Genomic DNA, 71,644 nt, shown 5'->3' on the forward strand with positions numbered 1-71,644 from the left:
AGCAACCTAGAGACAAGAGCACATATGCTCCCTTCCAACCAGTACAAATAAGTGGATTGTGAATAATACAAGCCAGCTGCTCTAAATTTCCAATTCATGTGGATATTCACTAGTAAGAGTAGCTCTGTAATTGCTATATTCACTAAGCAAATTATTCAGAAAAAAAAAAAAAAACATCTATGCATTGTCTTAGCTTTCAGAGTAACACTGTTTTCTTAACAAAACTACTTGCAAAAGGAGTGGTTGGAATCAAAGCTTAGGTCATCATGCCACCCGAGACATTATGTAAATCATAGAATTTAGGAAATAAATACCACAAGGAGGGAACCTTCTGGGATTTAATTGTTATTCTTATCCAACACCATCTAGGCACTAAATTCAGAGTAATTAGCCCAAGAAAATATTCTCTGGTAACAATTTAACTATGGTATGCTTTTCACAATGCCATGGCACATGCAGAAAATTACTGTTCTTCAAACGGTGTCTTCACACAGACTCTGCTCACCACGTGCGCATCCCACACAAGCACAACAGAGCAGTTTTGGCCTGCAGTATCTGCTGGGGTTGACACCATCGCGACCTCCCTCTACCCCCATGGGACAGAATTAATTCACTTATCCCTCCGTTCTTTCTAATTGCCTATAGCTGTAAGACAAAATCCTCACTTATATCATTCTCCAGCATGTTGTGCAATTTTAAATCCTTTCCTTACATCTGTAGTTAGCTAGTGTACTGCTCTAAATTGTGCAAGAAACTCTTTTGTCCGCTGCTTGACAAACTAGTTAAGGAGCTTTATGCTATTGCAGTCTAGCTGCTGTGACTAAAACAAAGTCCTCTTGGTTCCCAGCTGGTCGCTAGCCACAAGTTTTTGACATCTCAAGTGACTTTCAGAGATCTCAGCTCTGCACCTCACCAAAGCATGGCATCCCTCACAGCACTCATCAGATAACGCACACAGAGATGTGCTGCCACATCTGGGCGGGAGGACGAGATCGGCCACGATAAGTTGGTCCTTTCCATGTATATTCCTGTGGGATGTGCACCCCAGCTGCCCAGGACAGCTTGTGCTGCCCTTCATGGAAAGAGCCCTGCTGTGGCAGCGAACAGCAGCACAGGGAACCGGAGCTGTGCAGTATCTAGATGAATGAGAGCTACATCAGACACACGCTGAACTGACCAATTTGGGAACTAAATTCCACCATTGCTGCTCTGTACCAGCTGCACACCTTCTGTGCTCAGTAAAAAAGATCCCCTCAGCCACTCTGTGGCTCTCAGGGCAATGCTGGAGCAGAGAAAGTATTTCAGCATGGGCTGGTCAATTGTTGTGTAATTCCCTCTCAGCACCTCTCTTGTGCTGAGTTCAGGGAAAAGGGAGAAATTTTGTACTGTTGTCACAACAGTTATGATATTTAGAGGATTTTCTCCCCAGGGATGAGAGCTTCTGTGCAAGGATGTACCTGAGTTAGTAACTGTGCATTCTGGGCATGCTTGAGATGGAAAAGGAGCAAAAAAAATCTTATCTCCGCAATTGGCGCTGCTAAGAGAAATAGTTCTAGCTCATCAGTCATGCAATCAAATACTTGCAATTACAGGCCTCCACAGTAACAGAAAAACCCAACTGAATTCAGACTCCAAGCACAACATCTGTTAGAACAGGGTTATCCTGAGGTTTTCGAGGGACTGCCTGAAAGAGATCCCAAATGAGAATAAGCCCTTCCAAGCACGAGTAATTAATTTGTCTTAGCCCTGTATGATAGATTTTGCCAGACACCGTTTTGCAATGGGTTTTGAAGCTGAGTGAGCAGCTAGTGGACAAGAAATCTCCCCAGGCCCATTTAAGCTTTTGTAAGAGCTTTCCTCCTTCCACGTGTGCCTGCCAAAGCTATGGCTCTTGCTGAAGAGGCTGTGGTTCAAGAACGGAGAACTGCCTTGTCTTGTGACATTCCCCTCCACCTGGGGAGGTCGAGGACCTGACACTGAGCTGCTTACCGTGTCAATAGGCGAGCAGAGCCAGAACTCTCCTTCCTGCTGTTGGCCCATTTGGCTCGGGACTTTGTGTATTTGTCCTTAGGGGACACCAGTGTCCCCATACCTGCCTGCCAGCTATCATCCCTTGGCACAGTCCCAGCAGTCCCAGTGCACCGGGGAAGTGAGAGGCAGAGGTTCAGCGGTGACAGCCCCAGCTGGGTCAGGCCATTCTGGCACTCGTGCATGACCGTGATGTCTGCGTGGCCTGGGTGACACCACCAACACTGCCAGCGCTGCCGATCGGAAGCGCTCCTCGTGGCCGCGTGGCTCCCGGCCACAGCCAGGGGCTGCTCAGTTAAAGTTCAAACCCCGGCTGGAGTCACAGGAACGGCTCCTGCTCCCTCCCTGCCCTGAATTAGAACGACCTCAGAACAAACAGAGTGATCTCAAAAAAACAAAAACAGAAGTGCTATTCAAACACCACCTGCCTTCCTAGAAAATCCAATTGCCATCCTTTTCACCTACCGGGAAGCCCCATGAGGGCTTTCTATCGGCACCCTAAGGCCTTGCTGTCCAGCAAGCTAGCCCTGAAATGGGGGACTTAAGCCTAGAGTGTTTTCTCCTCTATATTGAATTCTGCAGGGGTCTCTCTACGTTTTTCCCCATTCAAAACACCCATCTCCGTGCAACCTCAGTAGAGTTACAACCGTAACAGGACTTTCTTGTTCTTAGTAGATTGTTCATTTACAGTCTTACTGTGCCCCTTATCTTCCTCTCAAGGTGAAAAACAACTCAGGCCCCAAGACCTCCTCAAGTTTGTGTGAGACTTTATTACGCCATGGGTGGGATTTCACCACAGACATCTGCCTCTCAGCTCGGCTCAGGCTCTGTGCATGGTCAACAGCATCAAGGGCAAGGCTCACATCTTCCTGAAAATTCTTCAAACAAGCACCAATTTCTTTAGTTTAGCTATTGAAGGAAGCCAGACCGGGCAGCTTTGGTACACATCCACTTTGTAGATGCCTGAAATGAAGATGAATACCATCCCAAGTGACTCTGAATTCTGCCTGAATCAATATTTACCTCTTGACTGTTTCCCCACAAACAGAGCTGAGCCATGCACCCTCAGCATGCCAGGAGCATGTTGGTTTTTCCAGTAGGAGGGCCAGGCCTGCTCTTGCCCCACAGCCTTTGCAGCAAGGTCTCTTTCCTAAAAATGGTGCCATAAATGAATGAGATTAGATCCACCTAAGTTCAGTATAGTCTTCTACATCTTGGGAGAGACAGCCTCTTATTTCCTTAAACATCTGCACTGCAGAGAAGTTCCCACGTGATGATCAGTACCCACATTTTCCCAGTTCTGGCCCTTATAGGGGCTTTTGGTCAGCAATGAGTCCTTTCCTTTCCTTGATTTGAAACTTGGCAACTTGTCTGCAATAGGAGTAACCTAAGGATCCCCTTGAAAAGGCAGAAGACTGATGAACACACGGAGGAAGAAGGAAGACAAGGGAGCAACTGATAGAGGCAGATACAGGCAGCTCTAAAAAACCTACCGGGCCTTAATAGCAAAAGCAAGACAGGAGGGAAGGAATGTGTTACGGGTTTGCACGAGGAGGGCAGGAGCCTGTCAGCCTGCTGGGAAGAGACCAAGAGGCTTGTTCAGAGGTGGTGGCCGAGCTTAGGTAGCCCAGGTCGCCTGGGGCAAGATGGAGGTCTCTGTGTCCCCTCATCTGCTCAGGAAAGATCCAGAAAGGTGTTGGTGCATCGGCACAAAGATTCAGCACATGTGCTGCAGAAGTAGAAGAGGCGATCCTTTCTGTTCTAGCTTGGCTGTTGCTGTTGGCTGCTAACCAGTAAAAACAAAGCTTTCCCGTTGTTATTACCACATTTGAGGGATCAGTGTGAAGGACAACCCTGCCATCAGGCAGAGTAACACAGCTGAGAATCTAATAGCTCTCTCCTATCCTTTTCTTTTTGACTGTGTTAAAATGATAACACTTACCTTATCTGTGGACTAACAATAGCTCCACAGCAGCATAGGAAAGTTAAACAAGCCTTAAGTCAAGGGGATGTAGCCATCACCCCCAGGCACTGACTGATGCTACAGACCACATACTCTTCTAGGGGAAAAATGCAAAAGGAAGAGGTTTTGAGGTGGTACTGATCTAAAACTACAGTCACAGAGTCCAATGTATTCCCACCCACGAAGATCTCCCACAGGTACTGAGTACAGGCTATCAAAATCAGAGACTTTCTTTAAATCAGGATGTAGCCATGTCAACAGCAGATAATGTTCTAATGTTCTAAGGTGGGTTGTGAAAAACAAATAGAGTTTTTTTTTTTTTTTTTAAAAAAAAAGGGCAAACCAAAACAACAACAACAACAAAACCTGACATCAAGCCAGACATTGATAGACAGACACCACAAGGTGACTGAACTAATGTGTCCCCGGGGACTGTACTGCTGCAGTGCAGTGCAATAACTCAACTGCATCACGCCAAGCAGAGCAGGAATCCTGTGCATCTGGAAAGTTTTTGTGCCATGAATAACTGCAGTCCTGGTCAATACACTTTCCTCAGAGCACACAGCACTCGTATGATTATCCTCCCATGTTACACCAATTTAATTAAAATACTACAGACTCCTGGGCAGGGCTTTGTTTGTTCCAAGCTGTATTTTTACATGTGCTAGCTTTTCTTTCGGTAAGGTGTGTTCTCCCACACCCACCCTCTGGCCTTGAGAAGGCCAGTCCCTTAAGAAACCACTCCATGCTCTGTTTGTTTTAGTAATTCTTACCCAAGGTCTTTATCTCAGAATCCTGTTTGTGCAGCTTTGGACAAGATTCAGCACTCGCTGGGGAGGGTGAGCGAGGGGGGAAGGATTTCTTAGTGCCTTTAGTATTTAATATGTTATCTTCCCTGGGACTGTAAAGTAGATGATTTACAAGCTTGTTGGCCCTGAGATGGTGTGAATCTCTGCCCCTTACAGTAGGAGTAAATGCAGCTCGACACAGCAGCTATGGGAGCAGTATGGGGAACTGCAGGTTTTGGAGCACACACAAGGCACCCAGGAAACCTGAGACGAAAACACTGCAGTGACTATCCCACTGCAGATCCTCTCACCTGCTTCTGGCAGGTCTGTTCATGACGGCAACAAACCAAAAACCACCTCCAAATCCTCCTGCAGTTAGTTGCACCTGCAAATTCACAGCGTGTGGCACTAGTCCAGGTAGCAAATTTGCTAATTAGAGTAATGGATCTGAGAACCAGCCAGCGTTAACAACATGCATGTGGCTGAACGAGAGCCACTGGCCAAGGCCAGGCTGCTGTAGCCCAAGCTGTGTCTGCGGCTGTGTGAGCTTAGCCGCACAGTGCAGGAATGCCAGGAATGCTTCGGCCAGCAGGTACTCAGGAGATCCCACTCTAGGAAATATCTGCGCTGCTCATAGACATAGTCCTCCTGCCCCTGGCCTCCTGGAGACAGCAACAGCAGCCTCCCTCTTCTCCCCTCCAAGCTCCACACACAAAGAAAAACGTCTCCAGCTTGGCTTAACCTCAGCTCCCCTTTCCGAGGCAAAAATCATCATGGGAAATAGAAATTCCACAAGTCAGCAACGTCCTGGTGCCTTTCCAAACATGCTCAGGGGCTGGGTAGGGCCTTGGAAGGCAAGCTTGTTTTTAGAGGATGGTCTCCTCCACAGCAGTGAGTCCAAATATCTGCAGACCATCAATTTAACAGCTTCCAACAGCTGGAAAAATGTTGCTGATCTGCCTCTTTCAGATAGGTGGAGCTACCATAGTTGTAGAGAAAACCAATTCTGCCTTTGTAATAACCTTCCCTGCTCTGTCCTCATCTTCCTCCACCTCCCCGACACTGAAATACCTTGGAGACATCAGAAAAGTGCTTAGTCAATTTGCCAGTTCTTTGGAATTTTCTGGCTCTGCAAAGCAATGTCTGGTAAAAGAGGGTTGTCCCTACCACATAACCACCAGCCCTGCGCTCACCACCAGGAATAGCAGGAACACCAGGGGCTTGCACTGCCATTTCTGGTGCTGTTCTTGGGAAGAGGGACACAAAATGCGGAGCCCTTCTCTCTACCATGTCCTAAAGATGCATACTTTCACAGAAAACACTCCCTTGCAAGAGTCCCAAACTGTTGTAAGGGTGAAACACCTCTGCCTATCAAATTGTTTCCTATCACTCCCGGACAGATAACATGACTGGCAAGAAATGTCTTCTGCTCTTTTAAAATTGGCTAAGAAACTTCACTTCCGCAAGGGAAGGTTGTGAATCACTGTAGCTGGCACTGAAAATGACATGAAGTGCAGACGTGTCAAGCTGGGGATAGACAGAAGCAGAGCTAGTTGCCAACTGAGCAGTGTAAACCTTTTGTGTTAAGGAACACACTAGCAGAGATAAGTGAACCAAATAAAAGACTGGCTATTCCAAAACACACCACAGTCACTGCATGCAAGCAGAGGTCTCCCAAGTAAGCTGTATGTCTTATATATAGGCAGGATAAGCAGAATTTTCTGAAAGGAGAATTAAAGCAAGCTCCAACACTGCTTGCACAGTGGTAGGCACAGCTTATTGACTAGCTGAATAGAAAATATTCATTCAACACATAAATAGGAGAGGAAGAAATTCACTTAACACAAGTCTTTGTGTTCAAAGGAGAGAAACAGATTCCTCCAAGGTTCATCCCATTCATCTGCAGCACCAACCTCTAGTACAGCCAGAGGGGGCAGCTCAACCCATCCCGGGTGTGCAGAGCGCAGAAAGGCTAAATAGGATGCCTCTGTGTTGGTGTGATGAAACCCATCCAAAGACAAGTTGCTTCTGCTCAGTGTTCAGGAAGAAAGAGGCTCTGGCAAAGGACTTAGACCAAGGATCTTTAAGAGACAAAGCTCCAGCCCTCAGCCGAGGAGCCTGTGCCCTGAAGTTACAGCTCCAGCAGCAGCAAGAGGTGGGCTGCTGCTTCCAGCTGGAACGCCGAGGACTTCAGCTTATGCAGCTATAGCAGCATATCTAAGTGATAAGGGCTGGCTGCCATTGAAGAAATCACACAAGGAAAGGGAGCACCCAAGAGAAGCGATGGGCAGCTCTAGCACTCCATATTCAGGAAATGTCCACTCCTGTAAACAGCTTTTAAGGACTCAAGGAGAAGAGGTAAGGGAGGGGGAAATAAATGAGTTCAAAACAAAAGCAGGCTGAAAGGCAGGAGATCTGCCTGACTAGAGCTGTTCGGTTGTGATTACACACTGCTACCCTACATCCTTTGAGCCTCCAGCACTGCTGTGCAGTAATTCAGTTGCTTCCCTATTTCTTCTCTCCCCTGTTCTCTACTTAACTCTTGCAATTTTTCTTCCAGGGTCTCAGCTGAGATTGGTAAGGTGACCCCGCTCACCCAAAGCGCACACAGCTTATTACTATCAGCACACACCTTGGTGCTTACTGATCCCTTTGTGCCTTCCCTTCCTATTTTGTATCTTCTTTGGACACCATTTAATTCCTTTCCCAGGCCCTTCCTTCCATGTCCCTCTTTCCCATGCTATTTCCCCAAATATCCCAAGGATCTTACATCAGTACAAAGGAACAAACTCACTCCTCTTGTGCAACTCACCCTAACAAAGGGAGAGCTCTAAGCATCCCTGGCTGGCTCCTACATCTCAGTCATCCACTCACTATTTTAGAAGCAGCCAATGCCACGGAGTAGTAAGGAACCCAAGTCCAGTTTGTCTCTATAATAATTTAGTTTATTATTTAGCAGATAAGGCCAACATTTTTGTTTTGTGCTCACAGCTTGTGTAAAACCTGTGATAATTCACAGCCAAGTTCTGTCAGAGCCCGCGGTGATCGGTAACTCCTGGGCACCAGCTCTTCAGCCCTTGTGGAACAGGGCCTTGCTCCACCAGAGGGTCTCTTTCCCTAGACCAGGATCTAGTGGGCCTTTGTACAGCAAGAGGCCAGAGCTGAAAATGATTCGGGTTAACGAAAGCTTTCCTATTGACTTCCAAGGCTTGAACTAATTGCAAAAGCTCAGCAAAGAGGATATAGAAAGTAAGGGCGTAGTCCTTCAAAATATAGTGAAAATGAGTGTTTTAATAAGGTAAAAGCAATCTGTGCCAAAACTCAGAAACAAACAAAAAAACAAGCCACCTCATCTAGATTGCCAGGTTTTTAAGCCTTCTTTTAAGCACCCCCTCTTATGCAAAGTAAGTGAGCATGAAAGCAGGAGCATCTGCCAAAGCTGATAAGCCAGGAGAACCGTCTGTTCTGAACGAGAACAGGCCCTCACCGAGGTCACTCCGGTCCAACCAAGCCTTCCGATCTTGCTTTTAAGAAGCACCTGGCCGAAGGCAGCCCCAAAGTTGCAGAACCTGGCTGGAGTTCGTGCCAGCTGTCATGCAGACATGGGCAGGCTGAGAGCTGCAACCACGTCCACGCAGGACACGTCCTGCAGGAAGGCACGAAGGTAGAGCTGCAGGACACTGATTTCACTCGGTCCCACCATTGCCTGGATCTTCAAAGCAGATGAGAAATGTCACCTGTTTGGACCTGCTGCCCTGCTTGCATGGACAGTGACCTGAAGCTGCAGGGGAAGGGTAAATTTGCCATGCCTTGGCTTGCACGGAGAGGAATTGCTTTTAAATTGTTACTGCTCCGCCAGCTGTAAAAAATGAGATTTCTATTTCTGCCCAACAGTTCTCCAAACAAAGGCATTATATTGACATGTTTAATTCAAAACCACTTGCTGGGGAACTGCAAAATTGCTCGCTCCCTCTGAAGCAGTAGCTTTTGGAGAAGTTGGCAACCCCAGAGAAAGGGCAAACTTCTCAGAAATCTGGGGGAGAAAACAGAAAACGTTTACTCATAGCTTTCTGCTTTCCGCTACTTACTGCATGTGTTTACCTGCTTCACTGCATGAGAAAATGGCTGCACAGGTGCCTGGAAATCGCAGTGCAAGGTCCCTCCTCCTCAGTACAGTTTAGTCCCTTCATCTTTTCAAGGCCTTCCCTTTCCTATTGCATTTCCATCTCCTGGGCTACCACTGCCTATTTTTTCTCACCTGCCAAGGTCACTCAGCTTTGTTCTTGCCCCAGAGCCTTCAAACCCAGCTGCTGGAGCAATGTTTCTGCATCTCAAGGCAGAAACGTTGCTGCCCTTCTGCTCTGTGTGAAGGCACATACTGCGGGTACCGGCACGGAGAAGCGATGCTCGTTCACTGACCATGATCTGGCTGTTGGTATTTGCAGCTTCCCCACTGTATGCCAGGTTTAGCACCTTAAAGTACCACCCCACACCCCTCTGGATGCACATTGTGCTTTCGGAGCAGGGGTGACTCAGGGCATCCTCTCAGCACCCCGAAAGGAGGACGACAGCCCAGGATTTACAGAGCCCGAGGGGACGATTTGCTGGAGCGTACAGTGTTGGCCTGGAGCTGCCGTTGAGCTGCTGCTGGAGGTCAAGGACGATTCTGGTTTATGTGGCAGAGTTATACCAGCTGGTAATATAAAAATAAATAAATAAATAAATAAAGCTGCCCTTGGGCTGCTTTCTCTGTCCCCCAGTGCAACTGAAAGCTTCTTTCAACTCCAGGCCTGCAGAGCAGGCAGTCAGTAGGGAAGAGCTCTCCAGACAAACTCCCTCCTGTCCCTAACAGCACTTCCAACATCCCTTAACCAGGTTCCTCTACAAAAGGAGAGGATCACAACCCACCTGAGGCCTCATCCTAAATGTCAGCTGATCTTAGCTTCTTGCAACAGCTTATCCTGTTTGGTGGTTTTTCCTCTTTGTTTGAATAGGCCCCCAGACTCGAGCAAAAAAGCTGGTTGGAAGGCCATTTGAGAAGAACTCTAGGCATGAAAGCGAAGCAGCACAAAGCACTAAATGAAACATCCATGAGCTAGAGAGGCGCTGAGATGGAGCCTGAGAGGCTTGCCAATGTCAACAAACAAAACCTGCTTCACACCCAGCCCTAGGAGGAAGCAGGAATTCCTTGCCCAGAGAAGAAACTCCTGGAGATAAGTTCAGTGAGAGCGTTGGCCCTAGGAAGATACCTGCCAACAGGGCTACGGTGAGATAGCAAAACGGGTTCCTCTGAGCTGAGCTGGCACGTGCGGTTATCTCAGAGCATTTACAGCTTGCAGCCAAGGCAGGCAGGGTGCTTATATCAAAGTTCAAGCCATCCGTGTTTCGGTGGACATGTCATTCCACAGTCCTTCTGTGATCCTTCAAGCCCGGGGAGGTCCAGAGTCTAAGGTCAGGCCCTCATAAATGGGAATTTACTCATGCTCAGCTGACTCCGATGTTGCCCTTTGAATGGACACATCAACAACACAGGCTGAGCTGCCTCACCCCTTTCCACCTCCCCTCCTTTTCTGATGCCTTTTTGTCAATGCAGACTGGAGGATGACAACTCAGACCTGCTGTCTTGAACTTTGGCTGCAGTGTGAGCTGTTTGCCTTGACCACCGGGCAGTATCGCCCACCGGGCTCCAAAACCAACATGAACTACACGATCTGATGGGCTTAGATAACATCCGCTAACAGCAGGCAGGGCAACACTGGAGAAGTAAACCACCCAACAACTTTGCCTTGTGAATTACAACACCGTGCAGGAGTTATACACTACCCTACTCCAAAAAAAGGCACACACAGTTTCACAACCGAAATCCCAAAAAAGTGTGGGCCTAGATGTGTTTGAATCAGAGTGCTTTCTGTACCAGGGGCTGCTCAGAACACGACATTTCTGCTAGCACTGGATCATGCCTACTTGTACGAGCCTAAAAGAAACTATGCACTCCTATGTTTTCCCCTCTTCCTGGCCATGTCTCCAGCAAAGTCGTCTCCTCGCATTGCTGCTGGCACTGATGCCCTGTCCTGTCCTCCTTATCCTGTCCTTCAGAATTGTGCCCATTGGAAAATTTCCCTGAGTGGGAAATTTCCACTCTTGGAAAATTTCCCGGAGTGGTTCAGCTGACAGTGGCATTAAAAGTCACAGCGTGTGCCTGCAGATGTCTTTGTATCAAACATTCAGAGATGTAACAGCAGAGATTTAATTGCCACAACCGTGCTCTCCAACGACTGCTGCTATCTCAGGCTACGTCCTTGCCAGAGATGACGCGGTGCAGATCTCACTCCCCCAACAACTGTAGAAGTCTGAATCCGTGCTGAAAAATCCCCTGCTCGAGTTTTTCCTTTCATTTCTGGGTCATTCACACACACCAAAAAAAAAACAAACACAACAAAACAAAACCAAAAACCAAAAAACAAACAAAACAAAACAAACAAACCAACACAAAAACCCAACTCTTACATCTTTCTCCCAGCACACCGAGATAAGGAGTAACGCTCTCCTGAGTGCCAGTCACTGCGAAGACGCTGGCTGTTGGAGCAGATACCTTGCTCTGTCCTCCTGCCTCGTCCTTGAGAACTCTGCCCATTATTCCTTGGAAAGTTTCCCAGAGCAGTTCAGCTTACAGCAGCACTGAGAACCTCAGCGTGTGTCAGGAGATGTTTTTGTATCAGATGTACCGGGATGTAATGCGGCAGATGCTTAATTATCACTAGGTTTTTGCTTTCTTGTATCCTCTGTCGCTTATTACTCGGGGAAAGAATGAAAGAACGAACAAAAGAGCCAGAAAGAAGCCACAAACCCTTCCTTAAGCAGTAACCAGGCTACCGTTTTTTGGAACTTTTCCTGATGCAACAAAAGACAGCATAAAGACAGGAACTTTGGCGGTGGTGGTTTTGAACTCCACAACCCCTGGTTTTCTATGCGTGCGTTACTGGAAATGCAATCGACTGCCGGGCAAACAGTCAGGCTCCAAATAGGTATTTAAGAAGTAGCAAGCCTCTGGCAGCTGCTATTGCTAGTATCAAAAGGAGATTTTCACCGAAGCAGCCCCAAATTCCCGAGTGAAGTGACGTCCTGTTCTGTCCGATCACTGCCACCGCAGTGACTGCGGGAGCTGCCCCCGAGCAGCCCCGCTCCCAGCGGACGGAGGAGCAGGGAAGCGGCACTGGGGTGGGGATGGCTTCAGCCGGGGGAGCAGTGGCACAGAAACGGGCGTGGGGTCGGGGGCTGGAAGCCCCCTTGGGGTGCACACTTGTTGGAAAGGCAGTTTGGAGCAGGAAGGAGGCGAAGGCTGCCAGCACACTGGCCTCAAATAGCTGTCACAGACCAAGGCACACGAGTGGCATGAGCAAGGCCAGGAGGAGACGGAAGAGCAGCTGAAGATGAGGAGGGCGATGAAAGGAGGCATCCACAACAACCCAGCACAGGCCTTTCAGCTAGAGCTGCAACAAGCTGATTCATCCCCCAGCCCTCGCTTGCGTGGCCTGCTCCCTCTCCTGGGGAAAATGGGCAGAAAAAAGCCCAACGCAAGTGCCCACAAGCACTCCTCAGAGTGAATGCCGGGGTGAAAATGCCTCTTTTCTGGGAAGAGGACAGAGATCAGCAGTTCCAGGCATGAGTGGCTTGATATTTGTAGCCACAAAAATAAATGTGAGCATCTGTGAGAGAGGAGAAGGAAGAATCTTGAAACGTACTCCTGTGGTGAGAAATACTCACTGCTTACCTACCCTTTACTCCTCTGGGATTCCAAGGACCAGTTAAAATCCTGGCAGTGAAGCTGGCTCGGAAGATCTTGCAGTAAGATCAGAACCAGCTGGCCCAGAATGGGCCAGTAAATGTTACTGGCAGCCACCAGTAAATGTCCACATCATGCAGCACTGGTCTGACTGGGAGAGAGCGAGAGGTGAAGGGCTCTTTTCATCCTGGGGATGCAACAAGGGAAAAAATAAAAATAAAATAAAATAATAAAATCTTACTTGATTCTTAGTAGTCTATGAGAGTCATCAAGTGATATCACACTGGGAAACCACGCAATTAGAAAATGTCACAAGGCCTACAGTCATTCCCTAGTGGCTTTACAGCTGCTTTCTGGAGCCAAAATTCCTCCTTATGCCGTTTTGCAGCCGTGCCTGCCGGCTGCTGAGAAGCCCTCCCATTACAGTCAGGGTCTGCCAAATGCAGCCCAGCTTTGGGGAAAATCCACTTTGCCTAAGCACATTCCTAGTGAATGCAGCTGCATCTGTGTGCCAATGTAAAAGGGGTGTAAGAGTCACTTTTTTACAGATATTCTAGATTTGAATAGAGAAAAAAAAAAAAAAAAAAAAAGAAAAAAGATTTTTTCCAAGAGAGAAAAAGGAAAAGAAAGTTACTATCACCCACCCTATGGCTTCTACAAGCTATAAAAGAGGCCTTTAATTATTTTAGTTTTCATTCTAGCAATAGGACTGTTCTAACAACAGGAGTTATGCCTACGTAATTCAAGACTCATAATACATACAGAAAACTTTGCAGGATAAGAAGTCCTTGTCCTGAGGAGCCATAGCTTTATTAGGCTGGTGACAGGCAGTATCATCCCTGTCATACAGACAGAGCACAGATCAGGAGCCAGACTTCAAATTCTTTGGTGATGTGTAAGGCAAGCCCAACAAAGGGCACACAGGAACAAGAGAAGTAATAAATATAAGGTGGAGGAGTTCAAGACTATAAAAAAATCACGCCTATTGCAGCCTTCCTGACTGAGGCCAGCAAGCGTTGTAATTGCCAGGCAACGTCAGGCGACGCTTGAGCCTGCACAGAAGGTGGTGCATGGGTATCGAGCCTTTTCCCCTGCACTATAAGCAGTATTTAGGAGATCAGAGTCTGTCACTGCTATGCCATGCACCCTTACAGAGGACAGTTTGCATTTCTGTGCCCCGGGGCCTCCAGCAGAAGGACTGGCACCTGATCGCCTTCAGAGACCCCTGTGATATGTGGTAGGTTTCTGCTGCGTTGTTCTTGGTATTTTTTGATCCACACAAATTCAGGAGCAAAAGCAACAGCCCTGAGACTTAACTGCGTGGCCTTTGTGAGAGTAACAAGCCTGGAGAGCCAGAACAAAGAGCAAGGGTCACGTAGGCCAGCCTGAAGGAAGGCCAGGTAGTGCTGGCTGCGTCTTCACAGTTTGTATTCCTCCAAAGCTGTCATTCAGATTTCATATAAACAAATCTCCTAATCGCTTTAGATAATCAATCCCTTGCAGTGTGGGAGAGAGCATGAAGCAAACCAAGGATGAGAGATCAGCCTTCCAGAAAGAGATGCTGACAGGACAGCCAGGCTCTTCCCACTGCTGACAGCGCTGCGGGGAGGTGCAGCCCCTGAGCAAACAGCGATTTAAGAGCACATATAGCAGCAGGAGGGACGGCAGCCAGCTGGTTCTCACTTGATTTTGGGAGGTGTAAGACCGGCCAGCAGCCCTTCCCCCCCAAGAATGCATGCAGCATTCCTGAAGCAAGTGTTAGTGCTGGATCTCAACCAAGCAAGGATTCCTATAGACTTAGTGGACGAGAGGAGAGTGTTACATTGCTTGCTTCTTTGCACCAGCCCGTTCACCCTGCTCATCCCCTTGTCTGCGGATCTGTGACACAGGGCCTGCTGGCTGGGGGGGAGGCACAGCAACACAAGGAGCTTGGCAGGAATTATTCTGGCTAATGGAAACAGCAGAAACCCAAGAGAGGGGCATGAATAGGGCTCGGCAGGGCTAAAGGAGCCACCTCGTGGTGGAACGCGAAGGGATTCAAGTTAGCAAGAGCACAACTGCGTTCAGCGTCCCGTTAGCTCCAGCTCCCCCTTGCCAAGCACTGCTCTGTAACCTGCATCGTTCCCTCCCTGCAGATAGCTGCTGGCCTGCTTGCTTTCTGCCCCGGGTGTCATTCAGGTGTACCCTGGGGATAGCACAGGAAAAATGAGCGGCCAAACCGCTCGTAGCAAACCCATGCCAGCCGGGAAAGGGATCCGGGCTGAGAGATCCTGCTCTCGGAAGGCGAGTGCCACCGTGTGCTGGGAGTGGTAACACCACAGGGATGAAAACGTCCGTAAAACCAGAGCGGGGCAAGACGTGGAGCAAAGCTGCATTACGAGCTCTGGCTTTCAGATCTCTCCTCCTGGTACCAGCCAGCACCCCTCTCAGCCTGACACAGCCATGCTGCAGGGGGGGTGTGCTTTCCGAAGGGACGGCCGGCCTGCAGATCGCTCCAGTCATGCCCTGACCCCAAAGGTCAGCACGGTCCTACCCACACGAGTCAGGCCTCGGACGTAACCGTGCATGGACTAGGGATGGCTCTGTCCTCAGCACAGACAGCCTGGGACAAACACAGCGTGGTGTCAGAAAGCAAGGGTGTGCTCAGTGTTATTGACTTCCATGCTGGAGCCTGGCTTGCAACACGTAAGCCACCAGGTAACACTGATGTGAAAGCTAAAAGCTTTTTAGGCAGCAATTTCCGAATGTAAAACACTGCTACAGTGGCTATCCTGAACCAGCATATGCCTGGCTGAAAGCTTTACCATAGCCATTGAAATGTTTATTTCATTTAAAAACGTGAGGTTGTTCCTGTGTGAAGACAGAAGCTCCCTATGGATACAGAGACAGTATTGCTTTAATTTTGTTTTTTGATTTTTTTTTTTTTTAAAAAAAAGCTTGAGAAGGAAAAAAGCACCTTATCATTAATATGTCTGTGGCAAAGGAGGAATTCCTTTGCAAACACCTTGGAAAGGAGCAGGGCACAAGAATCCTCTTCATGAAAACTGTGCACAAACAGAATCCAGCAATAAAGGATTAAAACACCACCTGGACAATATTGTGTTCCCCCAGAGCAAAAGCAGTAAAATGATAAAATTTGGAATTCAGTTGTATTCAGAAGAAAGCTGGGTGTGCCACAGAAATGCAACTAAAGCATATCGCTGTCACCTCAAAGGGTCTTATGAAGTTTAATCCCAAAGTTACGTGTCCAAGCAAGTCCTCCTGTCTCCAGCAAGACCAGGGAATCATATGAAGTTATCCTCTATGCACACACCCAATAAGCTGAGTCAAGCTAAGAGCTGGATGGATCATTTTCCCCATTACTAATTAACCCCTGTGACTGTGTGGGCAGAGGGAAGTGCCTCCCCGCTTTTTGACAGAAGGTATCGTCACATCCCAAGGGAGGAGCACCACCAAAGCTGGATTTTGCCTTCCATTTCCCTCTCCCAGGTCCCTGCCTCCTTTGGTATTTCCAGCGTACAAGCCCTGGCACAGCAGGATGGATCATTTATGCTGTCACACAGTTCAGCAGCTGAGGTGGCAAAGAGCTGCCCATGCTGGCACCCAGTGCCAGAGTCACCGTTGATTGCTCCAGCAGTGCCAGCATGTGACCGACAGATGTGACCCCACTGCATCTGCACGGGGATGGAGGCAGGTCTGAGTCTGACTGTAGTCCTGGAGGTGATGCTGAACTGTCCACACCTGCAGGAGGACAAAGAACAGCACTCACTGGGAGCATCCTTCAGGGTTCTGGCTGACTGCTAGCTCCGAGTCCTAGACCCAAGCTGATAGATGTTCAGAGACTGAGAAAAAATAATAAAGACCAAAAATCTCTTCCTTCCCTCTATAGATGCGCCATTTCTAGGACAGCAGCTGCATCTTGCACACCCATCAGCTGCACAGCACAACATTGGAAAAGCCCTTAAAGAAAAAAAGAGAAAAAAAAAAAAAAAAGAGTAAATCAGCGCAAACTGGTGCTGTTCTCACCTGATGTTCTTTGCATCACACCTGATGCACTGGAAATAACTGGAATAACCAAAACATACAAATGTGGTTAGTTTCACCAGAAATTACATTTGCCCCCTTGTGCAGGAAACTAAAAGTAGATGTACTGAGAGTTTCGGGCTTTTTTGTTGAAAATCTGTTAAGCCTGAGAAGATTTTCATCCAATTACGCGGTGCATTGCCCAGGCTGGAAGTGTTCTCCCTTGGTAATCGCCAACAGCCACATCATCCCTGACGCTAAATGCCTGCCCCGCAATTCCCAGCTTCACCCGACAGAAGGGGTCTCACCCTAGGCTTGATCATACGCATGCAGCTGGTAGCAACACTGGCGTGGATTTGGGAGGGAGTTTAAACTGTCTTTCCCACTTGATTTTACAATATTAAATTTCAATATAAAAGGTATCAGGAAGCTTTGAGAAGACAGGGGAAAAGAAAATATAAGTGCCTCAAAAATATGCCTTCCTTCTCCTCAACAGAATACAAAGATACTTTTTCATTTCAAAATATTTTTAAATGAAAGCATACAGAAAAGGCATCTGCAGATACTTTTAACATTAAAAATATGCATCTTGTGATATTTAGCTATCAACAGATACAAAACTTTGAAAAAATAAAGCCAAATGATCATTACGGTCCCTTCCAACCCAAGCCATTCTAGAATTCTGTGATTTCCATTCTCTACTTTAGTTCTACCAGTTTCCAAGCAATTCTGTTGTAAAAGGTTGCAGCCAACATAGTAATTGGAGCAGAAAAACCCTGTAAATCTAATTATAGAACTGATTTCTGATGCGCATCGTAAAGCATCAGTGGAAAAATCCATGTTTTGTTGGACCCATCGGTAGCTCCACACCAACTCACCACCAAAACCACGAGTCTGCCTGTTGAGTCGAACCAATTCCAGAGCAACCTAGGTTAACCGGTCACATCCACTCCTGTTTCAGAGCCGACATCCCTGTACCTACAGCAAGCAGGCCTCCAACATCCCCTCTCAAGCTGCTCTTTCTTGGCTATTCTGCTCACATTTTATGTATGGATGAAGTGAAATTAGTTAAATCACATGCAGCTGCCCAGTTCAGAGCAGAAGCTGCAGATTTCCTTTCCCTGTGGAGAGAAGGAATAGCGTTCAAACAACCACCTGTGCCTTGCAATTGTCAAAACATTCCATGGGATCGGTGTAAACACGGTATTACAACTCGAACAGAAGTCACATGGGGGCAAAAAGGAGCAGCTGTAACAAGCAATAAAGAACAGTTACGTACTTAGTGTTACGGCCATGAAACGATGCTAAAGAAAACATAACCGTGATAACTTGTGAAATCAGGAGTTCAGAAAGGGGAAACGGGTTATGCGAGGCTATAGGTTTCTTTGTGACCCAGCCCAAAGAAGAGGATTTAGTAAAACGCATACTGGAGGAGATAAGGCAAACTTAATCAACTTCGCTTGTTTTCAGTAAGTCTTACTCCACACACATCCCCAGCCTTCAAACCAGACCAACCTGGGGAACAGAGGAATTATGTTCCTGAGTTTATTTTAAAGAGCACGCACTGGCAGCTCTAAGCAAAACTACCCAAACAAACAAAAAAGGGCAGCCAAAAGCAGAGCTGGATCCATGCTTTGGGGAGCCCCTTGGATGCATTCATCACATACTGGCAGGTAAGGTAACTGAATAAAACCAATGACCTGTGAGCAACACTGAGTGGCAGTAACCTCCAAGAAACAAACACCCGAATGCTCAAAGCAGACACAGAAACACCCCATTGCCAGCAAATACTCTGGGGAAAAAAAAGCTTTGCAGGCCCCCTCCCAGTAACAGGACGTTCATAAAAGTCTTGCAGAAAATCCGTAACAACTTTATGAGAAATAATTTTTGAAGTCCAAACCCTGCTGCAGCTACAGATGAGGTAGAGAAGATGGTTGATTAGCTCAGACTCATTTCAGACAACATGACGAGCATTTCACAATTGCAGGCTTCTGCTGCTTGCGGAAACCAGAAGGCTGCTTCTTTGCACAAGCAACTTTCCAGAAATCCCCTGATGTCCAGGGCGACTTTCCTGAACATCTGAAATGGTGAGGGTTTGATTCCTATTTGGCTATTTCTAGCCAAATCACTTTGGAAATGACTATGAAATTATAATACTTATGAAATTATAAATTATGAATTTTACATGCCAAAGGGCAAAGAAAAAGCATCTGCTTTTGCCTTACCGTCGCTCCCTATTGACTCTCCACGCCAAAGACGCAAGCCAGCCAAGTTACACAGCTATCCTTCCTACCACCAATGTCCAAAAGGTCTTGCTAAACCTGCCCTCATCTGTAAGGGCCCTTGCTATGCACCGCTTGTGCGAGGATGCTTGTAAAGCAGCAGCTGACCCGCCGTCTCCGTGGTGCTCGGAGCATTTCTTTAGCCTCGCAGCCTGTTACACCTGACAGCAAAAAACAGCCCGCACTGAAACACGAGTTAGTACACACACCTCTCCCAGGGAAGTTTTCTACTTGCAATGGAAGTAGAATGGAAAAAAAGAGTAATTGAGGAGCCAAGGAGGGGAATTGGAGGGCTGGTGTCCCTGCGCACACTGCACTGAGCATCATGTTGGACACGTCCCATCCTTTGCTCATACAGCCAGGTGGATTTTCACCCAGTGAAAACCTGATTGAGGGCTTGAGGATAGAGTTGTATTTGTCATTAACTGTTTGCTGGTAAATTTCCTACCACAAGGGAATTTGTTAATAATTCTTCAGTTCTCTTCTCCTTGTAACCTACTTTTTCAGTGACTCATTTTCACATGATGCACTACAACTAGAAAGCCCACCAGACAATCCCCCAAGCTGACTCAGGACTCAGAAACGTCAGCATACTTACCCAAGCCTTTTGCATGCAGCCTTCCGTCAACCATGTCCGACAAAAAAAGACTGCATTACAAACAGGCCTTATATATATATATATACACACACACACTGTACATGAGGCAGAGCTGGCCTTTAACAAAGGCTGGACATTGTGAAAATGAAGTTACAAGTATTATGTTTAATTCTACACTGAATTCTCTGCTCAGAATACAGACGTGATGGTCAGAGCTGGCCAGAGCTGCTCAGCTCATATGGAAATCTACTCACACGTTACTCAGTACTTTCAAACCTGGGTGGGAGAGTTGTCACGTAACTCAAGCTCTTGCTCCTCTGGGCAGAGAGGGTTGGACTTGACATGAAAATACGATGCAATTAAGAGGGGATTAAACTAATACAACAGCACATGGTTTTTGATGTGACTTCTGTTTCTACACCCTTCGATACAAGAACTCTAAACCTTAACCCATGGTTGAGTAAGAACACAAGCACCAAACTGCTACACAGTTATGACAACTATGAAATACGGTAACTTCAAAGAGTTTCCTTGAAACAGGTCTGCAAATTAGCTGATTTATACATAAAAACAAGTTCATTGTGCCCACAAGTAGTAAGTTTTCCTAACATTCTTTTATTAAAAAAAAAAAAAAGGAGCCAAACATTGCCCTGATGCTCTTCATTGTTATAAAGTAGACTCTGAAGTATCAAGTGAACTACATAAAAGCAAAGAACTCCAACTGATGCAGAGTTTAAAACTAGGTTTACAAGTTCCTATTTTATTGGCATGGATGTATTTCTAAACTTAAAAACCCTTCTGGCAAGTTATCTCAATTTCTTATGACAAAATTTCTCACAACACACAAATATTTACAACATATACATATTTTTTCAGTCTTTTACAACTGGTTCTTAAAAGACAAACATTTTATAGGTTACCACAGAACAAAAGCTGTGACTTAGTTGTTTTTAATTTCATAAAACTATCATAAGTTAAAGTGAATAGATTTTCTTTAAATTCCTTGTAGCATTTTACAAGTGCAACAGAAAAAATATGAAGAACCAATTCAGGATAGCTGCAGTTCATTGGATAAATGTTGCCCGTTGTAATCACATTATTTCACAGCAAATTCTTGAAAAAATAAGCACCAATCATTCTTGCAAAGAACAATTTTATCTAAAAGTATTGAAAAGTGTTAAATACAAGGTGTTTAATTTACATAACAAGCAATAAATACACCATATCCAAACTTTTATTCTGCATACTGCTACCCTTGTACATATAATGTACTAAAAAGTCAGCAAATTGTCAACACCTTTTAATTTTTTTTTCTTTTTTTTAAAGAAATCAATTTGACTTCCAACCAACGGTTTGCTACTATAACAAAGGCCACAAACAGTACGTCTGGGACAGCATACAGTGTTAAAACTGACAAACTCCAAGGGGAAAAAAACATCTAGCAAATAAATTGAAAAGCTGTAGTTCATTGCTGGTGATATTAACATATACTAGAAAACCTTAAATATGCTGCTACTATGATTTTTTTTTAATCGTTTAGTCAAATACAGTAAGAGCAAACTAATGCTCTTACAGATCAAAAATAATTGTGTAGCCACACTGTATTCTCATTGTCCTGCATGGAAAAGATTTGATGCAATTTCATAACTTTGCTTGAGCCTTTATTTTACAACAGAGCATTACCTCTTACTCTAACTTAGAATTGCACATAAGAAGGCTATTAAAAAGTACAATAAAAATCTGCACAAATCAGACTTAAGAAGAGTCAGTATGCTGTACACTTTCTACAATATTATGTTGATAGGTGAATAAACAATAAAGAAGTGCTGCCACTAAGTCTTTCAGAAAGTTCTTCAGTTGAGGAATAATCAAATGGAATTTTTATTGTATTTTTTTTTTTAATTTTTTAATTTTTATTTTTTAAAAATGACATCCAGGTCAGTTTAAGACCTATAAGCTTATGCATTGAGCCTTAAAGACTGATCTTCTCTCCTCCTGGAAGAAATATCAATATCTATTGAATCCTTGCCAACAATGAGCCTTAATCTCTTTGCTGGAGGAAGAGGAATAAAGTCATCAAATTCATCATCATAATCATCTTCCTCTTCATCATCTTCTTCTGATGAAGATTCATCTGCTGTTTCTTCCTCGTACTGAGCATAATCATCTACTTCCATTCTTGACTCCAAAAGGGAGAGAGTTTCACTACAACACACACCATTTTCATGAAGGTCCTCAGGGTATGTCCCTCGGTTTTCTTCCTCTCGTTTTAGCTGTATTTTTAATTTTGTTGAACTATTGCCTGATCCTGAGTTAAACCCATTATTCAGCTTTGCTACATATAAATTATTATCTTTTTCATGGTCTTTACTTAATTTGATGCTTATTTTTGAAGAATTAATTCCATCATTTTCTTGGTCATTTGCCTTACTACTGCTATCGTGGCGTCTACGAAGAGTCAGTTTAGGGATCCCAGAGCTATTTTCAAGGATTAGTTGTGCATCATACCTTGTGATTCGTCTTTTCTTTTTACTTTTCGCAGTTCTAAAGCTGTCCTTCGCTTTAAAATTGTCAGATGTTACAACAGAGCAGCCACCAGATCCAGGGACGCAGTCTTTATAGCCAACAGGTGTCTCTACCACATTATTCCTCTCTCCATGTTCTGAATGAGAACTGATCAAATCTGGTACTTCATCAGTCACAGGTGTATTGTGCGTACTATCAGTTTCATCTGTTTTTGCAGGTGGTTTCGCCAGTTTTCCTTGTCGAGACTTCTTTTTTGACACACCTGCATCATTTTTCTGGCACCTAACCTCCCCTTTATGCGATGCTCCATGAGCCAGGTCATTTTCATTCGTCACGTGAGACTGCTGCTCTAAAACGTCCGATCGCGTTCCAGTCAAGTTATTCTTATAGCTATCCAATGTATTTGGTTCAAGCTTTATGTCAGAGGTCTCCTTCAAATTCATCCTTGTTCTCATTGACCTCCTTGTTATGTATGTGCAGGGTGGTATATCACCATGCTCATGAGCACCTTTCACAGAATTCAGTTTATACTCCCTTGCTGCATGCCTTGTTAAGCATCCAGTAGAGACTGCAACTTTGACTGGTCCCTCTAATTCTTTATCTTTTTTAATGGGCAAGTTTTTATATAAAACTACTTTAGGCTCTTTGAGAACTAAATTTCCCATTTCGAGCTTTCTAGAAGCGTTCTTCTGCTCTGGCCTTTTGCACTGATTTCTCAGCTTAATCTTCGAAAGTAAAGGCTTTGCAGGCTTTTTCAGTCTCTTTGGTACCCTGGAATTATTTAGATGAGTTAGCTTAGATGAGGTAGAATTTGATGATGCTGGAATTCTTGATATAGACTGTCTGGTTAATGTTCTATTTTTGCCATTCTTTTTTACACCAATTGAAGATTTTCTGTTAGCTGCAAAAGAAAAAGGTGTTAATAATGCTGATTTAACCCAAGGTTCCCACTCCCCAAACACTGTAGTTATTTTTTTTAAAATCAGAACTTTAACTAAGGCTTTAGCAATCACTTCAATCAGAATCTGTCAAACGGCCTATAGAGTATGCAATAAGGAGACAAACTGACCAATGTGCAATAGACATGAAAAGATTGTCAAAAAAGTCAAAAGTACTTCTAAATTCCAGGTACACTTCCCTCAATACCTCTAATATATGAAGTTTGGTGGCTTTTTTTGTTTGTTCTTTGTTTTGTTTTCATTCAATTTCTTCCTCTACTGAATTTTCCACAAATTGACCCTGCATGATCCTCAGCATTTGCTGAGTATTATTCCAGCAAAAGCTGAGGATCAGCAAGCTCTTGTTTTAACCCCAGGATTTTTTTGTTTGGTATATTCTTGGTAGAATATAGGCATATTCTTGGATGTGGAAAGGAAATACGTGCTCAGTTTAAAGCATTTTTTAAGGAAGTGACTATTTTGCTTGATAATCTCTACTAGGAGTATTTATATAAAAACTCTTTTCCTACGGAATGTAGATACGTCAAGCCCTATGAGTTTTCTTTCCTAAACAATAGCACTGCATGTGATTATTTACTGTATTTCAAAGGATGTAACTTATGAACAGAGCTCTTTAGCTGACAAATTTAGAAATATGTCACTAGCTATTAGCTACTGGTATACATAAAAAAAGAAAATGAGAACATACAAACAAAACAAGGATGTACTACCTTTCATCACAGAAAGGCTTAAGGAAAACTGTTCATTTGCTATATAAATTACTTTTGGATTCCTGAATCAATTATAGTTCTAAAGACCAGTATTCGAGGTGCATCTCAACATTAAGACAGCAATTCCATCACATTGAAAGTTTTTTTTTTTTTTTTTTAACGAAACCTTTAGTCCTGCACTCCAAGTTCTCCCCATACTTACTTGCATTAGCTTTTTCCTGAGTGGTATCTGCATCAGTGTTAGAGCTGACAGAGTGGCTGTCTGAATTTTTGCTGCTGTCACCCAACTTTTTGAGTCTATTCAATCGTTTATCTGTTTCTCTCAGTCCATATTTACTATTGATCACAGGAGTAGGTGCTGGCAATCCCACTCTTGATTTAAAAGCACCAGTTCCACGTCTGTGAAGAAAAGGATGACAATATACAGTAACTACTAGTATAAACTTACATATTTGTTTCATATGTTAGTCTGAATCTTGTTATATTTGGATAAACAATATCAAGAACCACTGAATTTATTAGCATTTGTGGGCTTTTTTAATAAGATATCTACATAAGTATCTCATTTTAGCAAGATGTTCAGAAATACCTTCCATTTATTTATCGGAAGAAGAACCTGATTTGCAACTTTTCTCTTTGTCTATTTCAGTATGTTCTCATAATGAAGTTATACAGGTGAAAATGAAATACGGTAGTTCAAAACACTACTTGAAATCAACTGAGGTAACAGTTTAAATGGATTCTTTCTTACTCACAGCACCCTAATTAAAAAAATGCTAGCTCCAGTTACAATGCTTGTTACTGCATCAGTGAGAGTTATGAAGTGCACAAAATTGAGTAAGATTATCTCATATTTCCATCTACCTTTGGAACTGACATACTTTTAGTCTTTATTTACCAGAAAAACATCTGAGTAAACTTGAAACTTTTTTTTTTTAATTAATCACAGAAAAGGGTGGAGATTAAGAATTCCATCACTTGCATTTCAACCACTACTACCACGTTCACTTCGGTACTCTGTCATCCAGTAAGCTTGCACTTTGTAGAATTATCAAAGACAGCTTCAGTTTGGATTCCAGTGTGCTGCACTGGAAGAAAATCCACAAAGCGTAACCAGAAGTACGCCAGAAAGAGATTGGAGAGGATCTCAAGTGCCACAGGGTTAAATATTATTATGCATATACAATAATTGTTCTCAAATTAACTGGTATTTCTTTGATATGGAACATTCTTTCAGTATTGTTTTGAATTCCACAAATTACAGGCAGATAAAATTAGATTTTAAGCTGAACTCAGCACAAGCAGCAGTCACTTCAGATCAATGCCATAAGTAACCACAACTGCCTTCTGACGTCTTCGGTGCCCAGTTATCCCACTTAGACATCGTGAACAGCAAGCTCGCTCACCTAACAGCGTGAATGCACATATGCACATTTTCTTGGTGATGGTTTTTGAAGGCTTGAAAATATTTGTATAGTGCTAACCTTCCCTCAGCTCCCAGGCATATCCCCCAGGCTCTTACAAGCCTAGCATTTTAACATAACAAAATTAACAATCTTTGCAGAATAGTCAAAATTTCATCACTTAAAGAATATTTTTGCTGGTGTTGCATGAGCTGACTGACTTCACTACACATCTTTTTCATAACTGAGTAATCTATTAGGTTGGCTTATCTGTGGTATTAAGGACTCATTTTCCCTTGCTCAGCTACCCTAAACTCAAACTTCCCATATTTGACTTCTGTAACACAACTTTTTGACTGAAAAGTAGATTCTTGAAATGAGAACTACCAAAGTCTTGCTTTAAACTACAACAATTTCATGGACTTAAAATTCCAAGACAAGTTTGAGAAAATATTCTGACATACAATCTTGGTCTGTCCTGCAAGTATGTCCATATTACATCAAAAGCAACGATCAAAGAAACTTGAGCAAAAAGAAAATGAAGTCTCTCTCCCCAAGCACCAAGGAAAAATATTCATGGTACCCATTTATTCAATACTTAACAGCTCCCAGGACTGAAGTACATTTTTACTAATAACTCTTTAGATAAACCTTAAGACTGTAGCCTTCACTTGGAATGATCTACCAACATCACATGACCTTGGCAGCCCACAGCAGCAGGTCTTCCCTTGAATTGCAAGAATTGTTAGTGACCACAGTAGCTAGTAAAAATGAGGGTTGGTTATTAAACTATTTACAAGCGTATGCATTAAGCTGTTTCTCAATATGATTAATATTTTGTCCTCTGTTGGTTTCTTCTCTCTAAAATTAGCTCAAACTAACAGAATTGTTATGGGTTCTGCATAGTTTCTCTTGGAACCAGGCGAGGCTGGCACAAATCATGTCGAACCATCATGCTCACAGTAAGAAGTTGTTTTGCCATGACAGGAAACAACTATGAAATTCTTTCAACTCATTTTCTGAAGAAGCTAGGTTGTGATAACCTGGGTAAAAAAACAAATAGAAACAAGTTTGCTGTTATGGCGCAATGGACAGATACAGGCAAGTACTGTCCAAACTTGTAGACCTTTAATAAATACTTAAACTATGACGTTCTAGAAATAAGGTGAAAACTACTTCGCCTATTTCCATCAGAACAGAACTTCAGATTAACAGAGAAATTTGCTTTCTCTAATGGAAAAAATAAAGCTGCCATTAAGAGCCAGAAGCTAACGAGCTCATAGCAGCTACAACTGCTTTTCCTTCCAATTCTACCTTATTCAGAAAAATATTTTAAAAATCTACACTACTTTTTGTCATTTTGGCTATTTCTAAGACAGAAAACTGAGAGAAAAACAGAATGCAGGAATTATCAGGAAACAAGATAATTCAGTACAAATTAAAAAAAAATATATGATAAATAATTAGGAGGCAATAACAATGTATCAAGAATTTGAGTACTCATAACCAGGTGCCTTAAGTTTCACAAAATTTATCATGAATATGCCCAATTCCATAGGAAACTTTTTTATATCAACACATACCTTTCACAGGTGTAACATTCGCAGTATTCATTATTTTCTCCAAAAAAGCCATCTCCATAGTAACAAGAGATTTCTTCTCCAGGCTCAATATCTCTTAGAGCTTTCACACATGCTGTATCTCTTCCAGTTGACACAAACTTGGGAAGAAGATGACAGGAAGGGGAGGAAAAAAATAAATAAAAGAAAGGCTAATCATTAAGGTTGAACAGTATCTAAGTGAGAAAACAAGCAGTAAAACAACTGGGGGGGGGAAAGGTGCAGGGACAAAGAAAAAAAAAGTGTGGGGTGCTTAATTTATTTACTTTTAATGTCTCACTTACCTTACAGTTAGGTCTGCAATCTGAAAAAGGTCCAAAAGATAAAGTCAATTAACTGTTGATAAGACCTGAAACATGAATAGTTGTAGATATCTAAAGTAAGGATTCACTCTGACTTCAGTAACTCTAGAATCTAAATACTGGGAGTCATATTAGTATTGCATAAAGGTATGTATCAGGAGATATTCACTTTGATATCATTTGGTTCCTGAGCTCTTCTTATGCTACCTACAAGTTGTCAAATTCCCTCATTTTTAAGGCAACAGGATTTATCGTAAATCCTACTCACTTTTCCTTCAGCATACAAATGCAACAGAATAAGCAAAGGGTCTGTGTAAAAGTTTAAAGGAAGCACAAGAAATTCACCTAAGAAATACGTTACAGTTGACTACATTCACAAACTTTGCTACAGCAACACAGAGTAGACCCCAACGTGCTCCACTAACTCAGCTGCCAGTTCCAAAACCTTTGTGAAGGGAGAAGGCATCACTTTCCAGAGCCTCCTTTGACTTTCCCAGTTCATAGCTAGTTAGCTGTGGTTTGGTAAACTCCCAACAGAGTTTTGTCCTGCACTACTCCAGTGTAACAGATTCAGTTATTTTCTCTGAAGTCCCATGCCATTTATCTCACATACAACAACCTCTGAACAGAATTGCTTGTGTCATTTAACACAGTTCCTATATTCGTTACTCACCATGATTGATAAATGCAGCAGGACCAAGCCACAGTTGTGCACAGTTTTTCCGTGTGGAATACATTACACTGAAGTCATTTTCCCCATGTCTCAGCAGCATGTTTTCTTCCATTTCTGATAGTTCAGCAATACACCCAACAAGTAATTCTATTTTATCATTCCGTTTCCTTTATTGTAAGAAGCAGTAAAAGAATACATATAAAAAATTACCAAGTATAATAGCATGGCATTTCTTCACAAAACCAAAAGCTGTCAATAATTAGGGTGAATATACTTTTTCATCTATATGAAATAAATGTTGTATTTGGTACTATACAGTACCAAATACCTCACTTCTGACAGACATTACCATCATTGTTTCTATGGTCTCCTGAAGAAACAAGCAAGAGACTGAAAGAGTTGATTACTTCATCTACTACACTTGTTAAAACTAAAATGATTTCTTTTTCATTTTTACTTATTCCCTCAAGCCAAGCATTTTAAGTGCAAATTATCCTTTTGTAGAGACTGTTCAACACTCCTTACTAGCATTATGTCTGAACAATAGTTTTCAAACTACTGACTATTTTCCAACTATTTTGAACCATGACTTTTGTTTGTCTCTTTCAGATGGTCAGGCAAGATTTTGAGCACAAGAAGTTGATTCATTTTCAACACACCTAAATATACAAAGCTTCCACCCCAAAGAATCAGGCAAGGAAGAATTAAAAAAAAAAAAACAACCACACACACAAAACCCAAACCGCACACACACAAAAAACAACGATTATACCATGACTGTGGAACTTCCAGCTATGCTCATGATATAGAAACTGGCCTCAGCCTTCTTGAAGCTTGCTCTCCCACACATTGAGGCCCCAGCCCCACAGTAACAGCATGGTTATTTGGTATGCTGCCAGTGTAATGCCTAGCCACGTGATCCTACCCGGCACAGGATAGCATATCATCACCTTAGATGTGCTGTTACATGGTAGAGAGACACAGCAAAGCAAATAGAAATGTCTGGGGGAGGGAGGAGGTGAAGAAAGGGAAAATTATTTTAAAATCTGGATCACAGAATCACAAAACTCCAGGGGTTGGAAGGGACCTCAAAAGATCATCGGGTCCAACCCCCCTGCAAAGCAGGATCCTCAGAGCAGGCTGCCCAGGTAGGCATCCAGACGGGCCTTGAATATCTCCAGAGAAGGAGACTCCACAACCTCTCTAGGCAGCCTGTTTCAGTGAATTTGGCTCATCTTGTGGATTAATTTGACTATTTTGTAGTGCTGCTGCCAACATATCTATCTTGAAACTCAAACGGGAAAAAATGAGAAGGGAAAAATATGCTGGGGTTCCAGCTTTGTGCTTCCAAGAGAGATTTATCTTGCACAATCAAAATATGCAAATAACATCCCTCAGTTTCACAATGGTAGAAAACTCGGCCCCCCCCCCCCCCCCGTTATCTGTTTCATAACAACTCTGACATCATCCAAGTCTTGACATGGGTTTGTTTCTCATAGCAAACCAATGACTAATGATTTGAGGAAAATAATTATCCATCAGAAAACAAGGTAACAAACTTGTATACTGAGAACTCTATGGCTAAGTCCAGATATATGAGGGAATACCTCACAGGTGCATGTAGCATGTTAACTAGTCAAAGACAAATTCCCAAATTTGATTTATAAGTAGAAATAATAAATAACTAGCAGAAACAGAATGCTGTAAGCTGTATTACTTACCATTCTTTTGTTGCAACTATTTTGGCTCCGTTCTGCTCAGAAGAATACCGATTACAAGGCAGTATCTCAAACCCACTGTCAGTTGCAAACATCCGTAAATAAATAAATACCTGCGATGAAAGAAAAAAAATACTATTCTGTTAAAAGCTAAAAAAAAGCAGCGAGAAAAGCTTTATGTAAAATAGTGTAAGACACAAGAAATACATTGCAAAGGAATGTTTTGTGCTGAAATGCATACATTTCTGTTTTTAAATGTTAACTATATGCATTATGTTAACCTTATTTCTTCAAAGTGATTTGCAAGAATCCTCACACGGGTAATGTGACCATCCAAAAAACTTAAAGTAGTTAGAGATGCCTTGAATGGAATGAAATTGGCTCAGCTAATGAGAATGGATAAATTCTTCTTTAAGTCACTGAATACTTGTGTTCAAGAATTCTTCTCGGGTCTTTAAGAACCACTCAGACCTAACAATCTTATCAAGTCCAATTTTATTGACTTCTCCATGAGAAGTCTTGCTACTGAATTCAGGGATTGCTGGATCAGTTCATGTTTTCAAGTTGTTCCTCTTGGTGGCGTTAGTTAAAAGTGAGGTTTTATTACTCAAAAAACATTTTTAGAAGGCAGCATTTGCTGACTATTTTATTCCATACTACTACATTTGATCCATTTTAGACTAGGAAAAGGCCAATTCCTTTTGGATGTCTGTGCAAACAATATACTCTTTCTTGAAGGAGCTCTTTTTTTTTAAAAAAAACGTAAAACAATATTACAATTTCTTTGCAAATTTGTGTGTCAATGACCTTCATGCTATACACAAAATTCATTTTGGGGTGTTAGAAGTGGAGGAAGCGGAATGATGTTGCCACATAAAAGCCCTATATCCAAAACATCTGAGGTATATTGCGGAACCAGGGCTTCTCTCTTTTCCTTCATCTTTGACCCACAATTTCATTTACAGTAAGCTGTACATTAGAACAAAACCCAAAATCCATAATGAAAACAAGAAAACCCAAACCAGAGTAACAACAAAAAAGTCCTCAAAACTCTTTTCTCCCAGCAGTAGGACTTCTCTCTTCTGCTTAGGACTTAAGCCAATAGCCGAAGAAGGAACTTTTTTTTTCTACATGTCTATTAAATAAAAGGCAATGGAAAGTTAGCCTTCCCCCAGACCCCCTTCTCAAGTTCTCTGGGTTTTGAAAAACAAAGGAAGTTCATGATAAAAAGCAATCAAACAAGTAATATCTAACAGAGCAGCAGATTACTTCCCTTTACTGCTGCTACAATCCTAAGAAACTTGTACATTTTCTTAGCCTTTCAACCATCTCAAAAAGCACATTAATTACAAATACACCTACATGTTCCTTGAACAACCTTTCCTGCATTTTGTTCTTGTTAAGAAAATAGTGCCGGGCCCAGTCACCTGACGTCAAGGACTTGAAGGCTTTTTCTAAGTGCTCATCTTTCTTAAAGCGTTCAATCACCTCTTTTAGTTCTTCTTGCCTTCCTTTTATAGGTCGAAATCTGAAATAAAGAATAAAGCTATTCCAGTCCACTGTTATTCATTTGCAGTTCTTCCTCACAGTAACTCACAACACACAGATCTTTTGCTAGCCATATGAACGCATAAAGAAATTGACCATTATGCAATCAAATCACAGCCCCTCATTTCCTGAGGTAAGGAGAAAGGGAGAAAGGTAAGGTAAAGCCAAGCATACTGCTCAGAACCTTGAAGCCCCTCTATTCTGCTGAGAGGCACATTTTATTTATAAAACAAATCACTGATAAGATTGACCAACACAGAATAACATTTCAGTATTTTCAACACCTCTCATTTGGAAAAAAAAAAAACAGCTAAAGAACTAGTATAATAAAAGGGTCATTGGTTAGCAGATTTAGGACAGTCTGCTATCACTAGAAGCACACGTACAAGAAAATCCAGAAAATTAATTGGATGCTCTAAGTTTCCTAATAAAGGGATCCAGGCACAGTTCTGGCTTTTGTAGCTGGGCTGGGAGATAGATGTGTCATTTGAAATTTAAGCTCTTTATAACCTCACGTGTTACACTTATTTTTTTTTTTTTTAAAAATATTTAACAAACAATTAGATGATGCAACTGAAAAGCCTGAGTCAGAAGAACAAAAACTCAAAATAGAAAATAACCAACTATTTTCATGAGGGATTCCAAATCAGCTCTTGCCCTACCAAACAAACTTACTATTTGCATTCATAGAAAATACACCCATTAGTGACTTCACAAAAAGTTTTGATAGTAAGTAACACACAGCACAGGTAACAAACTGTAAAAGTGATCTTCCACATATCCATACAGTTTTAAGATTTATTTTGCCCCAAAATACTGGCTACAGAAAATTTACATAGCTAAAAAACACTGGTAGACAAAAATCTGAAAATAAACCCCTGTATATTAGCAGAGAATTCTGGCTTCTTTCCAAAACTTGAGGTTTAAGACAAACTGTCCTTCAAATTTTGAACAAAAACAGTTACGGAAAAAACAATGCCCTATGTCAATGCAAGGAGCAGCCCCACTTCTGAGCTACAAAAACCATCAAGAGAAAATAGAATTTTGAGATTATGTCAAATCTCTACAAATTATCTTTAAGCATATATCCATGTGTAGCTTTGGGGCAGAGGGAGGGAGTGGAGTTGTGTGCTTTTAATCAGATGGCACGCCCCAGGGGAGACATCAGAAAGACAGAAGATTCCTAGGGCCACAAAAAGCAATCTTCTGTAGCTCCTTCTACAGCTTACACAGCATATGACAGAATAGTTAAACAAGTTAATCTTATGGATTTAATCAAAGCTGTTAAGACCTATTATTTGCTTCTTTAAGTGTATATTACCAGCTTCCTTATCTTTAGTGGGGATTTACCATACTGATTTTACTTCCTCTTACTTACCAAATGAAGCCTGGATTTGATGACAAAAGCAAAAAAATGGGAAACACATTCTTTAGTTGTTTAAGTTTGTGGAAGGAACTTCATCAGCTCCCTGACTGATAACCCTAAGTGCTGCACATCCCAATTTCAGTTTAATTAGAAATAGCTAATAATGGAGGGGATTCATTAGGAGGAAAAATGCTGTATTTATGCTCCTGATACAATAAAGAAAGGCCTCCTAACAGTATTACCACTTCCAGGGGCGGTGCAGGTTAATCAGCTTTCCATGCTTTTACACAGAACTATTTTCTCTGCAGTCGCCATCTGAAAAAGCTTCCTTGTAATATAACAACTCTGCAATTCTTTACATCTTCCTGAATACTGCAAAAATTATCAGCATAACCCTGCGAGCTTTCAGAGCAGAAGATACAGTAAGTAGTTCTGAGGAGACTTCAGATAAGTATTCTTCTGGCTGGGATCAGAACTAACAGAATTACAGTATTTCTGTCAAGAAACAGATGATGCGCTTCTAAAACATACCCACTTAAAAATGAAATAAATATTACACCAAAGTTTCAAATTAAGCTCTTTAACAAAATAAATAAATAAATAGATACTTGTTCCCTCTCCCTCAAAACAAACTGCCTAACAAGCTGATGAGACCTTATTGTGGAAGGAAATTCCCTTCATATGACATGCTTGGCATTCTGATCTGTAATACAAAGTCCTCTTTCACTCCCAGTCAGATACCAGCTGGAGACAATCTCCCAGTTAGCCTAAAAATACAAAGGAGCTCTTCCAGGTTTGATAGTCCTCACTCACAAAGCATACCCAGGTATCCCAGGAACTCAAAATGAGATCGCCTGAACTGAAGTTGACTAGTTTCAGAAGATGACACTTGTTTTCAACTAGAATCATCATTCACAACACAGACCCTCTGTACTGCAGCACAAGTACAGAGCACACCGCCATACACAAACCTGACAGGTCAGCAGTTTGTTTCCACCTGTAGCTACAAACGTTACAGGAAGAAAAGGAATAGGATTTGCTGCTAAAAACTGGTCTTCAGCCATTCTTTCTGGGCTAAATGCATGACTGCCCTCTCCTTTTCATTTTTTGTGTTGAAATTGATCTCTTTTTCCCTAGAAGAGTGATCTGCAGGAACAACAATAGATGGAAAAAACATCACATTCAATATTGCATTAGCATTTGAAAGATGTTTTGTGCTGCTAGACACAATAATACATTAAGCAGCATTTTAGTTCATGCTGGCTAAAGAAAGCAGCATCTTAACTCCCAGGAAGAAAAAATAAAGCCGGGCAGATGCAAAGCTTAAACAGTGTCTCTCAACATACCTACACAGAAAAAGAATCCACACCCTATGTGTTTTCTAGCAATTAGAAGTACATCTTATAGTCCCAAAGTGGCTCTCCTATTTCCCTTCTTCCACAACATATTGTTCTCAGAGGCTGACTAGACACCTAGACTGGACTAGCTACCTTAGGTAGCTCAGAACCAGGCACCGATCCTGCTTACCTCTACCAATCGTGTTCAGCGCGTTTCTGCATTTTTTTTTTTCCGGCATTCCACACCACTAGGAGAATTCCTTTACTAGTTTGGCCTAACTCATGTAATATCATTCCTGGCAAGCAGAAACAGTATAACCCCAAGCCTTGAGAAGACCAAAAAGAAGAGTGGAAAATGGTGAAGGGATAGCAAACAAATTGAACCACTAAAAGGTCAGATAACGTTAGGGTGTATGTCAGGCATTTGAAATCTGAAACAGGAACTGGGTCTTTCAGAGTACATAACTCATTAGCCAAGGGTTCAAAAATCTCAGATCTCTCCAAAAGATCTCCTGCAGCATCTCTATCAAAATGTTTTACTAAGATTACTTACATGGCAAAGAGACGAAGAAAAAGACAAAAAGGTGTCCAACCAAGCAACCGAAGTGCCCAAAGTACATGGAAAGAGACCGGAAACCAGCAACACGATGGAGAGCATCTCACTTCAAGGGTTCCCAAAACTCAGTGAAACACAATGATACTTCTTCGTACCTCGAGGTAGTGAGTTTTTCACAGCTCACCAGCACATGTAACTGCACTGAAAGCATGACGTTTAAGCTAATCCAGAACACTGTGAGGCTGATTCCACATGAAAGCCTCGGTACTTTCAGGTGCCTATCGCCATATAGACTGGAACAGGTACCTGTCGATCTGAGACACTACGGAAGCCAACGTGCCAAGACAGCCTAAAAGCTTTATCTTCCTTCAGAACCCGAGGGCCTGCTGTATTTAATAGAGACATTTCACTTCTCCAAGGAGCATTATGAAATAGCAGTTTATTCATTAGTCTTTCCCAGCACTACCCACAAGGAAGCCAACTAGTTACGAGAAGCTATCTTAAGCTTATGTTATAATTTTGGTTTTACGGGGCTTCCTCATTCACACATGACATTAACAATCTATTTACCTGACGCATCTACATGACTGTTTTCCAACATCATGAAGAGGTTCAGAAGAGACACTGCAGCTAAATGTATAAAAAACATGCCTAAGAAGGCTTTTATGTGTCAGTAAAATGGGAGAGTACTTCAAAGAGAAATAGAAAGATAGAAAGAGCGCACACACAAAAAAAACAAACAACCCCGAACCCTCCCCCAGCAAAACACCCGTTTCTGAACAGAGAGCCAACTGAAGTCTGAATTATGCTGATCCAAACTTCTGGTTTGCTCCCATGAACAGTACCTTTATAAGATTCCATCGTGGAAACTGGACAAGATGCTCTGCTATTTGGACCTGATCACGGGCACTGATTCCTTGAGCTATCCTACAAACAGCAACAGGGACCAAGTATCACAGAAAATGGATGGAGTCTGCTGCAGAAGTCTGGCTGTTAGAAGTAAGCTAGGAATGACAAACTCAGCTATCACAGTATCCTGACAAGCTGCGGAATAGAAAACTTTTTAAAATTTTCATTTATTTTCCCCTAGCCAACAAGATATATATATATATTTTAAAAAAAAAACAAAACAACCTGAGGCTACTGCAATTTCCAAACCAGCCAGAGGATGATCTTATCCTAGTTAAGGGCCAAACTGAGGTTGTCTCAACAAGCAAGATGTAGGAAAATGGCTTGGTGAAGCAAAGCTGCTTCTCCCTCTCAAGTTTTTCTTACCTCGGGAATACTTAAAGAATCTTGAAACTCCAAGGTATAAAGCCAAAGGTCAGTGAGATGCTTGCCTATAAAGGAAGTTAAAGGAGAGGTTCTGGTAAGTTCAGAAGCACAGTACCTTGCTCAGTCACTGAGAGCAGTGAGTTTGAACAAAAAGGATAACAGACCCTGAGAGAGTTCCGGAACGGAACCCCGTGTAATGCCTGCATCTGACAGCACCAGTGCATGACAAAGAATTTTACTGCTAGGCCTAATTCTTAAATTCTGTCTGGGAACACCAGGAAGACTGAATTTATCAAAACACAGCATCTCACTGGCCTCTCAACAACAAGCCCTTGATAGATATTTCACTTTAGTGGCTGTAGAAAGACAGCAAATTACTGCTTATCTAATTTCAGAGATTCAGCACAAAAGCTAGCACTGCAAGGCTGTTAAACATTTCAAGACAGTATAACAAGAGCTGAAAAGCATCTATTTATAATCAAAGTGGAAACAGTTTATTTAGCTAACTTTCCCCCCCAATCGTTCCATGTTTAATCTCCAGTGCTGTTATCAGAAAAAAAATCCCATATTCTTTAAAGGCCAAAGTTCAAGATCACATTTTTTAATGATAAGTAATCTGCTTTACTTAAAATTTCTTGAACTGAAAATGTACACATACCAATGTGGTCAAAGCCCAAATGCAGCCTAGACAGAAGTAACAAAAATTCTAGCAGCCACAAAAATCCATTCTTCTTAATATAGTTGGCAAGTTAAATGCGTATTTCAATAAATGCTGGAGACAGAACGCAGCAGGGAGAGCCCGCATCCCTTCATTCTTACTCTGCCACTCCACATGGCAAATTTAACAGTCTTAACATGACTACTGTGTGTAAGCCTCTCCATCCTCTGGAAATAGAAGACTTTAATGCAGTGCAGCTAAAGGTGCAACTAGAAAAAAACGTGCAAGAATAGGTTTGTTTTGTTTTTTAGTTCCAAAACATTCAGCAGCAGCAGCATAGCAGCTAATTCCAACGCGTCACTGTCTTTGGAAAAGACAAGAGAAGAGGAAGAGAACCAGGAGCAAGTTAGACAACTTTACTGAATGCAGTAAACTACAAAATAAAAATAGGGGAATTTACACTGAAGAAGTCAAATTTACACTGAAGAAGGCAACATCGTTTTTGACGGTAAGTACACAGACAACGGTGTCTGAAGAACGTACAAACTTCAGAATGAAAAAGTGTATCACTGCATAAACAAGCTGCGTGCCTCTAACACATCATCTCCACAGTGCCACAATGCTGAAAACGAACTACACATGGCCACGCCACCTCCCTCAGCATGTGCCAAATATCTTTTTCTACCTCTAAACTCCATGCAGTCTAGATGACTCTTGACTCCTTTAATTATTAGTTTGCAGTAAGTTGAAGAGCAAAGAGATTCAGCTCAGACCCGTGGATGCAAACAATGTGGATCTGCTCTGCCCTTTTTGCCTTTATTGCCACGGGAACTCCAAGAGGCAGAGCGGTGCACCCTGTCAAGCTCAGGAATGACCAACTGCTTACACTGCGCCCTTGAGAGAAAGCAGTTTCCAATACACCATCACCATACCTTTTCACCTTTGCTCTGGAAAACGATTGTTCTTAAAGCTTGCGCCTTCATCAGGCAAAACCACCAGTTTGTAACTTCACAGAGCAGCAGCATGGAGCTCGGAAACACCCCTAAATTCTCCTGAAACAGACTGTGATGGGTTTGACTTCCTAAATTGCCAGGAAACTTAAAAGACATTGGAACTGCTTTCAGTGATCTCCAGCATGATGCTGAACTTTTAGGGAACCAGGAAAAAACACGGACAGTTAACAGCAGCAGTATGATCAAGAGACTTGCTTCAGATTGAAATATTGACACTAGACGATATAATAAATTGTGGATTAGCAGTCAAGGCACGCAACTTCAGGACCCAGCCTCAGCCTGGGGAAAAGCAACTGAGTATACGAATTGGTAAGATAAGCAACAAGTCACTTTTTACAAATGTCAGTTTTAATCCCTAGTGTTTGACAATCTTCAAACCAGAAAATAATAGTTTGCAAAACAACGAAAGGGTTTTGTTTTTACAAACAGAACACTCACACAAACCATATTAATGATACACACAGGACAGCCTTTGTCTGCTTTAACACGAGTTGTACAAGAAGCGACAAAACCTCTTGGAATAAGATAATACTTACTCTATTTTTTTTTTTATTAACTACTAACCTGCTCTTTTGCTGAGATATGAGCTACCAATGTTAGGAAGATGACCAGACAGCCTGTAAAAAGGGCCAGAAGCTATAGAACGAATCTGCTTTTCTCTTGGAAATCCAAGATGATGAAAAAAGACAAATAAAACTAACTTTTGGGTAAAGCCTCTAAAGACATTTCCAGATACCTTTTATGCGGTTTGTCAAATCCTTGGCGACAATAAAAGATTTCAGCAAAACACTGGACAAATTCATGTGGGGATCTGACCTATAGCTTTTGAGAACTAGCTTTCAGCTCTTCCAGACATTACTGACTTGACAAGTTACAAAGCTAACGGCCTACTTCCCAAGATGGAATTGGGAACCTTCATTTTATTGCCTCGAGGGAAAAAAAACAAAAACGCAGTCAGGTTCTCATCACCACTCTACTACTGCGTCAGTATAAAGAAGATGGTAAACCAGGAGAAAAGAAAGAGTTTCCAGTAATCATCTAGATATTTTACTAGAATTGTATACGTTTCTTCTCTGACCAATACACTTCTGGCAAAACCAGAAAACTTTACAAACTCAATATTCAGGTACTGATATTTTGCAGTTGGTCTAGACTTTTCATAGTCTCTTCCGCCAACCTCCCCTCAGAGTTATATGGCAACAAGCAATCTCCGGAGTTGCAGAAAGACTACAACTTATTAGACATAACCAAGATAATCCAAGATATGTAGCTATAATAAGCAAAAGTCATCACTGCACCAAAAGGCAAACAAGAACTATGCTGACACCTTTATTTTAATTCACTGCAATGACAGAAACCCTCTCAACAGGACATTAAGAAAGAGTCGAGAAGATGAGTTTCTGATAGAAGTTCTAAGCCCCACCCACAGCACTCCAAGACTATAAACTACTGGTCTTGAAGACTGCCTGTAACTGTTCTCCAACCCTGAGAAGTGAAGAAATAAATGGTGATAGCCTTTGTGTAGTCTTTTCTTTCAAATTAGTAATTCCAAAGGTGTTTTGTGTGTTGAAAACATCTGCAGAAACAATAATATATTTAAGAAAGCAGCTTCTCTAACTATTGAACAATACAGAACTCCCTTTTTTAGCAAAAAGCAAGGGAATGAGCTACTTCTGTAAAGTTTTAGACTACCACTCATGCAACAAAGACAAACAAAAATGGGGTTTTGAGCGTATATAGTTAGCTCAATTAACTGCTGGAAACACAAAGATAGGACAAAAACTGAGTATCTACCAAGTGTGCACATCTATTGTGACCAACAGCGTGGAAAGAGCAGGAAGACTGCCAGGATTCCTCTTAAAGATGCATGTTGCACACTCCATGGAAAAAGAAAAATCTCTCTGGAGCAAGTCTTTACAGTTACTAGGACCACATTGGTGCAATTTCAGGTACAACTTGCAAGGTCAGTTTATACCAGTGCCCATTTATGTTACGTGAGAACACCAATTAATCTAGCATTCATTTGTCAAATGATCACCTTGTTACATACACACGAAATCTACTTAACTGATACTCTGGCTAGGCACAGGTTCTTCTTTAAAAACATCCACAGCAACAGTTTTGAGGGTTGAGAAGCCTGCTTCTCATGATGTGCTGCCTGGAAACCCCAGCTCAGCCCAAGGTTCCCCCATTTATTTGTACAGTTAGAAGCATATAGTTCCCGTCCTTAGAAACTCATCTATATACAGCTTCTTCATTAAGCCACCAATGAAGATCTTTTATGGAAACAAAAGCTTAACAGGTATCTATAAAGCACACTTCTAATTGGTGCTATGTCTGCAGAACAGGAAGAAGCATGCAACAGTTAAACTACAGGTCCACAGTGAATTTAGGCATGAGTGTTCATACAGGTGCGTAACAATGCAAAAGCATGTGCAATTCCGGTAAACAGGCCCCAAGTGTGCACGTTAATTTATCTTACATATACAGACATATCTGAGCAGCATTTCTCCAGCATGGATCTGCAACAACTTGAGAACAAGTGGCACCAACACTGGAGTGCTCAGGAAGTAAACCTTCAGATGTTGGACAAGTGAAAAAAAATAAACAAAAAAACCTAGCCCATGAAATAAAGAGAAAATAGTCCCCAAACAGTAACTCTCATCTTTGAAATATTATTTCAAATGACTACAGGTTAAAACTTAGGATTAGTTAGCTGTTTAAGCTAGAAAGCAGTGTCTATTAACATTCTGTTCCACAGGAGAAGCTGTTGTTAAGGCTGATAGGAAGACCTACACCAGCGATATAAACCCACACCGCTACAGAGCTGTAAGTTCCAGTCTCAAAGGCAGCACCATTTCAAAGGCTGAAGCCACCTGCAAATTATCATTTTTCAGACTTTTGTAAACATGCAGGAAATTCCACAGTTATCATCTTAACTGTGGAATCTGTATCATCTTAACTGATGTAATCAGAGGACCATTTCTCTTCTAGGAAAATAAAGACAAGTTACCTAGTATTCATTTTGTGTGTCTGAAAACCTAAATAGGGATCAAGAACCAAGCTAGTTGCTAGGTCATCGTTTTCACACAGTTCCTTGGCAGACATTCCAGAGGAAGGCACATAACGACTTTGACCCTCAAATCCTGAAGCACCGCTACCTGCAAACAAGAAAGCATAAGGCAGATATCATTTATGGAACGTTCTAAAACTCAGCTACATGGGGGTGGGTGGGTGAGGAGCAACTGCAGGTTAAAAAACAAAATAAAACAGAAACAACAACAAAAAACACCCTAAAGATAATAAAATTTCTGAAGAGCAGGAGCACAGTTAAATTTCTCACTCTTGCTTTTGCTGGTTAATATAGACAACAGTGAAGAGAGTATTTTAGAATACATTTTATGGGTGTCTTATTTCGCTTTCCTGCTCTCTCCGCCTCCCCAAATGCGTGCATCTCTCTAGAGTATGCAATCCAATCATACCCAACTCTATTCAGGTCTATAGATGTGACAAAGCCATGAAAATTTAAACTGGATTGTCCTAAAACCTGAATCAAGAGTTCAACAAGTCAACAGCAAAAAATAAAAATCCATGGTCCTTAAGACAGTTTCATAACTATTATTGATGCATGTAACCTCACTGAAAACAGGGGTTTACTTCTACATGCAAATTCACTAAGAGTTGGGCTCATAACTCAAATGGGATCTTATCTACCTCCAGTCTCACTAGGTCTCAGCTAGTGCCCATCACGTACTGGTTATGTGCAAAATACAATTACTCTCACTTAACTTTTAAACTGATCTGAAGAGATCCATATTCCTGGAATTAGTTACTACATCCAACACATACAAACCTAATGAATACTTCTGATGAGGGCTGCAGGTTGAATGCACACCTCCTCTGCAAATTAAGATCTAACAGAAGCCTGACTTGAAAGATGAGCCACAAAGAACAATAAACTGCACAAATATGTACATACATCTGTTTGATCTTCTCTCAACTCCATTTTTGCCAGCCTTCGGATTCTCCTTTCCTGCATGCTGCAATTTGGTCTGATTCTGCGCATGGTCATTAGACGACTTGCTTCCACTTCTCCTGCCATTCACCACCATGTTCTTGGATTCTCCCAGCCACTTCATGCCCCCAGACAGCCTGACCCAGTTGCATTTAGTCTCTTTTCAAAAGGCTTGGAGAAGTGGATGAATAACTTCAGTTCCAATTCCTACTGGAAGAAAAAGATAAACATAATTAGAACTTACCAGGTGACCTGTTTCCAAGACACAACTTTTAACACCAACAAAAAAAGACGGTGAGCTGTATTTGCATTAGGAAGAATGAAAATTAATTGATTAGCACCAGTATGGGAACTGTCACAAATACAGACACCCCCAGGTGAACTTCTGTCCTACAACTTACTACCACATTTGGAAGCAGAGACAGAACCCTAAAGCTGGTAAATTAAAGGCAACATCTATACAGAGAGCGACACACACCCCCTACATACTTATACAGAGACCCACGCAAATACACAGCTATGTGACTCCAAAGACGTCACATACAAAGTGTCCGACTCCAAAATGTCACTTTTACATACACTCCCAATTAGGATTAGATTTCCTAATCAATATAACGTAACCTGCTTTGAGCTCTACAGCTACGAATGACATTATACAAACAACCCCTAACAAGTAATGAAGATGATAGTGAGGTACTAAAAAACACAGAAAGCTGACAGCATTTTTGGAACAGAGGTGGGGGAAAGATGTTACAACCTCATTTAAGAATTAGAGTTCAAAAAACCCTCAGTGATGATCTAGAGGACTCGGGCGGCTATTTTAGTTACTGGTCCAGGTAACAAAACCATCCACCCACCAACCAACACACCACAACACATCTGGCTCAATGGGCCAGCGGTACGTGGGGTCACAAGGGGAGCAGTAATGTACAGCTTAGCAGCAGCCAGCACAGCATGTGCTAGTTTTCGCCTGCAGTCTGAATACCTTTTGCATAAATAATTAGCATACAAGAAAGCTACTAATGCTTTTGTACACAGCTGTGTCTGTAACTGTCCATAACTTGCAGGGAAAAAAAGAGTCTAACGGTGATCTGCACAATTTTACAATTGCATTTATGCATTTGATCCTTTTACTTGGTGTAAAGTCATTCCCCTCTTCGCAGTTTTGGTATAAAGAAATAAATTGTGCCTTTTTTATTATTAACAAAACTCCAACAGCATTAGTGCTCAAGCTGTCTGTGCTCAGCACACGTTATCAGGGAACATCCCCACTTAAACCCAGCAGAAGAAATTCATCAGGAACTACCAGATGTTTTGAAATAGTGTCTCCTGTAGGAGCTCTGCTTTTAATCAGCCAAGGCTGGCAAGATAATGGACTTCTGTAGGGCACCTATGTGTTCAGGCTCCTTAAAGCCACAGCAGTATTTATGGCCAGATCTAAGTAACTAGAAGTTACTTACAAAGATTCAGAAACCTGAGCCACGAGACGCTGGAGACCAGCGACTTAACAGCTGCGTTGCCTCAAATGCCTTACTAGCGCTACCACCCAGAGGTTTGCATGTTTTAGGAGCTGTCACAACTTGTCACCAAAGAACAGGAAGATTATTGACCACGTGCAACAGGAGTAGACCCAGGACAAAGCAGCTGAGCTACTGCCTCAGTGTAGAGACAAAAATGAGAGGATTTCAATGGACAAGGAATTCTCTTGCTGCCAGTGACAGAAGGGACTGGTTTCTGAAGATAAATATATATACACACAGATACGTTAACAAGGAAAATAAAAGAAAAACTTCTTGCCACCCAAACTTCTTCCGGAACACAACTGCTCTGGGAAGATCTACCTGATAAAATAGCCCTTACCTTTCACTCTCTCCACTCCTCAATCCACTTATTGAACAGGTCTGCATATGCCAATTGAATCCTGATGCTCCATGTTAGTAGCCACGGTAATAAAGAGCATTAAAACCAAACTGCTGAAGACTTCTACCAAATTCAACCTCGGTCTTTGTGACCAGGAGCGAGCCCTGGTGTGGTGGAGTGCTGCAGCTAAGGAGCTGCAGGCAAACCGAGGGCAGCACGAAGCCACCAGCAGATGGATACTGGCACAAGGCAGTAGCTGACTGGCAGCTAACAAGTACGAGAGCTACACTTGAGCTGGGAAAAAAAAGTGGCTGCTCTGGAAGGGCGGCTGCTACCTGCAGTGAGCCACTTCTGTCTAAACACGAGATGGCAAAAGCAAGTAGGACAGCAGAGCTAAGAAGGACCACAGCCACTGAAGAACGCTCACACCATGCTAAGCATTAGGAAAAATAAATATTTGCTTCTGCTGCAGAACATATTTACAGAGATGACACCCAAAGTCTCCCCCGCAGCAAAACCAGCAAGTACCTTAGTGAAGCCCAGCAAAAATCCTCACAAAAACCCATTCTTCATTTGAGCCTAGCAGCCTGGCGAGCAAGGAAACTTCTGTCTCCGCTGACTGCTGCCTCTTATTTTCTCACACTGGCCAAACGAAGAACTTCAGGAACACCGGTGTGCTTCTGCTGCCCCTGCTCCCCTTCCACCGATGCACAAACGCTTCTTTCAAGAGATGGCACCAGAGAGGGCTCCTTCACAGCGAGCACCACAGCTCCTTATGCCCAGAGATAACCTAGGGAGAGATCAAGAGATGCCCCACTAATCACTGCTGGGTGACCCTCTACCACATCCTCAGATGCGACTTGCTTGCCCCAGACTCACACTGACTGACAGTCCCTTTAGGGATGAAGGGAGAAGAGGAAGAGAGGAAACCCACCTCCCTACTGAAGCAAGCAGCTCTGCCTGGAACCCCCCTGCACCTCCACACTCCTACAGAGTCCTGGGGAAAGGCTCTGCCGCCAAACGCCTCACCCCACGCACAGATCACTTACCACACGGATTTATCCACGCTTTTATGGTCACCAGCACAATCCCAGCTTCCAAGCGATGGAAACGTCCCTGCTATTTTAACCCTCCACCACTCACACTGCTACTCTCTGAAACTCTACTGCTTTTTGTACTCCTACTGCTGTAGCTTTACTATTTCCTCAAGCTTCAAAACGCAGCTCAGCTGTGCCTCTCATGGAGCACTTCAGTGCTTCCCTAAAACTGGGCTCCCGATACAAAAACTCACTTTTGTTTACCTGGTGTTCAATCTCTTGAACCTACTGACACATTTTCCAAGCATGATTTTGTGTCAGCACCATCGGGAAGCACCTGAAGCACACTCACACTGCCACCGCCTAGCAGACCCTCCCAAAGCAGCCACAGCCACAAGTGTTTCTGAGGCTGATTAAAAAGAACCCTTCTGATTTTTACTGCATATGAAAAGGCTTTGTACAGTAGAACATGTAGCAAGTCTCCATGTACTTAAGTAGTTGTTCTGTGACTGTTAAAATAGACTTGAACAGCTGGCCGATCCTCCCAAGCTCTGGGCTCCAGTCTGTGCAACCTATCAAGTCAATAACGTCTTGTTGGGAGGGAAAAGAGAAAAAACACAGCTGCACAAAATCAACCAATCAATAAACCCTAAACCATACAAACATATAGATCAATAACCCTAAGAAATTCAACTATTATTTACTTTAGTCTTCCAGAACACAGCTTTTGCATATAAATATTTATTATTTAAAGGACAGGGACAGCTTCGAGCAGAAACAGGGAGTCTGGTCCACCAGGTTCCCAAACGGGCAGGGTCATCCTCCCCTCCAGTGCACAGGCAGGCAGAGTAAGCCCTGATATCAAACCCAGTCATTTTTAAAATCTCATCACAGCTGCAAAGAGTCTTCCTCAAGAAGACAGCAGCTAAAGTACGTGCAGGCTGCAAACGAGAAGACCCACTGACATCTCCTGCTTCTCCGGACAAATCAGCGATAGCAAGAGAGGAGGGATGTTCCCTTGCTGGGAGCTCTAAAAGAGGAGCAGACCTCTGAGCTCTGGAAGCAAAGCCAGAGCACGCAGTCAGTTTCTCTGTGGGATCCCTGGGCTGTAGATGGTTTCACTGCAACCACCTCACCTGGGCAGCAAAAGATGAGCAGGACTAAAAAGCATTCAAGTTTGGGGGATGTGAGAGAAAGCTGCTGAGCATAACAAGAACTCGTATAGCTCCAAGTAGTTCTTCCAGCTTTCCTACACCTTATTTTCACCACTACTTCTGAGAGGCCAGAAGCACTCCGTGCCTCCCTTTCTGCTGCTGGCTCACAAAGGGCCCAGCGTCACTTCGAACGGGAGCGTAATGCCATACGTGACACTACAGACTGCTGTTAAGGGTAGTAAGCCAAAGCAAAACTGGCCACGGAGCAGAGGTCTCCGCAACCACAGGCAGCCACAAAAAAAGCAGAGATTTGGTTTATCTCCCACAAATCTCTGGAGCCCAAGCTGTAGCTTACAGAAAGCTCAGGTGGTCCCAAAGCACCTAAGGGATTCGGGAGCTGAGGCTGCAGATCCTCAGGGGTGTCCCAAGCACCCAGGCAGGGGCTTCTGCAACCCCACCGCTGCGGACGCTGCCTTTGGCCACCTGATTTCACACCCACTTCAGACTTTGCTTGCCCCGGCACAGACCTGTTCCGCAAATTAAAACGCAAGGAAAACATCTGCTTTTCTCGTAGTATTTCAACTAGTTAGTTCCCAGAACTGGCTCAGGGCAGCACCGGGCATGGGTCAGAAATGGCACTGGAGGCTCCAGGACCATGGCAAAACTCACTCAGGACAACTCAAACTCTTGAGAGCTGCAGCGCAGGGGTGCAGGTTTGTGACAGGACACAGATTCAAAACTGACCCCAAACTGGGCTCCAGTCCCCCCCGCTAGCTCTGTCTACACATTCCCACCTTCTCCTGTGCCCGTTCTTCCACGGCCACAAGATTTTCGCCTACCAGTTTGGAAACTAATCCAGTTACAACGCGGGCACAGAAGGAACAGTGTGCCAGTATAAAGGAGTGGCAGAGAGGGAATGAATGGACAGCAGGGCTTGAGCAGCTCCTGCTCCTTCTCCCCCCTCACCTCCTCCACCACGGTGCCCTTCTGGGGTGAATCTGAGTGAAGCTCTGTCGGCGGCAAGCCAACACCAAGCACCCTGAAGGGCTCCACCTCATTAACCCAGCAGGCAGCAGCAGGTCGTTTCTGCTGGCTTCATGAGCCAAACGCGTTCAGCCAAGGCTACAGTGGGCACGAGCTGGCTGCCACGAGCAGCACTGCAGCTCTGCGAGCACTTCACAGCAGCCTAACGCCGATGGCTGCCCTGCCTGTGCCCACCCACAAGCCCCCTCCTCCTTTGGGGCAGCACAACAGCTGAGCAGGGACCGGCAAAGCCCCAGCTCCAACAGTGAGCTGCTCACAGGACAGGTGGACGGCATGGGGAGGCGGGGAGACGCACTCTGGGAAGCGGTCAGGAGCACGTCAGCTTGTTCTACTCCCAGATGCTTTTCTGAGCTGCCCGAGCCCAGCGCTGGATTCGCTGCTCTGCCCGGGAGCACCCTGCCTGCCGCCCGCTGCCTTCACCGGGGCGGCTGCCTGCTGCGTTAGGGCCGCCGCCGCTCCCCGCGAGGAGGACGCTGGGAGCTGTAGTCCTGCCGTGGGACAGCGACCGGAGCCCAACGGAGCTGCAGGAGTCACACTGGTGCTGTCAGCAGGTGCACACGGTACCTCAGCCACACGGCCGCTGAACGGGCAGCACTAACGCGGGGCTTTGAGCAGGTCTTGTTTTCCAGCTTGCCCGCCCGGCTGGGTGTAATGCGGAGCTGGGTTGTGTGTTTCTGCCGGGCTCCAGAACGCAACAGCACAAAGGTAAACAAAAAAAAAATATCCCATTTTCAATCAAGTGAGCCTCATGTGCTTACTTCAACTTATTAAAACCTTTCTGAGTTCCTCACGCGGTGCTACTTCGATTCTTTAAGTCTTCTTTTATGCAAAGGAGAAGTTCATTTTAGATGAAAGCAAGAAAGGATGCTTCCATAGCTAGAGTGACAGGACTCCAGAGAAGGGACACGGCTCCATAACCATTGTTTATTCTCTAACAAGCGTTAGCCTCGTTGATTAAAGGCTCCCGCTGTCTTGGGGTTCCCGGAGTTACACGCTCCCACCAGCCTGCCACCTCCTACGTGCTGTCCCGTGCTGAATTTCCCCCAGCACCAACCGCACCGAGGCCCACGCGCAAGATCCTCCCATTGTCTGTGCCACGGCCGCGCGGGGACCCCGCTCTCACTTTCCCAGCAGTAACGGCGGCTCCGAAACCCCCGGCTCCACGCCCAGCGGGGCCACCGAGGGCTCGGGGCGCGGCAGGGCCCGTCCCCAGACGTCCCCCCCCGGCCCGGAGGGCTGCCCGGCGAGGAGGCAGCAGGCCGGGGCCGGGCAGGGCCGTGCGGGCTGCGAGCCGCTCCCCGGCCCCCTGCTGCCCCCTAGGGCCCGCCGCCGGGCCCCGCCACCCCTCGGCCCCGGGGACACGGCCCCGCCTGCGGCCGCCCCTCGGCCCCAGCCCCTCAGCCGCTGCACGGCCCCGCAGCGCGACCCGAGGCCCCCCTTAGCCCCAAGCCTCCTCCCCTAACCCCACAGGCCCCCCAACCCCGCAGTCACCTCCTGAACCCCACTACTCCCGTTAGCCCCCCCTTAACCCCGGTGCCCCCATTAGTCCCCCCCAACCCCAGTGCCCCCTCTTGGCCCGCCCTTAACCCCAGCCCCCTCATTAGACCCCCTTCACCCCACAGCCCCCAACCCCCCCCCACCTAACCCCACCCCCCCCAACCCTAAACCCCCCTAACCCCACACGCCCCCCTTAACCCTACGGCCCCCCTCACCCCTCCCTTACCCCCCCAGCCCCCCAAACCCACAGCTCCCCCCTTACCCCCCCTTACCCCCCTCTCACCCCAGGGCCCCCCCGGCCCAGCCCCCTGCCCGCAGGGCCTCGGGGGTCGCCGGCCTCCATCTCGCCCCCCCCCCCCCCCCCCCCCCCCCCCTCCCCGCCGCCCGCCGCGCTGGGGTGCCCCCGCCGCCGGTGCTGCCCCAGCCTCCGCCGGGGGGAAAAAATGAATCATCAAAAGGGAAAAGAGCGAGAAGGGGGGAGGGAAAAAAAAAAAAAAAAAAAAGGAAAAAAAAAAAAAAAAGGAGGAAGGTGGGGGAGAAAAGAGGAGAGCCGGAGAGAAGGGAGAAGGAGAGGGAGGAAAAAAAATCAGGAGGAGAAAAAAAAAAGCGGCGATAATGGTAAAAAAATAATTCCGAGTGGGGGGAGGAAAAAAATGGCGGATTAAAATCCAAGATGGCGGCGCCGAGGGGCGAGCGATGCAGGGGGGAGGCGATGGCGAGAGCCGCCGCGAGATCCTTCCGCCGGCCCCCGCGAAAAAGAGTCCCCCGGGCTCCCTCACGGAGCCCCCCCGGGGCGGCGGCGAGGCCCGGCCGCCGCCGCTCCCCCCTCCTGTCGCTTCTCCTTCTCTCCGCGGGGAGCCCTGTCTCCGCCGCTCCGGCGGTCGAGGCGAGCCGCGGCGCTGCGAAGTTTTTCTTCTTCTTCTTTCCGCCGCGCTGCCCACGACCTCCTCGCCCCGGCCGGGGAGACGCCGCCTGCCCGTGTGGTGCCGGCGGCGGAGGGACACCGCGGCCGCCTTGCGCCTCGCGGAAGGATACAGCGCTCGAAATAAACCACCCCTTCTCCCAACCTGCGCCGCCTCTTCCTCCTCCTCCTCTTTCTCCTCCTCTCCCTCACGCCGCGATCCAGCGAGCCCCCGGAGGAGGCTCGGCGCGGCCCGCAGCCCCCATGGCGGCGCCGTGCAGGCAGCGCAGGGATCTCGGATGGGGGGGGGGGGGGGGGGGGGGGAAGGAAACGAGGTCTGGGGCGGCCGGGCCGTGCGAGGAAAGAAGTCCCGGCTGTGGGATCCCTCCGCGCGGGCTGCCCTTTAAATGCGAGGCGTCCCCCTCAGTGGGGGCTGGGTCGGGCAGAGTTGGGGCTGTGAGGGGATCGCTGTGAGGGCTGCGCGCCCCGTGTGTCTGAACGCTTCTTCCCCAGCCCTGAGGGCTCGGAGGGGGATGTGCAGGGGATAATCCGCCCTGTCCCGCTCGAGACAGCCCCTTCAGGGAGCATCGGGCACCTGCTTCCCTCTTCCGCGTCCTCTCAGGGCCATTTAAAAATGGCCCCGGCGGGGAGGCGGCGGCCGCCGGGCTGCTGAGGGGCTGGGGGCGGTGTGGGGGCGCCCCCTGGAAGGAACAAAAGGCGCTTTTTGCTCCGGTAAAAACTGCCGCGAGGGCACCTCAGGACCTCCTGCGAGCAGAAAACGTGTTTCTGTTCGGTTCTCGATTAAATGCTTTTGAGGGGAAACGTGTTACTGCCGACCATTGTCCCCTTGCTGGAGGTGGAAAACTCAAGTGCTTTCTACTCGAAGTTGAGAAGTTTTATTACATCCTTAAAATACTAAGTTGTCCTTTGTGTTTCCTGACATGTGATACACCCGTTGTGGTTCTTGTTCTCCAACGTGTTTTATTTTTTTTAAGTTTACCAGAAGCCTTTTAGGCTGAGTCCATTGTAAGGTACCATCAACGCTTGTGGAACAGATTCACCTCGCAGCGGCTTTCCACAGCTATGTGCCAGGGACGTCAATTCCTCAGCTGTCTTCTGGTATTACCCTTAGTAGGAAGCTAAAGATTTAAAATAAAATGTAATTTCACGTAGAGCTGGGGTTAATTCTGCTTTAATTACCCAAGCAATACAATATGTGGAAATGGTGTGTGTTCCAGCAAAACAAATCTTAAATACATCGATTTTGCTGTAGTAACGAGAAAGGACTTCTGAAGCTGAGGCTTGGGCTGAGTCGCTAAACTAGATTAGCGCAGACTTTTACACCTGAATTACAAACCCCTGGAAGATTTACTTCAGGCCAGAATTGGCTGTTAGTAGGGCCACAAGCAGTGACACCGATAATTTTAGTAACGACTTTTGAATATTGCCTTACAGACGCATCGGCTTGTTCGGTGTGTTTACGGGAATGACTACAGTCCTCGCCCAAGTTCAGGTATGGCCGGACTGGAAGATGCCAGCTTCGGCCCTGGTGGCAACAAGGGGTTTGCCATAGCTCCAGCAATGGGTGTAGCTGAAGCAGGGCACACAAAAAAGCTTATTTACTATGGACTCCAGCCGGTGACCTGACAACAAAGCCCTGGCTGGGTCCGAAAGGATGCTTTTTCAGAATACATTTATCTAAAACTTAATTCTTCTGCTCTTCAGGTAACAATTATAAAAGTTAAAGAAAAAAAGACATTTTCCATTAGATTACCTTTTTTTATTTATTTATTTATTTATTTATTTATTTATTTATTTATTTATTTTCCTACTTTACAGCGTTTTCCCATTGTAGTTCTTTCATTCTATAACACAAAATGCTGGCTTTTTAATAAGCAAGTCAGGTGGTCAAAGCCTGAGAGCATACCTTACTAAGTTTACTATGTTAAACAATTTTGATTGCAAATATATATTTTTTTTTTTCTGAAAAACTGTAGATATGCGGTGACTAACTCCAAAAAAAATGTAATTTCAGACATTTATTCTGGAAAACCCATCAATAGTTTCAGTGTTGATTTCACTTCCTAAATTAGTGCTACCTTAATAGGCTTAATCCTCACCAGAATGCGAAGGGACTCAAATCTAAAACTTGTATTGTTTTCTTATTAGTTACCAAAGGACTGTGACAATGGCATTATTTTTTTGCAGGAGTAAAAATTTCTTTCAGTCACGTTACTCAATATTTCAGTCACATGGCGATTTTGTGACTTCTGCTCGATAATTTTCTCCTGTTAACAGAGGGCTGAAAGATTTAGAGCATATGCCAGGCAACAGATGAGTTTATTTCAGTGTGCATTGGCAAGAATCAGTATTTTTTATTTCCCCAAGTAGTATTCCCAAATTGTTACTGTTATAAAATTTTAAAGGAACTGCATTTGCTCTTTGCTGATTTTGTAGATCGTCTCAGTTTGGGAATAGTAGCTGTTGCGTTTTCGGCATCCCATAGGCGCTATGGCACTATGCTCCTAATGCAGCAAAAAATTTGAAAGCATCCCGTTTTTACTGAAAATTTGTAGTTATTAAAATCTTTATGTGATGAAGAGTTTCGTAAAACTACGTCTTTCGGGCAATGACACTCAAACTTTGGATTCGAGGTGTGCGTGGAGGCTGCTGTGTTGCACTTTCTTGGGGCATCGCAGAGGTCCAAACCTTGGTCCACAGCTGCAGTGCCTGAGTCAGGGCTCCAGTCCTTCCCTCTCCACGAAGAACAGCCACTGCAACAAAACCTTTCCAGCGATATCAAGCCAAAATCAGCTGCTGCTGAGAAACATGCAGCTCTTGATCAGCTTCTGCTGAAGAAGACTGTGGCAGTGGGTAATTTTGAGGAGCACAAACATATAATCCCAATGGAAAAGTCCATTTACCACTTTACAGTTTAACTCAGCCACGTAGGCTTTTTTTTTTTTTTTTCCCCTTACTTTTGTTCTGCAGTACTTTTGCGTAGCCCCAGCGTGAGCGTTTTTGGAAATGGGCATCTGGGGGTGTGGATGTGCCCATAACAGAGCCAGGTTGTCCCATGTGTTCTGGCTCCTTAGCAGGCCTGCCGGCCTGAAAGTCTTAGAGCATCGCAAGGAGTATGTGGGAGCAGAGCGTGCTGAATACTAACTAACCGACGGCGTTACTCTTCTGAGCCAGCACTGCAGTCCCTGTTACCCTGACGTGCCCCAAGCTGTCTCCCATGGGCAGTTTGACCCCACCTCCTCCATTACTCTGCAGGTCTCAGTTTCGCCGCCCAGAAGCGCTCCTCTATATCGTATGTGCCCTGCGCTGAAATCTCAAAGTCTGCCAAAGCACTGACAGTAACCTTCCCTTTTAAAAATAAAGCCATGTCTTGTAAGTGCTGTATGTCCTGTTTTCAAACTGGATATACCGTACCCAGAGCCATACGGTCAAGTCTGCTGGTTTTAAGGGCACAGCAATGACACGCAGGGAAGCAGAGGCACGAGGAAATAGAAAGAAATACAAAGAAGGAGCCAAAGTAACTAGGCAGGTGTAATGAGCTTGATCCTTCATTTTAGGTAATATTTTATCTGCTGTTGGCAGCAGGCAGATGTCCTATAGCTGCTGTTTTTACTGTTTGGAAGGGATGATGTTGTAAAGGGGTAACAGGCTTCAAGCTGCAGACGCCACAGCAAGCAGCGGATGGGCACTTTTGTACTGGCACGGGCGCACTAAGAATGTGCTCCTTTTATACGCCGAGCAAGTCGATATCTTCCTGCGACATCTTTAAGAGGATCAGTCCCTTCCACTGACATCCATGCAGGAGTGTGGCCTTAAATTCTAGTCATTTGCCAAACTCTGAGCGGTGTCACAACGCAGTTTTCACTGGTGATTACAAACCCAAAGTTAAACATCACAAGTGAATGTAAGAACCAAATAAAATTAAAGACCTTTTCTATCAGAACCTTATTAATTTATCCAAAATGTACATATTCTCGGTAACAGATGGTCAATAATAGATGATAGATGGCCTCCTCTGGGTAAATTAGTGGCTGTAATTCACTTGAGGGCTTCTGCTGATGTCATAAGCTGCCAGAGTGCAGCCTGAGTGATTTATTAACAGCTGCAGAAATCCTAGGGTGAATTACATCCCTGTATTCACTTCGGGTCTGCAGATTGTTATTTATAAAATACAGAGGTTTGTGTTTCTTAGTTATTACAGGGATTTTTATATGACTGTAATACAGGGGCACGGTGCAGAAATGACTAGTGTGAAAGCTCAGCTCCCCGCCTGCAGTAAAGGCAGGCAGATTTTCTCTGCCAATGCATATCAACACCAACCCTTCCCTTTATTTTTTTAAATAAGCTAATCAACATCTGCAGATTTTTACATGAGTCCTGTTTTTTTGTTTGTTGGTTGGTTTTGTTTTGTTTTCTCCACCATCGTTCCAACCATCAAATACGAATAAGGTCAGTATCTTCTCTGCCAGCAACCTCAGTGTTGTAGTCACTCTCTCTCTTCACATTGAGCTACGTCCAAAACAAAAAAGATAGAAAAGGGGTCGATGCTGAACAGGAGTAAGTGCTATCTAATAATAACTGGGGGTTTAGGAAGAAGGCAACAGATCCAGAAGGCTAGAAAAGGCACCTGGAAACCAAAATCCCTCGTGTACAGGGAGGAGACTGTCCTGTTTCCTAACACCATCCCTGTTTAGGGAGAAAACCCTTTCTTTCTTCCATAAAATTCCTGCATGGTAAAAGAGATTTTTTTTTTATTTTATTTTTTTTCCTGTGGCAGGCCTCAGGAGCTATTTGTCTCACATGCCATCCCACCTTAACATCCAAGACTCATTCTTAGGCGATCTCTCGAGTTCTCAGCGCGATGATGCACACTTCCCAGCAGATTTATCTCATCTTTCTAAAATGTGAACATATGCAAGCAAATTAACTACTATTCATTTCCATACCCTTCTTCTTTCCCACTGAGATGGGAATGGATGTTACAAAATCCTGTTTCTCAAGCAAGGGATACATTTCCAACAAGTAATGTAAGTTCTGGAAGGAAGGGGAAAAGGGAAATGAGAGTAACTGACGAAGAGTTGCATGGCAGGAAGGAGCAGTCGGAGTTCATTTGCCAATAACTCCGTGTATTATTTTTGCTGAAGATGTAGAATTTCTTGACAAAATGTGCAGTGAGTGTTTAGATGCTAGCTAGATGCTAGTGAAAATCCTTCCAGCCTTCTCTCTTTGAGGTGGCATTTGTTTGGTGATGGTTAGATCTTACTGGGCATTTGGAGAGGGCTGCGTTTAGTGTCGTCAGCAAGAAATGCTGCTTTGCTATGAAACAAATCCTCCTTCACTCCTGCTTTCCTTCACCAGCATCTGCCTGCATAAGTGGCCTGTCTCGAAGAGGTACAAATAGCTGATATTTGTACAGAAAGCAAAGGTTAGAATTTGAAGAAAAACAGGCTCCAGAAATTGCTTGTTGCCTTCAGGCAAAGCCCTTTGAAGTCATTATGAGTTTACTGATTTCAGCAAGCCCATTATTGCCTTTACAGTCTTATGGACAAAACCTGGTCAAGCTGGGATCCTGCTGTCAGATGTTATACAAATGCACAGAAGGGTATCAAGAAACAGCAAAAATGTCTTTTTTTTTTTTTTTTTTTTTTTTTTTTTTTTTTTTCCCTGCTTTCTGGAATGAGCTGTTGTCCTCTGGATGCTTTTAGAATTGCTTATGGATTTGCAGTAGCATATATCCAAAAGCTTGGCTCTCCTTTCTTACCTTTCAAATGTTTGGGAACCATACCTAGGGCAGATGGACAGCTGGACCACGGTCTGTCCATGATTTGCAACTTCCAGGTCAGTTCTGGAATAGGCTCCTTCATTTCCTCTCAAATTAAATCTGAATCTATTTATTTCCTTTTCCTTTTCAAATTGAGGTTAGATTTTGCTTTTGTATGTTTGTCTTTGCTTGTTTCTACATGTCTACTTGTTAACTTTGGACTCAGTTTATATGAAGGATGCAGGGGAAAAAAAACCAACAAAGCGAAACACAAGAGCTTGTCAAGTAACAAATTGAAGTTGCATTGATCTCAGGTCTTTGTGTTTTCATGCTTGAGGAGGAAGATTTCTATTGTCACCCCATAGCTCTATTGTCATTCAGAGATTCGTTAAACTGGGAGGGATTTTTCATTTTCTTCTGTTGTACAGACAGGTAAGGCTCCTAGTCCTGTGCTATGCTTCAGCACCTTTCTCTAAGCTCCCTTTTATAGCTGGGCTTTTCCTCCCTATACAGACTGGCAAATCACTGCAAGGTTGTGGGGTCGCGAGGAGGGATGTGCATTATTTCTCCCCGTCTCTGCGTTATTTCTGTAAGTTCTGAGACAATTCCTTCATGAAAAGCAGCAAGCAGCCAAGTGCTCTCAGTCCCTCAATCACTCGAAATTGCAAAATAGAGGTGGTTACGTATCTTACCCTGAATGGCTACTGAAAGAAACACGTACTGTTTATTACTTAGAGAACCATGACAAGTAGCAGAGAGCCAGGTCTGGCTGTGCAGTCTCTTTGGATCATCCAGACTGCACCTGTAGGAAGACAGGGTGGAGTTTCACGCGTCCGCTACAGATTTCTAACCCCAAAATCATGGTATTTGCACTTCTGTCACTGGACAGAGCCTCCAGCTTTGTGAACAGCAAAGGGAAGCTTAGTGTCACGTGGTGGTAGGGCAAGGACAAACACTTTTTCACCTCACAAGCTTTCTTACTATGAAAGATGGTCTTATTTTATCTTTAAAGTGGATGATGGTGGCAAATTTCTGATGGTACTGCTCTGATTGCAATCGAGCGTGCTGATCAAGGCATTATTTGCCTGTATATGTTGCTTCTATGAATTATCTCAGAGATGAAAAACATTTCTAAAAGGATTCAGAGGTCAGACTCTTTATTTCACTTCCCCCCCCCCCGCAGGTTTTGATGCACCGACCCTGTCCTGCTCATTATCTGACCGCAAAATGTAATGACATTTTTTTTCCTGGTCACTGCTTTTGGTTATATTGGAGAGAGATGTGGATATTCGTATTTCTCCTTTTCCTCCCAGAGTCAGGTGAGCCTTTGGCTTTCTCCTGATGGAGGGTAGTTCTCAGGTGCACTCTTTAATCCAAGGGCTGCTCACTTCTGTTATTCTCCATCAGTACTAAAGAATTACTTCCCGGGCATCACTGGATCCACATGAGAATCACGTATCCCTTCTGACATAAACCACACAGGCACTTTGGCAAGAGCGAATCCCCTGAGAAAGCATTAAATCAAGCATGATGTTCCGTTTTCCCTGTGGAAACCTCAAGCTCCAGCTATTGTTTCCAGAGAGGCTGCTTTACCCAGGAATGGTTCAGCGAGGAGAAAAATCTCCGTGTGTGCAATTTTCACTTCGTGTCATAGGGCTAGCATGAGAATTTCTCATCTGCCTGTAAAAAGATTAAAAATCAGAAAAAAATAGAGTATCTCTATCAAGTGACAAACAATAAGTTGTGTGCAACTCTGCTGCGTTCCCGTCAAGCAAAGTGAAGTTGGCCGTGTTCGTGGCTTGCTCAGAAAGGGGAAAGGTTGTCTTCCATTACCTGAGTACACATTTCAGGAAAATGCCAGAGGTTAGTTAGGGGGTGGGGAAAGGATGAGAAGTTAAACAAATTCTGTCCTTGGCTGCTTCATTCATCTGCTGCTGGGGAGGATAAGAAGTAAGAGCTAAAGCAAGTTTGGACTAGATTTATCAACACCTGTAACAAGGGAAAACGGCTGGGGATTTAACAGAGGCAACTAATGAACCTCTATTTTACTTGCATCTCTCTTAAGATGGAGGCTAGTATCTTTTGGAATGGAGGCAGCTTTGGGAACAGATTGGAAGGAAGACAGAAAAAAAATGCTCTTTAAAAGCCAGACAAATTTTGTTAGGCATTTGGATACAGTACCAGCTATCAGTTATGTGGTCAAAAACACTTCTAAGATGTACCAGTGGTGGTGTTTCTCTGGTAATTCAGCTCTCCTGGTACAAAGTAGCTTCCTTACTGTATCACCCTTGCAGCTCTGCAGAGGGGAGCGTCACACCATGCTATGGGAGATGGGGGCCCTGCTTTAGAGCACTTCTCCTCTCCAGGAGAGGTTCTCGAAGGTCCAAGGCAAATTCACACCGTAGAGATGGAGTTCACTGAAACTCTCCCAGCTGTTTTCCCAATCGCCAGCTATTTAAGCTCAGGCTGTCTGTGTTAGGCTGTTGATCTGCTCTTTCTGCAGTTATAGACCACTGTAAGTGGTCACAAAGCAGGCACTAGCTGCTCCAGGTGCTTTTGAAACTGTAGCTCTGAAGGTCAAGTTAGCCAGTTAGGTTGTCTAACAGTGGGTTCTGCTAGAGTCTTTGGGGCAGGTAAGTCAGGATTTGGTTACTCTGAATGGAAAGAAAAATAGATCCTTTGTCTATGGTTTTGAGGTTTTACAGTCACTCGGTGTGCCTGTTATAGGCACGGATATCTCAGAGGACTGGGATTACGGCTTTGATAACATCCTGTCCTTAAACGTGATAGGAAGTCTCACTGGACTCCAAAGAGCAATGCAATAAATCTGCCTCGGTTATTATTACTTCAGGAGTTGTCAGAACTGACCTGCTTCCTTGTGACTGTGAAACACATTGAAATATGTTCTGTCTTCCTGCTCGCTCTCTGCGGAGCTTTTCACAGGTCTAGCACAATACAAACCCAAATCTGCTCTGGGAGTGTGACTGGAAATGGTCTTTTCACACTTTTTGAAGCTCTGTCTGGAGCTGAAGTTGGGAAGAAAGCATCTGGCTACTGTCACGGGTGTATGTGGAGGTGGCTTGCTGGCTCTGTCCTAAGTTGTGAAAAGACTGTTTGTTATTCACTGAGGTTGGATGGAAAGGAAGAGGTGGATTTTTTTTTCACAGAATTTTGGCTGTATCTGTTTTGTTTGTTTGTTTTTGTTAATTTTATGTTTGTTTTTAGTACAGGCAAATGAGAAATTACCAAAACATCTGGATTGGGCTTTTCCTTGGCAGCAAGTTTTTTGGCTTGATTTCCAAACCCCCACCCCCTCCTTCATGGGCTCCATCCCGATGACTTTGGCCTTTCTGTGAAACTGCAAAGTGGCAGAGGTAAGAGGAATGATTACAAACCAAACTCAGTGAGCAGGAAAGGAAAGGACTGGGACGACAGATTCCTCCACGCAGTTCTAGTTCTGCACAGGAAACCTTTCACTAACCTCCTGGCTCTGTCTGTTAGTTCATTATCTCTCTTTTTTATGCCTACCCACGAGTTAATGACATCTACCACATAGGATTGCTACGTGATTTAAGAGTGTCTAAAAAGTGGCCCCAGTGCACAGCTACTGCTCTAATATGTTGACTAAGAAGCAGCCTGTGCTCGAGGACTGAGCACAGATCCAGCTCACATGATTCGGGGCTCTGAGTCTGTAGCTGAAGGCCAGCCACTTGCATGCCAAAAGCCATTTGCTTTGAAGAACTCCAAGATGCCTCTGAGGGGAGGTGGAGAGGAGCAGAGAAACTTCTTCAGTGATGCACCAGGATAAACAAGAAGTTTCCATCCACGTTCTGGGTTAATGAGAATATGGATGAAGGGATCAGAGTAGATGCTTGCACAAATGCTTACATACAGAAGACAAATAAATCTAGCTTCTCCTTTCTGTGCTTTGCTGTCCTTCCTCATTCCTGTTAAATGAACGCAAGAGAACATAAGACAATAGGGGAAACATTCCTTGAAATTTCTGAACATTTGATGAGAAGCCCCTTTTTCTTTTCAGGAGATCCTGGCTCTTCTACTTGGTGGTTTATCACATGCAGAGGAACTTTGTAGTTCTGCTTTCAGAAGTGCATTGTACCATCCTGTTAGAAAGCTGCTTCTCCAACATCTGTCTGCCAACAGGAAAGGTCAAAATGGCCTGAGCTGCCTCTTGCACAGCATGACATTTCCTTCTGAGGGAGTCAGAACCCAGTTTATCAATGTGTCCTTCTTCACATCCTCATTAACCCAGAAAAAATTATCGACCTGCTGGCTATCAAGCAGCTAAAAAATGCTTAGTTCTGAGAAAAGACTACTAGGTTGGCATTACAGTTTGTGAATTTTTAGGGAAAGCAAAAGGCAGTGGGAAGGCCTTCATTTCATTGAGGACCCTGTGGGTAAGAGCAATGCCTTCTTAAATGTCTATTAGCCTTACTTAACTATGCCTAATTAAGGCTGATAGACTCTGCCAGGGCTCATGTGTCCACAGCAGAATTCCAGGCTCAAGATCAGCCATTAGGGACTTCCTTGAGGTCCTGTGCATAAAGGGAACTGTGTGCAAGCCCTGGTCACCAAAGATGTTACTGGATCTGCAGCGTTGTGCTAAATGCAAAGGGATTAGTGTACACTGACAGCAATCTGCAAAGGTTTTCTGGTTTACAGGTGCCTCGAGAAATAACAGAATGAGTTCTTGCTTCACTTTGAAACAGCTTCCACAATGAAATTGGAAAGCAAAAAAAGGATAATCATTATTTTTCCAGTCCAACTTTACTCCTGATACGGTGTTCTCTACAAGAAAGCAGAAGTAACTGATATTTAACAGCAACCTCTCTAAAGAACTGCATGACTGAAATCCACACTTGTTCTTTATTATATCTCCCTGGTAAGCCTGGGCCTTCTTTCCATTTTGATGGAGTATCATAAATTTGCTTTAATTATTATAATTATTTTCGTAGAAACATGTGATGTCTGATATAGGTATACTCTTGGCTTCTGCCTTCCTTTTTTTGCACAGAACATATAGATACACATAACGGATCAAGGATTTCAGTTACAATATAGATGCTTTTAAAGTAGTTTAAAGCCTACTTAAGGTGATATTTGGGCTGCAAATGCAACTTAATGCTAAATACCAAAATTCTAGCTCACAATATCCTACCTGACATCACCTCCTTTGATATATAGTTCCTGGTCTCCCAGGCCTATTGCACCCTGTAATAACAGCTAACCTGTTCTCTGGGCCTTTCTTCCCTTCATCCAGTACGCATTAGGAGTAGCAGGAAGGGCTAGTAGGACAGGGTTGGCCAGTTTCACCCATCCTTGCCCCAAAGAGGCCACTTCATGGTGATGCCCTCTCCTTCCAGTCATTGACTTGCCAGAGCTGTATGGCCCATCAGGTTGGGTGTCACCAGGAAGGCTGTTGCATCTTCAAACCAAAGCTTTTTGTGCAGATTTCAGGTGATACTTTCTGTATTCCCATAGAAATACAGATACTTTTTTTTTTATTTCTTTCTCTTTTTTTCAATTCTTTTTACAGTTGCTTTGTGTTGGGGTTGAAACTTTAGCCAGCAAGAACATGGGACAAGCAACCAGCAGTGTTATAGTCGCAGTCCCTGTATGCTCTTCAAAGACAAAAGGCCCCTCCTGACTAGGAATTATTTGGTCAAGAAGCAATCCATTTATTACATACTAGGCACAAAACAGAAGAAAAGAAAAAAAAAAAAAAAAAAGAACAAACCTCTCTTGGCTGCACGTTTTTTTCCTCATATGTTAGTGTGATGAAGGCAGAAAAATGTGTTTGGTAGAAGCATGAGTAAGTGGTATCTGCAGAACTAGCAGAGGCAACTCTTGGTGTAATTTTCAGTAGGGTTTTGTATTAAGTATCCAAGTGCTGTACTCTTGAGCTGTTCTGTTAGAGCATGTTATAGCCCATATCCCACTCTCTTATGCCAGGGATTGGAAACTCCACAGGGCTTAAGCCAGTAATTTGGTGATTCATGATATCAAACAGATAATATACAGCAGAGGTCTTGTAAAACCCTTGCTGTCTTTGTCTAGGTATACATCTATCTTTTCCTTGATGGGAAAATTGTTGTCATATTTCATGGGTAGGATGATTTGATTTTTATCTGGGCTTTCAGTTTCTTTGGAAGGAAAAGGTTTTCTGAAGTGGAATTTTGTGGAGGGAATTTTGACCAGTGATCTATTAATGGACTGTGTGTGTCCCAGTAATGCCTTGTGGTGAGACAGTAGGTACACACGGCAGAGCGACAGTGCCCTTTTCTTTTCTTTTGGGCAGCACAGTGTCCAGCTTGTTTTCAAACAGGGGATTATTGGATCCTTGTTTGCTCTCTAGCTGTTTGCAAACTTACTTGTAATTATCCTTTTAATCCTCCTCTTTTAGGAGAAAATTACAAAGAAAGGTGATCCATCCCTCACAATACCTGACCCCTCCAACCCTCTGTAACCTGCCTGATTTGTGTACCCTGTACGAAGTAGGGTGATTGTATCAGTTTTGTGACTGCCTGTTGGCACTACTGATCCTTTCAGGTCTTCTCTCTATTTATCTTGACCATCAATCGGCTGATACAGGTGGACATGATATTGGGGACATCTGTGCTCTTTAATGGCCTTATTAATATATTTTTGGCAAAAGACACTAGTATGCTTTGCTTATATGGTTTGACTCCACCACCTTCCTCTACTGTCTCAAAATGAATTGAGAATTTTAAGTTTTCCTGTCAGTCCCTCCCCTGGAACCACTTGAAGGTGATGTGTAAGCTACGCAGGCCATTTATCTCTGGTTTTGGTTTGTTTGGTTACTTTTGCTGTATCCTCCTGGTGTCAGGGCCTGGATGCAGACGAGGTGGCCATAGCTGAATAGATACTGACTCTTCAGACAGATCCTCTTCAGTCACAGGATGAATGTCAGAGAAAGATATTGGAGTTTTCTTGAAACTGAATTTCTGATGAAATTTGTGTCCTCCATTGGGTTGGCACAACCCAAATTCATTGGGTTTCACTTTGTATTTTGAGAATATACTTTCCAAACCCGTAAACTGGTGCTGCCTTTATGCACACATTTACTAAGGCTTCCCAACCCTCTGAACAGTGGTAAAAGCTACCTTCTGTAGAAAGGTGGTTCTTTAATACATCTGAAAATGTATTCTGTAACTGCTCAATGCTTGCTAATATTTAGCAGGAACATCCTGTTATCCACCACAAGCTATGAGCGTAGAAAAGAGAGAAATAAACTAGAAACCAGAGGCTATCTGAATATTTCACCTTCTGAACACCAATCCTTGCTCACTGTCCCAAATCCTCTCTTGCCTATAGCAGAGCAACACGACCATCTCAATTGCCTTTTACGTTTTTATAAATATAAACATTTATCAGGATATTTTAATAAGCTGTTAGTAAAATGCTCTTCCTGATTTCTTGCAGGCTCATTTGGAAATAAGCTTTCCATTAAACCTTCTAGCAGGGATTTGAAAGGAAATTTAATGATGTTTTTGCTTCAGAGCTTATGAAAGAAAAAAATCTTTGTGAGGGAGGGAAAAGGGAAAGGGAAGTTGAACTTTTGAAATCAATCCCCTGCATTAAGGAAGGCCAGTTAGTTCATGAATAAAACTTGTTAAAAATGAAGTTTCTAAGTAAGGGAAAAGGCAGAACTGTAATTCAGTGCTACCATTCAAGGAAGCTCTTGAGGCCAACATCAGCAAAGCTTTTGGTTCACTACCACAGCCCAGGCAGAGCTGCACTGTTGTAAAAGGACTGAGGCAAAACAAAGTTACGATTTACCTCCTTTATGATTGCTAATTATGAACACACACAATAGCCAGTTCTGCGTCACTGTGGCAGTTTCTGGGGGGGATGCTGCTGCACAGACAGGGCATTACCCTCATCTTTATCTAAACCCATGAAAATCCCTCACTGCAAGGTATTCATGTGGAGGAGCTGCTGATGTCACTTTCAGAGGGAAGGACAAAAATTAGGAAATTGATCTCACAGCTTTAAGGCCAGGTCTTTGGCCTTTTCTCCCCTTGTATGCCATTCAGTTAGTTTATTTTAAAAGCTTAATCCTAGCCATGCATATTTACCAAAAGCCACACATCAAAATCAATACCTTCTCTTTACAGTTTGTTTGATGTGTTATGGTAATGGAGAGAAATTCCAGTGGGAACATTGGGAAATTGGAGATTAGTTCACAAGTAAATACCGGAGGTCTGGCTCCAGAAGGGTATCCTAGTTTAATAAGCATAACTTCATCATTTTTCCTTTTATATATCGTAGATGAATGAGAATAGTCTTCCTTATGATTCAGAGAAACCTGACTGGTATTTTTTTCTTTCTCTCAGTGGCAGCTTCTGGATTGTTAACACAGTTGGGGAAAACCCTTGTCTAATCAGGCTACACAAGACCAAATGCATCCTCCATCTTGGTCCCCTGGGTCATACAGAGCTCTTTGCTGCGTTATTCCTCCTGATGCTTAATCTAACCTGCTATGGAAGAGAAGCTGCTCTAATTGTGTTTGCTTGCTATACAAATTTGTGTGACAAACAGATTTTGCTATACCTTACTTTATGCTATAAATCTTAACAAAACACTTTCTCAACTAATGGCTTTTTCTCCCCCCAAAATTTGGGTCCAGCTGCTCATTTAACAAATAACGGTGTTGCTCTTTTCTTTTAGCACACTCTAATAAACCAAGAGTAAATTACTGGCTGACCTACTTACTGGGATTGCTTAAATAAGCCTCACTATGGCAGTATAATTTGATGCCTTAAAATACAGGGCATACAAGTTGCAAGTTAAAAGAAGAAATATTGAATGTTAATGAAAACACAATTGGGTAATATAATTGCCTGAGGGATATTATGTTTCATATCTAATGTTTCCCTCCTTTTTTTTTTTTTTTTTTTTTTTTTTTTTTTTTTCCCTTCATCTGCAGCATTTTGTTCTCCCATCTGGTAGATGAACTAATTCCTGAATCTCTGAATGAACTTGGCAAAATCCTGGTGATTTGCAGTTCAAATGAGAAGTTTACAAAAAAGATAGTTGTGTTTTCCATCTTTAGTAGGTAGCATGTTTTAAAGGAAGGGCCAAATGCATGGTTGCATTATTCCATTTTTCGCTTTGTGCATTCCTCTGGTCCTGGCGCTGGGCACCACTGACAAGAGCCTGGCTCCAACCTCTTTGCACACTCCCTTAAGGTATTTATAGACATATTCTACCTAATAGAATCTATATATATACTTATTTATGTTTATTTTGCTTTTATGTATTTTAACTGAAAGAGAATAGTCTTCCACGTGATTCTGAGAAATCTGACTGGTATTTTCTTTCTTTCAGTGGCAGCTTCTGGAATGTTAACACAGTTGAGGAGAATCCTTGTCTGATCAGGCTACACAAGACCAAATGCATCCTCCATCTTGGTCCTCTGGGTCATACAGAGCTCTTCACTGTATTTAAGCTACATATATCTGTATGCGTGTGTGTGTATATATATTTATAAATGCATAGAAAATACCTAATAGACAAATTCTATCTAACAAGCATTTTGTATTACAGATTCACATTATAGTGCTGGTCCTAAATTTCGCCAAATCAGGAACAACATGAGCCTATATTCACATTTGTATGTTTGGGACAACTGCTTTCTAGTAATAAGTGAAATATGAGAGAAAGATGCTATCCTGTCAAAATTCTCTGTTGATTTTTCTTTCCAGCTGTTACCTTTTTCCTGTTATATTGATTTGAGTCCCCTTATTATAAAACATTAGTGTGTACTGCACTCTACTGTTTACCAACCTAAATAGTTATCAAATAACCCTAATCTTTGCATACACATACTTAGAGTTCAGTTCAAATCTTGACAAGAACAACTCTCTTTTTCATTATTTTTGTGTAGGTACACCAAGCTCCAAGTGGTCTCTAACTGACAGACCTTCAAGGCAGTTTTGTTCTTCATAACTCACCGTGTTTTATAACAGATTTTGTCCTGATGCTTCTGAGTATGGCTGAATTTCAGAGATACTAAGCACAAATCCTGCTCATCGCTATGAGTATATTACTTCATCACAAATCCATGAGTAACTAGATTGCTAATGTCCACTTACTTGCTTAAGCACCTTTTGGGATTTGGGTAGAGGTGTACCCTCCACAGAAGACTTCCAGAGAATGTTTGGTTCCTGGTAAACTAAACAACATTGGAACTTCAGCTCTGTAGAAGCCTTTCCTCATACCCACCATCTTCTCTTAAACAAGGACCATTTATCCCACAGCTAGGAATTCTCTCTACCTGAGTGTGTTGGATTTCTGAACTAACAAGTACTAGTCATCCTAAAAAAAATCAATACCTGGTCCAACAAGGTTCACTTTGCCAGAGGAAGGGTGCTATTGAATGAGAAAGACCCAGGCAGGTAATGGAGAAAAAAAAAATGGTATCAGATTAGAGTGGTTAGAAAAATGTTTCAACTCTGCATGAGCAACTTGCAACAAAGAACTGACAGCATCTGGATTAAATTGAAATGTTTGGTCACTTCAGTGGCTGTGTAGCAAGACTCAAAGTTGTCCAGTGTCAGCTAGAACTCAGCTTCTGTTTCTAACCGAGTTACATTTGCATTCAAACAAGACAGTGAGAATAAAGAACTAGATAAATGAGATTTTAGCTGTAATACAGAGGCTTGATAACCGTGTGGCATTAGTTGAAAAACGCAAAGAGAAAAGTTGTGGAGCCAGGTTCATTTGCAGGATTTCTTTATGGAGAAATTAGAATACAGCTTCTCTTGCTTAATTTTAGGACCTATGTACTGCTGTCACGTTGTCTAGGAGACTGCTGAATTATCTCATGAAGAAAGTGATGAAAGCTTTATGAGTCATGTAAGACTGGACCGATAAAGCACTATAAAATATTACAGAAGAAATTGGGTATTGGCCCTAAATGGGAAAGGACTACGTAGATTCAGTAATCTTTAACTTTGATAGTGGGGACTAAGAGTAAAGAGGAAAGGAGAAACAAGTAAAATGCATATGATGCCACTCAGCTGCATTTCTCCATCTGTTCTCAGGATCACAAGTGCTTAGTTAGCATTACTGGCATAAGCTTACTCTAACACCTAGCTCCTTGTTCAGAGAGAGGAACTAGAACAGAGTTGTTAAATATAAGTGCCAAAACTATGCAAAAATCAGAGGGAAGATTAAAATCCAAACCTCCATTGCCTTAACAAACACTTCCTGCCTGCTCTTTACATTTTTTTTTTTTTCCTAGAATACTGATCACAGCAAGGTCTTTTTTAGATGTCCTTATAGTAGACATTACTAAATCTGGCGAGCTTTTTGCATTCTTCCTCTTAAGGTTTGCCTTCTGGGAAGACTCCATGGAGATACTTGAACTAACTGCAAACTAAAAGGTGTAAAATATCCTTCATGAATCTTTATACTGTTTATACTGCTAAATGGTTTTCAGGATCTGAGCTAGCCAGTTTAATACTCCATGCTGTGATGACATCTGAAGCCTGCAGGTCTTCAGCCTCCATTTTACTTTGAGTTTTTTCCTGTGGCATGGCCGATTTGAGCTGAGTTGTTCCCAGCTTTTCTGTGCTCCATGGAGAAGGTGTGTTACTGATTTTATTATTACTCATTATTAAATTCTGGATAGACACAGTAAAAGTTTTTTATGGCATGCCTTTTTTTTATGCAGCAGGGTGTCTGTAAACGAACAGATATGCCAAATAAGAAGTATTTCTTCAGCCCTGGAAGAGGGGTTGAAAGAAAGGTGGAGGAGGAGAAGATTTTCTCAGAAGTTGCAGGAACAGGGTTTCTCACAACCCTTGCATAGTCCACTGAATGGATTCCTTCTTAATTTCCATGCCAGAGGTCAACAGGTGGAAGATCACGTCTCTCAGTGGGAAAACCTGCTCTGAGGCACTCCTTCCAAGTGGTTTGAAAGGGTGTGGTTGTATGTGCAAGCCCCAGCAAGTGCAAATTGCACTTCTCTGCTTGACTGGGCACCCTTTTGAAGTCTTGAGGAGTAAGGCAATGCCCTATATGAAAGGAAGAAGGTGGAGAATACTGTGATTTAGAGCTTATTCAGTGGACTTATCGGTGGACAAGATAAATTAAGGCACCGAGAAGGAATTCAGGAGAAGGAATGCAAGAGAAAAACAAATGCAACTTAAATAGTCGAGAGACTACGGTTCCGTGTTTAGACTGGAAACTTGTACCACAGGCACACTCTCATGGGCTCCAATGATGTTTCTAATTATGTAATATTAGATAATCTCCAGGACATTTTAAGGGATTTAAACATGTACTTTGTCGATCTTTTGTTTTTCATTAGAGCAGTGGTGTCCTAGGCTTCATATAAAAATTGTGATAAGGCAGTTTTTCTTCCAAGACACTTGTTTTGTACTTGCAAGAGAAGATAGCTTTGTTTGCTACACCACAAAGGATTATTCTGCTTTCAAGTGTGTGGCTTGACAAAGAAGAAATAAAGCATGGTCTGTGAAGGAATTCCTCCTACAAGATGGGTGTAGTGGCCCATTAAAAAATCATGTACTGTGAAGAAATGTCCATTGCCACACGGACCTAGGGGTATAATCACAGCTGAAGTCAATGGCTGCATAAGGCAGGACATCTGAAAAAGGAACATCTCCCAGGTAATCAGAGGAATGTGGCTCAAGAAAGCTGTGCAAAACAGAACCTCATTTTGCCCAACAGATGAAGCTCTAAACGTTTTAGAGCTTCTGGAAAAGGATGATGGTCTCTCTGGCAAGGGCAATTGGCTGTTCAGAAGGGGTAGGCAGGGCAGGTGAGGTGGAGGTGTTGTACAGTGTGTAAGGGAGAGATTAGACTGTACAGCCCTTGTCATTAGGGATGTTGCAGTAGAGGACCTCTGTGTGAGCATTAAGGGAACAGATAATAAAGTAAACGTTGTCATGGGTGTCTATTATTGACCACCCACTCAGAATAATAGCATGGATGAGCTGTTCTACAGGCAATTAGGGGAAATCAGTTGCCCTTATCCTTAAAAGGGATTTCAAATTTGCAGACATGGGCTGGGAGTATCATACAGTTGTGACAAACAAGTCCAGAAAATTCTTCAAGTATGTTGAAGATAAATTCCTCTCACAGGTACTGAGGGAACCAAGTAGGGAAGGTGCCCTCCTGGTTCTGTTATTTGAGAATATAAAAGGCCTTGTGCGAGAGGGGGTGGTAGGTGGCTGCCTTGGCCACAGTGATCATAAAATAGTTGAGTTGAAATTTTTGGTGTAATGAGAAAAAACACCAGCATAGTTGCCACCCTGGCTTTTAAGAGAACAAACTTCAAGCTACTCAGGGAGCTAGTTAGCAGTGTCCCTTGGCTCTAGAGGGTGCAGGGGTCCATGAGAGCTGGTAACTTTTCAAGAATCACCTTTTAAAAGTCCAGGAGCAGACATCCCTGTTGTGCTGCCAGTCAAGAAAATGGAACAGAAGACTGGCTTGGCTGAAGAGGGAACTCCTGGCAGTAGGGCAGAAAAAGAAAATAGGTGGTCTGTGGAAACAAAGTCAGGCTTCACAGAGTACAGCGCTGCAGTTTGTATCTGCAGGGAGAAAACAAGAAAGCCAAAGCTGAACTTGAGTTGACATTGGCCAGTGTGGTGTCAGACAACAAAAAGGCTTTTTAAAAATATGTCAACAGCAAGAGGAGGTCTAAGAAAAACATTGGAATGATACTTGCTGAAGATGGTCACCTACCAAGCAAGGATGAGGAAAAGGCAGATGTATTTCATACATTTTTTGCCTCGTTTTCTAATATTGATGATAGATCTTGAGCTGCCTAGTAATCTGAGAAAAGTTAGGGAGATTATCCTGGGTGCTCTTGAAAGGCATTTAAAGAACAAATCTATCATTAGGCATTGCCAACGTGGGCTCATGAAGGAAAGGTCCTGCCTTAGTAATTTGATTTCCTTCTGTGATAAGGTCACCCTCACGGTGGATGAAGGGAAGGCAGTGGATGTAATCTTTCTGGATTTTAGCAAGGCTCTTTTATGCCATTCCTCACAGCACCCTTCTGGCAAATTATCCACCTGTGTGATAAACAGGTTCATGCTATGCTGGGTGACGAACCAGCTCAAAGGTAGAGCTCAAAGGGTTGTACTGAAAGGCGCTGTTGCCTCCCTGGAGGGAAGAGAGGCCTTGCAGAGGTATCTACATAGGTTGGACCATTGGACAAAGAGAAATGGCATGAAATTCAAAATAGGTAAGTGCTGGGTGCTGCTGCATGTGAGATGAAGCAATGCTGGACAATGAAGAAAATGAAGAGTGTTTGGTATTTAAAACCAAAAGAAGTAGGAGGGCAACCCCCAGGGGCAAGAGATGTTGCATATGGGACTTGGCTATTTCAGTCTTCGAAAGGACACAATCAGTTTAAAATCTTGTCAGTTTGTGATTTTCTTAATCCTCTCCAAAAATCCTTGCTACAGTAGTGTATCTGTTTGTACCTTTTAATTTTTTATCTTCCCTGTTGTCATTTCTGATGAGTAGAGAAGTGGTCTGCTCAGAAAATGGAAGCATCTGGCCATCAAGCATTATTAAATACACAGCGTAACTAAAGTTGGGCACTCTCCACTTGTTTTCAGTGCTGCTGCTATTCATATTAGGCCATATACTTGGCTGAGCTTGGAAATCTGTTTGCTGCAGGCTGCCCAAGCTCCAGGCTCCTGTTCTGAATGGCCAAGAGTCTTGCTGTCTAAACAAAATGCTGGAGAGAAAGAGGGAGTGGAGCGACTGGGTCCAGAAAGCTGCAGAGTTGGGCAAGTCTGATCCTTACTCCTTACATGATTAGGGCACGCTTCTTCCTCCAGCTATCAGGGATCAGGGCAGTACCAGCCTCTGCTGAGGTAGGACACAGTTGCATGCAACAGTGCAACAAGTCAGGCAGCTGGCAGGATGCTATAGGAAAAACAGCATTGCTTTATTTGAACTGACCATTGCTTTAGTTGAACTGACAGCATTTGAAGCTATAAGCTATATAAGGGCCAGGAAATGTTTCTTTTCAGCTGGCCTGCTGATGCCTAGAACTTGGGTAGGGGATGCTTCAGCTAGATTACAGAGGCAGGATAGAAAAGGTCATGCTTTCTCACACCACCGACTTGCTAATTTTACTTTTTCCCCATGCCTTCTCAGCTTTCTATTCTGTTACACTGAGACCTCTGCTATTTTCATATAGAAAAAGTGAAAACGTGCAATCTTTGTTCTATATCACTTAGAGAGAGACAGAATTTGCAGGGAAGTAGAGGTTCAATATTTGCACTGCCTTGCTTTCCACTTTTTTGGGGATCAGCATACATGTGCATTTTGAAATTCAAAGCTGGATGTCCAGTATTCAAGATTCATACTATATTTTTTAATTGTGCCTCATCCAGACAGATTATATACAATGATATGATGCATGAAATGGCAAACAGAAGCATTCTGTGGGGACTGTGAGTTAGCAGCAGCAATAATACCAAAACACTGGCAGGAATGCTTAATTTGTAGGCCTCACATAAACCCAGGGTTTCTGACCTACATGAAGCAAGGCATTGCTATGCTTTAACTGAGGTAACTGGAGAAATCTGACATGCTAACTTTCCTACTGGACCCCTGCTGCCCCAACTTGAGGAATTCTGTGCTGAGCTTGCCGGTTCATACATATTCATACTGTTTATTGAATGAGACAACAGCCTGGCTATTCATTCTTCTGCTTGCTAATGGGTTTGGTGTTGTTGCCATGGTCTGTTAAGCAAAAAAAAAAAAAAAAAAAAAAAAAAAGTAATTTTTACTTTGCTTCTACATCAGTCTCTTGGACGTTGTCTTCACACATTAGGGTTGTTTTAGGTATCATAGGTATCCTAAATTGGGTAATCTCTGTATGTTACTATTATTACAGTACAGCCCAGAGAAAAACACAGGGTTAGGATGCCATAGTAGTAGGCACCGTGTGCATATATTAACCACTACTCTTGCAAGTTGCTCTTGTGAGACACAACACATAAAATATGACAAGAAAATAGGAACAATATTAAGTCACTTGTCCTAAAGGGCCAGACAGCTATCAACAAAGCCAGAACCAGAGCCCAGCTCCCAGTCCCAGGTCCTAGCTCATTGGACTGGGAGGCCACTGGATGCCAATGAACCACCAGTGGTCATCCCACAGGTATGTCTGGGCTTGTGGATTTGAGTTAGCTGCCAGTTATGGTGGGGGAGATGGATAAGGAGAATGTTTAGTAGTGATGTGATTCAATAGCAGAGGGAAATTCCCTGTGTCCTCTCCCAGCCTTGGGAACTCCAACAAAGAGAGGAGAGACCTTTTCTCTGTCCCATCCTAGTTCCTTTGTTTATGCTCAGTTTGTATCAGTCTGCAGCTACTGGTTTGAAAAGCAGCCATTCCCTGAGCATCCCACCTACAGAGCAAGTGCTCAGAAAGAGCAAATAAGTGCAGTCTGGGGCAGGGAGGGGTGAGCAGAGGCTTGCAATTTACACTGACATATCTTCAACCACTTAGGAAAGAGTTAAAACAGATCTTTTAATCTCCCAAGGTTGTCCCTTGCAATAAGGAAGGATTTCCTGTCCCCTACGAAGGAAAATGTGTGGTGGCTGAGGGTGGCCACAAGCTCGCAGCACCATGCTCAGCACAGCCCCTGTTCAGCAGGACTGATGAGCTAGTGTGAGCTGCAGCCAGCATCAGCAAGACAAAGGCAGAGATGGTGGAAATGGGAACTAACCCAGAGAATTAAGGGAACCAAGCTGCTGAAAGGAAAACCCAGCTGATGTTTCTGTGCAGTGCAGTCGCCTCCACTGCTTGTGTTCTACTCTGTTGAAGGATGCCAGGGCAGGGCGAGAGGTGAGGACAGGATAAGCAGATCCCCCTCCTGTACGTCCCTGCTCAGTCACAGCGTGCCCTGCTGCTGTGTTATGTGTGTGTTAACGAATCTTCCCGTGCCCCTTGGGCAGCGCTTTGCAGAGAGCTGTGAAATGGATGGAAGGAGTTAATGGCTGCCAACGCAGCCTCTGCCTCCTCCCCGCTCTGCTCTCCTCTGCTCCCAGGTTGTTACTTCAGTCAGGGCTCGGGCTGAGCTGCCGATGGAGGAACTTCCTTATTGCACCGCCTGGGTGCAAACACCAGCATCTCCAAAACTCGGACGATTCACCTTTTTAAAACAAAAAAAATAGGGAAGGGAAGGG

General features: G+C 43.6%; 1 protein-coding gene across 3 annotated transcripts; it reads right to left on the minus strand.

The window, feature by feature from the left end:
* Positions 1-20,205: 20,205 nt before the first annotated feature.
* Positions 20,206-48,248, minus strand: KMT5B (lysine methyltransferase 5B). Of its 3 annotated transcripts, none has more exons than XM_035327636.1 (10): positions 48,109-48,248; positions 41,108-41,350; positions 40,142-40,289; positions 30,738-30,903; positions 29,379-29,488; positions 27,658-27,824; positions 26,967-26,986; positions 26,647-26,783; positions 23,863-24,059; positions 20,206-22,892 (listed from the first exon to the last, which is right to left on the minus strand). In XM_035327636.1, exons 2-10 carry the CDS (start codon positions 41,265-41,267, stop codon positions 21,424-21,426), a joined length of 2,574 nt encoding a protein of 857 aa, XP_035183527.1. In that variant the 5' UTR covers positions 41,268-41,350; positions 48,109-48,248; the 3' UTR covers positions 20,206-21,423. The 3 variants fall into 3 exon arrangements, with proteins under 3 accessions (XP_035183527.1, XP_035183528.1, XP_035183530.1); XM_035327637.1 differs by having other exon boundaries at positions 41,108-41,353; XM_035327639.1 differs by lacking the exons at positions 40,142-40,289; positions 41,108-41,350; positions 48,109-48,248 and adding an exon at positions 35,458-35,496.
* Positions 48,249-71,644: the final 23,396 nt, after the last annotated feature.

Source organism: Oxyura jamaicensis, chromosome 5 (assembly GCF_011077185.1).
Source record: "Oxyura jamaicensis isolate SHBP4307 breed ruddy duck chromosome 5, BPBGC_Ojam_1.0, whole genome shotgun sequence".
In the NCBI taxonomy this organism is placed as follows: domain Eukaryota; kingdom Metazoa; phylum Chordata; class Aves; order Anseriformes; family Anatidae; genus Oxyura; species Oxyura jamaicensis.

Bases quoted from the DNA above. Each gene is read 5' to 3' on its own strand.
- KMT5B (XM_035327636.1), bottom strand. From the start codon at position 41,267: ATGAAGTGGCTGGGAGAATCCAAGAACATGGTGGTGAATGGCAGGAGA. The intron at 30,904-40,141 runs GTAACTTGTCTT...TCTTTATTTCAG, and splicing joins ACACACAAAATGAATACTAG to ATTTCGACCTATAAAAGGAA. The intron at 22,893-23,862 runs GTAAGTATGGGG...TTTCTTTTGCAG, and splicing joins TCAGGAAAAAGCTAATGCAA to CTAACAGAAAATCTTCAATT.